Source organism: Antedon bifida, chromosome 5 (genome assembly GCF_963402885.1).
Source record: "Antedon bifida chromosome 5, ecAntBifi1.1, whole genome shotgun sequence".
Classification (NCBI taxonomy): Eukaryota; Metazoa; Echinodermata; class Crinoidea; order Comatulida; family Antedonidae; genus Antedon; species Antedon bifida.
In genome coordinates this window covers 10,750,447-10,822,535 of record NC_136230.1, presented here as the reverse complement: position 1 = coordinate 10,822,535, position 72,089 = coordinate 10,750,447, and the positions used below count along the sequence as shown (strand labels likewise).

Genomic DNA, 72,089 nt, shown 5'->3' with positions numbered 1-72,089 from the left:
CAATCCAGTAGTTTCATCAATGATTGGGTTCAGTTGATTTAGTTTTGTAGATATCTCTTTTACCTTTCTAGAGGTCTCCAATCTCTGATTCAAAACATTCTTGTTGCACAATTTTCCAGGCTTCTTTTCCAGTTTGTGAAGAACCGCCCAATCAAACTTCCCGACTAGAAATGTAATCAAATCGTCATAATCTTGAAAGTCGTCCACGTCAATGCGATTATTAACAGTAACTGTTTCACAGAACAACGTGGAGCGTATTTCACTTTGGTCGTTGGAAGTTCCAATACATAGGTGTGGCATTACTGGCCTCAATTCTACGAGAAAGCTTCATCTCAAGTCATTTACTATTTTGGACGCACTCTTCCCTCTCGTACTTTCATCAGCAGGATTATGATGTGTATTTATGTAGTGCCAGTTGCACCCCGTTGTCAGGTATAGGTTTTCGGTTACCCGTGTGCATACGAATATGTAAACCTGCACGTCTCGTAATTTAGCCACTTCAGAACAGCGTCACTCCACTGTCATTTCTTTTTGAAGGTGACTTGGGTACTAATCAGTGCGGCACAGAGTTCCAATCTGGGAATGGTTTGTTGTGTGACCTGACAAGGCTGATGATACTTGTTCATTCCTCGTAGATATGCAACCGCCACATAATGCTCATTCTGAGGTGTCACAGAATACATGTAACTGGTAAGTTTTCATAGCAACGTTGACTTTTCAATGCTGGCAACTCAATCAAGTCTGCTTCCCACTGGTTCCATTTGTCTTTTAATTCGGGTTCGTTTGATCTCTGCATCTCATACTCGGTTTACATACATACATATTCTGTCTGTACATTGTCTGTCTTTGTAGCCCATCTCATACATAACATAGGTTCTTCAGATACGTTTGTTTCGAAGTCTCGAACTTCAGATTTGGACAGGGATATCACTCGTCCACTGCCAAACAATGAATCCACCTTTTGGTAGTAAAGTTCTCCTTCGGTCCATCACGTTTTGAGCTTCGTTAATGGTACTGCAACTGTACAAGCAGTTGTTAACGTGAAATTCATCATATACTGATTTCACTGATTTATACATGTCGGAAAACATCTATCTTTGTAGAGCAAATGTGACAAAGGCATAGGGCCAACCATTGGTAGATGTTAGGTGGAAGGTTTTTGTTTTCATCTCTCCATATGAAACGGAGAAAATATTGGTCGTAGGGATGGAGGCGTGTTTAGTGGAACATTGTTTTGATATCACCGGAAATGGCTAAAGATTGTTGTCGAAAACGAAGAATAACATCTAACAATGATGGTCCCAAATTTGGTGCATGTAGCTAGAGTTTCTTTGTGTTTCTGCCTTGATATCCGTAGAAACAATTATTGTGCGTCACAACGTGATGTGGGATATAATATGTTTCTTCTGCCTGATTGTTAGCTTCTTTTCTGTTATTTTCTTTACTAATCCATCATCAACAAGTTTAGAGATGAGTTGGTTATGAACTGCTGCTGTTTCGGCTTTTTCTTTTAACTTCAATTTAAACTTCAATGATGTACAAATATCAACGCCATATTGAAGGCGTGGGCTGTGTCTTCTGTTCAAGTAGCATGTTTGGTGAGAGGTAATACATCTATCTTTCAAAGTCGTCGTACATCCTCATCTAGTCTCAAATGATGATGAACCTTGTAGAGTCCAGTCGAAAATAGTATTGATTGCAATCGGAACCCTCACTTTTCAAGCAGTACAGGATTCTTCGAGGTCAGAAGGTTGACTTGAACTGACCCTATTAAGATAAGAGGGCTGGAGTCTTTAATTACAGGTAGTGTTAATGTCTGCATATGGGTGTATATTTGCTGAAAATCCGCAATGGGATATGAATATGTTCAGAGGTTTGGTAAGGTAAAGGTATTTTGTAGATTAAATCGTTCTTCTGGCTGAAATTTTTAGATTGATTCTTCTGCCCTAACATTTATTCTACCTTCACTGACTGTTGGTAACAGGATACTGACTTAGTGCCTTCAACATCTCCGCTACGTCAGAAAGAATGATATTTCTTATCGAACCGTCGTCCAAGATGGCAAGAGTGTCCAGGGATACATCACAGCTACAGGAACAAACTTGAATACATCGGGAGGTCTACGTTGCTTGTCTATGTAGAGCTGCGATGTTGCGCTGATTGAAGAGAATTATGTAAGAAGGTAAAAAGACACCGGAAAGGTTTAATCCACGACCTTTGAACTTTTTGCAATTCAAAGTGCGAAACAATGACAAACTGTTATATAAGGTGAAATGCTAAAAAAGTGCAATTCAGCGACCCCAAAAAGTCAACGGGCCTTGCGTCCTGGGACAGTAAATTACCTCGTATGGGATACGGGCCAAGTCTTCAAAGGGTTAACCCCTTGACGAACTTCCATAGACGTTTTTCAATCGCTCTTTTCGCCAACGAAATCAAAGTCAGAATGATTTGTTTCAAACAAACGAACATTATGAATCTATTGATAACATTGATTCGTAAGATTTATATATTATATTCTGTTTATGAGTTATTGGTTAAATGTCCCTTGCATTGGTCCATGTGGTGAGAAAAGTACTCAATAAATCTTTAAGTTGGTCTGCAGTCCAAATTATGGTTGAGACATATGTAAACACTGTATTATGCTGACCATTCTGCTTCACTATGGCTTATCAATTTTTTTCTGAAAGACATTGTACTGTATAGTATTAGTAATAGTATCCCCTTCCACACCTCTTTGAATTAAAATCCACCCCGATAGGCTCTTATGTACAGCAAAAGCAATAATCACAACAGTATAATCCATTAGATTGAATAAAAATATATAATATAATTATAAACAATTTGCGCTGTCATGTCGTTATTGAGATGAGAAAAACAGGTCAGCGGTTAAAATTAAAGAAAAAATGGGTGTTTTAGTCACTTTTTGAAAAGAATGTTGCAATGGCAAGTATGAACATATATTAATGGATGGGGAAGTAAATATTTTTTGTTCATGTTTGTTCAACTTTATATACCATCGAGTAAAAATTCTAGAAGTAAGGCGCGATTTACCGAATTTTGCCCTTACGTAAATTTATATATACTAGAGGGTGAGCTCGCTTCGCTCGCTCCCCCTCTAGGAAGTGTAGACGATGGTTCTCGGAATGTTCTTCTTTTACGTTTTCTGTCGGTTACCATTATTGAAAATGCTTGACATTCGTAAAACTAAACTATTCTGTTTCACAGTGTCTTAGATGATTGATAACATTTTAAAGTATAGTCTTTATTATTTGGTAGGGCCCTTATAGGGCGGAGGTGGGGAGGCGGAGTTCATTTGACTCGAGGGAGGGGCTTATTCGAGGGATATATGTTAAATTTTTTAGTTTTAATAATATGGTAACATTTATAATCAAATGAAATCCTCTATCTAATAGATATGAAAAGTATAACAAATGCTTGGTAAATTGTAGATAACAGTGCGATGAATTCTACTACAAATAGTATAATTGTGTTATTATAAATGTGGATGGGATGGACGTTTATTAGATAGTTGGGTTGGGGGGGGGGGGGTGGATAGGAGGTGGTGATTATTATTCAAAGTGATGTTTTATTGGAGAGGCGTTTATTCAAATAAATATCATCCTAATAAGTATTAATACATTATTTAATTTAAACATCTTTTGAAACTAACTGCCGTGACAGAGTGGGCCATTTCGGCCCAAGAAAGAAGACATCACGGCTTGCAACATGGGCAGACATCTCGGTCCTAACAGGACACAGATAGCCTACAGTTATTCCTGCCAGCTTACTTAATAAAACTCAGCTATCGGGATTTCACTCGATTAATGTCTTATCATCAAATCTCCCTATGTAATTTTATAATACTATACCCCATAATATATTCCGATTCTTTATGGCGTATATTTAATTTGATCTTTATTAATTTGCAGTATAATTTTTATTTTTTAACTACTGTACCTTTCACACGCGCGGTCCGTTCCTAAAATAAACAAAAAACTAAAATGGCTATGACTAATGGCCAACTTAAGCTCCAGTCCTACTATAGTATCTGTTTTTTTCTTCCGTCTTTCAAAGGGACACTGTATTGATTGATGGAAAGTGCCTGTTTCCAGTCACCTTTAGGGTCAAATCTATTATTTTAACTGCTCCCTTGTGTATAAAAGAGAGAAAATAGTTGAAACCAAGTTGCTGCAAGGTGAACTTATCATAAACCCGGAAATAACTTGACCGCCAAGAATTGAAATTGAGTAGAAAATCTACTGTTGAAATCATAAATGTTGTTAAAAAACTCTTTATAATATCTTGCTAAGATAGAAATATGGAAAAATAGCGTCGAACTGCACATTAATGTTATCAAATCTACGTTTCGCGGTACATCTGAGATAGATAAGGTAGGTATCCAAGGCGGAGATTTGTACCAAAGTTTTTGCATTGTGCTCGCCTATGTCAGAATTAACCATAATTTATATATAGATAGGCATACTATAGATAATCCGAACTTTGAAAAACATTGTTTAATTGCTTCTTTCTGCAAATTTCGGTGGAAATTTTGGTTTTACTGACTGTTGCTACAGTAAAGTTAGTACTGTATTGTTATACACCATGCACACCTAATTTCTAAAATATCGATCAGAATTGTAAATAATTTACACTTTTTCAGTAATTTAGGAGCTGTTAGTTTACAATAGAAACGCGTTGATGTAAGGATGTCTCTTCTTCGGTAAAACGGGTAAGTTATAATGTGTCGAAAAATGGCGAATCAATTTTATACACACAATTAATACGATTTTTTAGGCCCAAGTAATATTTCAGATAAAATTGTTAGTATGATTTATATGTAACATCATGATTTGCACTGTACAAGAACAACATCATAATAATCTTAATCAAATTGCTTATTAATTTTAAGCTCAGCCTAGCAGCAGCAGCTAGCTAGGCTTATCCGAATTCATGTCTAGGCCTAGTCGCCCGATTCCAAAGTCGCCCAAAAAACAAAGTCCCCCCTGCACAGTTTCCCCATTACAAAGTCGCCCCAATTGCAAAAACGTTATAGTTTATAAGTGCGTAAAATTACGCAATGATGATATTCTTGCGCAATTTCAACACAAAATAAGACGGAACGTATGTAGACATAAAAGGGGAAGCTAAACCGACGTGTAGTCTCAGGTGGCACTGCCACCCGACAGCAATGCTCCCATCATGAGAGGAAGCGGTCGTACTGCAACGCACCGACTCAAGAAGAAGGAGAAGCCCCGCCGTAGTCACTTTGTTCTAAATCGGTCGTTAATTTTGGTCGCGATAAAATGATGCTAGGATCTAGAATATTTACCTTAAGGATATTTTTGATTTGGTCGATGAATCTTTATTCTTAATAATTAAATTGTTTTATTTTTTATTTTACAGGTCTAAGGAGAAAGACATGTGCCTTCGAAAATGACAAATTGTATAAGATTATATTATTCGCGGCACATGTTAACAGTGGCCAATATAATTATTTAAATGTTAAATATTTTATAGGTAAGGCTACGTCGTGTCTTTAATTTTATATGCAAACAAATTACGTAAAACAATGTATTAATAAACTTTAAGTTTACTATTTGGTTAATAAGCCCGGAAAAGCAATCCAAGCATTATCCATTATAAAAATTAATTTGCATCTTATTCCAAATATGTCTTTTATTCAGTCAAAACCAACAGCGATAAATACCGCCACTAACAGGTTTGAAACATAAAACAATACAACATCAAAAACGGTTAACAATAAAATACAGATAAAAATATATGTATATATATATATGTAGATCAACATGCCATAAACAATTTCAATTTAAAATTTATATTAATCAAGCAGGTTATGAAGGCTGTTCAAGAAGTGAACACATAATCTTCCTCTTAAAATAACCAAGCCTGTCATTAAAATTATCAATATTTAGATTATTAAATGTATATGGTAGTCTATGAAAAATTCCCTCTTAGTACAGTCGACACGGCTAAAAGGAATATGCAATAAATATCTATTTCGTGTACGACCAGGGATATTTAAACTAAATAGTGAAATTAATGAACAATCATATTTAGAATTTAAAATATTATATAAAAAAAACATATCAGATATCGTCGTTAAAAATTATGACATTTATGTATTCGATTAATTATTTTTTATTAGCTATATTAAAAAAATATGAACATATTGTAATAATGATGATTTACGTACGTGCGTATACGGTATATTCGTTGCTTCTTCTTGTTTAATTGAAAACTCAATAAACACTGGACATGAAGATATTTATTAGGTAGGCCTATAATAAGATTGTTTTATAACCAAAAGAGGTTGAAAGGAATTTCTTTAATAAAATGATAATTATGCAGTTGATAAAAAGGCAATTTCTGTTTCCTCACAACTGCACGACGTGTTTCTACTAACCGGGAAATTCCCTTTTTAAAAAACACGCACTAAAACATGGACAAATACGATATGCACGATCGTTTTTCCATGGTCAAAATATGTCGTCTTCTCACTAAAATACCTGCATGTAAAATGTGAGGTCACTTCGTAATCATCGGCGATCGATGAGATCGTTTTTTATTTGAGTATTTGTTATTTCTTCATATTTAAAAGCGTAGTCATAATCAAAATAATATTAAATAACAATAGACATACTTGTCAAAAAAAGCAAATGATCAATAAGAATAACTCATTATCTTATACATAACGTTGTTTGTTTTAACTCTATACGATAGACCTAAATCTTATAATTATCCTAAAACTACTCTGAAGCAAATGAGCTGGTATCCACTTGACATCATAGAAAGATTATTTCTGGTTTTATTCGTTCTACTCATTGCAATATAAAACATTGAATTGAGAGTAAATTACATATACCATTTGTACAATAATAAAAAAATAGTTAAAAACATTAAAATATCATGCAGAACATCAATAAGTCGAAAAAGCTTATAAAAACAAAATATCATAGCAAAAAACTATTAACCTGTACACAAAAAAGGACGTTACCATTTACAAGACATTAAAATCAAAACTGTGATACTGTTCTGATTAAAATTGTTAAAATTCATTTTTCTATTATTATTACTATTATTATTATAATCGTTATTACTACTAAAAACAAAACAAAAACGGTAATCAAAGTAAAAGCCAATCACAACCAGGAAAACGCCAAGTAGCAGGGAGGCAGGAGGGCGGGAGAGAAGATCACTTATTTGTATTAATTAGGCGGCAAAGTGCATGGAAACAAGAATATCTGTATCTTTTCCTTCTGGAGAAAAACTCGCTGAGATTTTCACTGTTTCTAAGGACCCTTCCACATGTGTCCGCTCTGCTTTTGGTTAATGCATTGGGAAAAATTTGGTCAATACCTTTGGCAAATTCAAGTAACACTAATCCCGTCTAACTTTTAGTTGAGGTAGACTAAGCAGTTCAAGTGCTTGACCATACGATTCAAATTGCTGGCCAAGGATAAATAAAGATTCGTAATTGTGGTTTAAAAATAAGTAATAGGCAGGCTCTGGTAACTAATTTTGTATTTATTTATTTATTTTATTTAAATCAACATAAACATTTTCAAAATTTAAATCAGTGGTAGGCCTATTTTAGCATTGCAAGTTGGTTGGGTGCCAGAACAAACTGTACTGCTGTAAGGAGTATCAGCATTATGGCAAGTATGAACATATATATTGTGAACAATTTGACACCAAAATTGGCTCCCTACGACAAATATTTATTATTTTATGTTATTATAATATAGAATAACCTTATTAAATTATGTCCAAGTGAGATCACTATAGAAAAACACACAAACCAAAATGAGCAGGAAGATGACGACAGAGAGGAGCAGAGAAGAGCAGGAAGTGGACGAAAGAGAGGAGCATGAAGTTGAAGAAAGAGAAAAAAAAAGTAGCGGGAAGAAAGGACCAGAAAGCTGAAGAAAGAGAGGAGCAGGAAGTTGGGGAAAGAGAGGAGCATGAACAGAAGAAGGTAACTGACTACTTTGAAAAAAGTATGCAAAAAAGTAAAAGTGTTAACACAAACAAGAAAGCAGCGAGAGATCTGAAGGAACAGTCCGGAAATGAAGGCAGGACAGAAGAAAAAACAAAGAGTATTGAAAAAAGAAGTTTAAGAAAGAGAAACAAAAACAAGTAATTTAATCTTAATAATATGTATTCTAAATATTGTAATTTCCTTAGGAAGCTCTACTCTAATCTTATGAATTTACATTGTATAACACTAAACGTTAGAGGAGCTAGAAATATAAATAAACAACATAAGCTATTCCAATGGGTAAAAGATCAAAAAGCGGATATATGTCTGCTTCAGGAAACCCATCTAACAAATGAGATTCTTAATAAATCAAGGTGAAGCGATCCATAGTATAGGTAATTCACATAGTAGAGGAGTGTCGATACTATTACGAATGCAAAATTTGTAAAAAGTTAACTGATATTGATGGAAGATATATATTTCTTAATTTAATGATAAATGAAAAGGAATTGGACATTATAAATATTTATGCTCCTAATGAAAGCAAAAATAGAAGTGCATTCTTTAGGACCATACACAAATGTTACAATGACTTTGATGGAGGGAAGGGTAATTCTATCATTCTAGGTGGAGATCTGAATTGCATTATGAATAGTGACATTAGGGAGGTTTCGCAACGCTACGAATACGATAACGAAAACGGATACGTCATACATTTATGAAACTTTTGAGCTGATCCCCATTTCATATTCGTAAAGCGTATTTGTGTTGACGAATATCACCAGTCATATTCGTAACTACAAAACGAGTATAGTTTTTGATTATTTTCCACATTTTGCATTTGAATCAGAAATGATTCATGATTATAATATAATTATAGATTTATTGAAAGTAATTTACTAAAAGTAATTTACTAAAATAACAAGTCGATTTTGATAAATAGCAGTTTTTAAAGTGCTCACTCGCTTTGATGTTACGCTAGGCCTAGGCAGCCAAGCAACACGTACCTGCTGCGCTTCGAATTTACCGCAGTCACATTTTTTTTTTGGATCGACGGCGCCCTCGATTTTTGCAGGCTTACGAAAACGAATACATGTGCGTGACGTATTCGTTTTCGTTATCGTATTCGTAGCGTTGCGAAACCTCTCTATTGACCAAAAAGGTAGCGCAAATAGGTCTGATAAATCTGTTTTTACGATTAAAAACCTAATTTAAATTTAAATGATATTTGGAGATCCAAAAACATGAATAAGCGACAATTTACGTGGCGTAAGAAATTTAACAACATTTTCCGTAGGCTGGATTACTGGTTAATATCAGAAGATCTCTTTTCAAATGGAGATGTTTTAGCCTGTGACATTCGTCCAGCTATTCTCACTGATCACCAGACGGTATCAATTAAAATAAATTTGCATGAAAAAATACGCGGTCCTGGTTTATGGATATTCAACAATAGCTTTCTGAAAGATGAAACATTTACAAAATTAGTAATTAAAATAATTGATGTTTCAATACTAAAAAATAATAGAGAACGTGTAAGTGCAAGTTTGTTATGGGAGCTTGTGAAAACAAAAATAAAAGAATTTTCAATTGCATACGGAAAACAAAAAAATAAAAACCAGAATAAAATGAAAGAAAAATTACAAAAACAAATAAAAAACTTAAATGAAACAATTATGAATACTCAAAATTGTGATATAACCATTGAAAATAAAATTGAAAACAAAAAATAGAGCTTGAAAACATTTATAATGTAGAAGCAAAAGGCGCGCAAATTAGGATCGGATGGTCTAAGTGTTGAATGTTATGTGTTCTTTTGGAATAATATTAAACATTTAATTTGCGATGCGTTAAATGAAAGTTATAATTCTCAGGAATTATCCTTTTCGCAAAACGAGGTGTAATCACCCTTTTGTTCAAGGATGGAGAAAGAGAAAATTTGAATAATTGGCGTCCCATTACCCTCTTAAACACCGATTATAAAATTCTTGCACATGTATTAAGTAACAAACTTAAAATGGTTATTAAATCAATAGTAAGTTCAGACCAAAAAGGATATATAAAAGGCCGTTTCGCTGGTGAAAACATTCGGTTAATAGAAGACCTGCTTTATTATACAGAATGTAATGATATCGAATGGGCAATAATTACCTTAGATTTTAAGAAGGCTTTTGATTCTATTAGTAGAGATTTTATGTTAAATAGTTTTAGAAAAGTTTAACTTTGGAATGTTCTTTTGTAACTGGGTAAAAGTATTATATAATAACGTTGAATGTATCACAGTTAACAATGGTTGGGTTTCAAACAATTTTAAAATGGAAAGAGGTATTAGACAAGGTTGTCCTCTATCTGCTCTGTTATTCATTTTAGTGGTTGAAGTAATGGCATCTAGAATAAGAAACAAAGATGACTATAAGGGTATTAAACTTCCAAATAATGAAAATAACATAGAAGCTAGAATAAGCCAATTAGCCGATGATACTGTTTTGTATGTTGGTAATGACAAAAGTATTAAGTCAGCAGTCAGTGTAATTGAACTTTTTTGTGAAGTATCTGGAATGACACTAAATAAAAAAAAACCAATGCTTTTTGGATTGGTAAATGGAAGAACAGAATAGATAGGCCTTTAGAATTAAATTGGGTAAAACACCCGATCAAAATTTTAGGCATATATGTAGGGTATAATACAGAAGAATGTACCAGAAAAAACTGGGATGTTAAATTAATAGAGCTAGAAAAGACTTTAAAACAATGGAATGCTAGAAATCTCTCAATTTTTGGTAGAATAATATTCCTAATCTAAATTAACATATGCTGCAAATATCACTGATGTTCCAAAATATGTATATACACAAGTTACAAATCTAATATATAATTTTATTTGGAACAATAAAAGGGAAAAGATAAAAAAAAAAAACCCTAATTGGTGATGATGAGATGGGAGGCATTAAAATGCCTGATTTTACTCTTCATGTTAACGCACTCATGTGTGGCTGGTTAAAAAGAATTATGAATGATGATGGTGCTAAATGGAAAAATATTCCAATGTATTATATTAAAAAAATATGTGATGTTAATGTTTACTTAATATGTCATGTTATAGCATTATTGATGTTAATTTTGATAAAATTCCACTGTTTTACAAAAATATGATAAAAGCCTACATAAATTATAACAGAATCTCTAAAAAAAAACCTGAAACTTATAACGATATAATGAATGAGCAACTGTGGGAAACCACTACGTTAAACTAAAAAAGAAATCGCTTTTCTACAAGCATTGGATTGAGAGTGGCATTATCAGTATTAAAGACATTGTTAATAAGAACACTTTTTTAACATCAAACGAAATACTGGTGAAACTACAATGTAAAACAAACTGGTTAAATGAGTATTTGTGCATTATTAAGGCAATACCAATTCAATGGACGTATTATTAAGGAGGTAGATATTTTCAATTGTGATGATAATGATGAGTTAGTTGGGACCAAGTATGAGATTAATACTACCAAACTAATATACTCATGGTTTGTGAAAGAATATTTCATAATTCCAATGTCACAACTAAAATGGAAAGAGTACTTCAATGATAACAACATAGATTGGAAAACATCTTGGTTACGGAAAGTATGTAAAATGAAAGATAAGAAACTAGCACAATTCAGGTATAAGATGTTACATAGAATACTGCCTACCAACAAACGGCTGTATCAGTGGAAAGTTAAGGAAACACAAACGTGTGACAAATGTGGAGAAATTGAAAATGAAAATCATTTGTTTTTTAGTTGTAGATTTATTCAGAAATTTTGGAGGAAAATGCTTAGTATCTTTGTAAGTTTAAACCACAATAATATATCATTTAAACAATTATTACTAGGAACGGGAGATAAGCTAATAGATTATATTTACACTTTTGCAGTATTTACTATTTATAGAATAAAAATGTTATCAGCACTAAATAAGCCAGTGGGTAAATCGTTATGGAATTCATTTAAAAGCAATATGTTATATAACATTGCATGTGAAACATATAACAATAAAGAAACAAGTATAGAAAAATAGGTAGCTTTAAGAAATACTATTATGCTAATATAATTTCAAATTTGATACGATTATCAGAAAAGGAATTACTGTGATACGGGTTACTGGTGGTACTGAGCTATTATTGTTTTTTTTTATTTCTTTTTATCATGTATATAAATATATTGTATAATCCGGGTTTTTTTTATTTTAAAACGGGATAGATGATAATGATGATCCTGTCAAGTGTATAGCAAAATAGGCCTATAAGAAAATTAATGAAAAAAGGAGTAATACAGAATTCATATATGTAAAAATGTTACTTATGAACTGTAACGACATTTACAAGTTAAATAATACGATTTTTATGTAATATGAGATAATATGAATGTGAATAAAAGTGGTGTTTGCGCCACAAAAGAGAAAAACAAATTATGTCCAAGGTCAATAAACACACTTCCGATCATTTTCAAGCAATATCATCTGTTAAACTGAATATAAATGTATATCTTAAGAACAATTTGCTCCTAGTTTTAATTCGCTCTGACCTGCCGTTTCAAAGGTCAAAGGTCAAAATTGTTACAAATTGGGTTTCCGGTCAATTTTACAAAAAAAATATAGCATGTTTTATGAAGGCGGCCATTTTATTTATGCAAATTGCTCAATGCTGACAGCCGTCCAGTAAAAAAATTCTTCATTCTGATGATATCGAGAAACAAAATCCATAAAAAAAACTATAGAAAACATTGCAAGGTTATGGAAAAATAGGCATTTGGCTGCTGGACTAACTGGGGATTTGGAGAAGCACATATTCATCATACCACCTACAACCTATCTTTTACTCCAGAGAATGGCAGTAAGAGCAATTAACTTTAGTGATTTTACTAACCATTCTCAACCTTTATTTAAGCAACTGAATTTACTTGATATATTTTAAAATGAATTTCGCTATTTATGGTTGATTTGTGACACGATAAATTGCCTCACAATTTAAACAAAGATGTTACAGTACACCTATTAACAGACAGAAATGTAAGGAAAATCCATACCAACCTAATAAGGCATTATTATCTCGTCAATGTTAAAGTAAAATGCATGTTCGAGAAAATAATTATAGGAAACCATTTAAAACTACTAAAGTCAAAGAATTTAAAATTTAGACGGTAATCCTTATCAACGTTTAATGATTATGTTATCTTAATCATTTTACTTTGTGTATTACATTAATATACTATATAGGCCTACTTTGATAATAATTCATTTTTACATGATAATGATGATATTTATGTTGTTATGGTTTTTACTATTTTAATTTCTTATGGATGAATAAAAGAAACTAATTCACGGTCGTACGAAAGTGAATTTTCCGTAGTCTGATTTTGTGTTGTTGTCAATCCTCGACGCGGACATGTTAATAGAGAGCAATAAGATTGCTCATACGATCTCTACATATGGGTTCTTTTTTGTTGTTGATCCTGATTAAAAATGTTTACTGTTGCCAATTGACTGTAACGTTCTATAGAGGGCCGCGGTTAGAGTCACGGAGTTCAAATAGCGTGTTTGTTTGATTGGCAGCAGTGCTTTAGCATAGACAATGGCAGTGAAAAATCGTTTGAAGTTACCGTTGCTACGTATTTTTTAGTCCATGCATATACCTTGTTAGCGTTATACCGCGTATTTATATAATACACCAGTGACAAGGATTTCGTGTATTAAAACTACTCCATACATTCAGAATATTTTCTAGATGATTTGCAATAGTCTGCTAGACTCAATCAGTCGTATTAGCAATCTGTGTGTATACTATTATCGCTACTGTTGCTAGGTAGCGAACATCTCAATGACAAATATGTTCATGTTTTAAATGATTTATTTTTTCTGATTTATTTCGACAATTTTATTATATGTATCGAACCAATTTATAACTAAGTGATGTTGTATTGTACGAGTTATACTTAACTAATAAACAAGAATATTGCTTTTTAATGTCTAGCCTATCTTCAATTAAAACTATCATTATCGACTGTTGACTTCTTTTTTTTTCTCGCGTGAAATTTAAAAGTTGATGAAAATGATATTTACTTCTTAGTTTGATATCATTATTAGTATGAGTTACCATCACCACAAATTATAACATTTTAATTACAAAAATAAACATATTTATACATAGAAATAGACCTACAGCAATCAAATTGTCTTTTTTTTTTATTGTATTCCTATTTAAAAAATGTGTTTTCGTAAATAAATAACCTTAATTACAACTTATCGTGGCAATCCAGTGAAGCTTCTTCGTAATGCGCATATTTTTAATAACTCAGCACTTTTATTTCTAGTATATAATGTTTAACGTGTAAAGCTCTGTCTACGCTATCGAACTAGTTTGACAAAAAGAAAGTGTGACGTGCCCAAATACGGTAGTTATATGACGCCATCGTGTCCATAGGCACATCTCACAAAGTTTGATAGTGTAGACAGAGTTGTGACAATTTCTCATAATATCACTAATGTTTCGCTTCACTTGGTCATTCATTGGAAAAGCTGATTTTATGATATTTACCCGGCGCTGTTGTTACATTAAGAAATTTCCTTTTAAAACTTATTAACAATGTTAATGTCAACGAGGGAATTATGTGCTTTATATTTTGTTGTTGGAGGTAAGTAAATTAAGTCCTTCTAACATTGAGTTTATTAATAAGTTTCTCTTCTTTAGTCACATACCTATAGTAAAAAATCTGAATTTCTCTATTTTGGACATTTTCTCTATTTTTGACACAGTGTAGTAGCACTTTCGCAATTCTGGACAAAATTTATCCGTTTGGACAAATCGGATTTCTCAATATTATATTGGACAGTTTAGGTGTCACTAAACCTAAGATCACGAAAGTTAAGACCCCTAAGACCTAAGATCACGAAACCTAAGACCCAATAACCTAAGATTACAATTTCTAAGATATACGACAGCTTAAAAACAATGTTTATCTATACACAATTTTAAACATAGTAGGTGTCATTTATTAATGCTTTTTACCATACATTTAATTAAATACTTATCACAAACTAAAATATATATAAGCTCACCATATTTTCGCCCGTTGAGTAAATATATACCTTTGTTTCACAACAAACAAACTGGACGGTTTGTTTGTTGATATATTTACTCCATTGTGTTGGTTTCAAGGGGTGTTTCTCTTTCGCACCTGCATTGTATTTTGACTCCAAATTAATTCAACTAACTTTATTCTGAATACCACACCTTAGAATTAGGCCTCATAAGTACTTTTATGAAAGAGATTCACATAGAAATTAACAAATAAATACTTGGTACTATTTATAAATAAAAATTGGTGATTTTACAGACGTGTTTCTTGCACACTTTCGAATACTCAACTTTCAATATTTTCGTTTCTATGGAGCGCCAAAAGAGCAACAATAATAGAGGGCTAAAAACTCGATGGAATGCGTCTACATTTAATGCATTTATTGATGAAATGCACGTTTAATTTATTTAATATATTTTGTCAATAAAAATGCTGTAATATGCTACTGCTGATACTTTTCTATTTTCAAAGAATATTAATCGATCCTAAAATCAGGATCAGCGACCTAAGGGGATAAGATGAATTTGTCGATTTTATGCTTAAAGTTAACGAGTTATTTTATTGATTCTTCTTCATCTAATTCAAAGGTGTGGTATTCAGGATAAAGTTGGTTAACACATTTAGAGTTAAAATACAAGGCAGGTGCGAAAGAGAACTATTGGGGTCTTAGCTTTCGTGATTTTAGGTTTCGTGACACCCTGGACAGTTTCGCTATTTTGGACACGATATAGCGCCACCTGAGTATTATCGTTCTGGAAAAAATTACATTAAACAGTTATTTTTTAAGATTAAGGTGGTGTTGACTTTATTATTATGCTGTAAAATAATGTGGAAGATGTTAAATGGTAAATTTTCTTTTTGTATGGATGTGCACTCCGAAATAAGTGAATGGATGAATAAGCAGTGTGAGAAATTAACAAAAGCTTCTATTTATTAAATTCTAGGTCTGTATAGTTACTTTGAGTTATAATAGAGGTAATTTTATTTATTAAAGAATGACACATTTTATTATAGATAACTACTTGCATTTGAGTACCATTAAATGTGTAGGTACTGACCCTTCTACTCGTTTATTAAGTTATCAAAGCAGCATTTGTTAGTGTTTTTGTTTATTTATCGCATACAGTCTCTGTCTCAAATCTCAACCCACCACTAAAGTTTATTTATTATTTGGTCTTTTGCCTCTTCTTTGATGTGTATACATTATTCAGCAAAATAATGGATAGGTTCATCTTTCAAACGTGTCATTTCGCTCTTCTACCGTTTATGATTATCTTTATTTATTTTCACAAACTATTATCTATTATATTTCTAGAGGATTATGTAGGGTGCTATGATTTGTTATATCTTACTGAATATATAATACGCAGAGACCAGATGGATATCGACACGTGCATTGAATACTGCTATCGATATATTGTGCCATATGCCTCACTGTTTTTTGGTTTTTTCTGCGACTGTTTACATGATGTTGACTCAATGAATAAAGTATACAACACCAAGTGTAGCGTCCAGTGTTCAGGGAAAGCAACGGAAACGTGTGGGGGAGAGGATGCGTTACAAGTATATAGTATAGGTAAGGGAAATGTACGTATTCATTCTGATCATTTTAGTGCGATTTTCACATAAATCAATAAAAGTATTAAATTTAAGTGGTATCCATTTTTAAATGATCATTGGCCTACTATTAAGTATATGATTACCCGTCGGCTAAAGTAGTCTATGTTACTCTAACATAAACTTATATATTATTAGGCCTAATAGCACATTACCTTTCAGCAATTCAACAAAGTCATGTGATTACTTGGCTGGATCACATCACATGGCTTCCAATTAAACAACGATTTATTTTTAAATTAATGTTAATTACATATAAATCTCTTCACGATAAATCACCATCATATATTTCCAATTTAATTTTACGTAGATCTTCAGTTTGCAAAAGATCTCTTAGGTCGACCACTAATCTATCTGCACTTTTTGTTCCACCCAGCCGCCTTAAGACCTATGGTGATCGAGCTTTTGCAGTTGCAGCTCTCCTAAACTGTGGAACAATCTTCCTGATCCTATTAAAAATGCATCCTCTATTGTAGTTTTCAAAACACTCTTAAAAACCAATCTTTTTTCTTGGTAATTTCTTTCTGTTTTTCTCTCAGCGCTTTGGGACAATCATTTGATTGTATAAGCGCTATATAAATCAACAACTTGAAAGAGATGGTATGTACAGGCATTAAGAAGATGGACTGGCATGTATAGGCCTATCCATGTTAACTGTAACATGCTTTAGTAGTTAGGGTTAGCTTAAGTTTAATATGTCGTAAGGCCTTTGGAGGAGCAGTGTTAATACTAAGAATACAAAGAAAACGAAATAAATAATTATTAAACTTGAGTTTAACTATCATTTCTGAGTGTGCGCAGAATGAGGTTTTAATGGATAGGTTGTTTTATTCTTTACTGGCGTGGCGTGAAAACGAAAGCTCGGCTAGTAATTCATAAACGAGCAATCAGCGCCCGATCTATGCAAACGGATTAGCAGCATGTATTTATATAGGCCTACTATTATCGTACTGTTGTTAGGCAGCGGTAAACATAACAAAATAATTCCTTCAAAATGATAAATATTGTTAACGATTTATTAAGGATCTATTCCTTCTGCCTCATTTAGAGTTTAGACTATCATCAAAATATATCGATCCAAATACAACAAAGTGAGGTATACATGAACTTTGACTACTAAAAAAACGAAACAAATTGGTTTTTAGGTCTTAAATTACTACTGGAAAAATTAATGAGAAACAAACGGTTTCAAAATGTAATTAAGGGTTTGTAATGCTTCGGTTTTACTTCATTATTAGTATGAGGTACCATTACTAAAAATGTGAAACATTAATTACAATAATAAGCACATTTATACAGGATAATACAAATCCAGAAATCTTTTTTTTTTGTTAAATTGTTAAAAATAATTCAATGAAGCTTCCGCACATGCACAGAATGGCAGTTATTGAGCTTCAACATCTCCCACTTGCTATGTTTTATCATATTAACATTTTGCTTGAGTGTGGCAACATAATTCAGTTGGTCGCATTTGACAAGCTCATTTTGTATTGTTTATCTGATTATGTCTTTGCATTAAGACAGTTTGATCTTCAGTGCGATGACAATGCTAATGTCAGCGTGGAAGTGCGCAATGTTGCAGTGTTGTGCTTTATATTTTGCTGCTGGTAAGTTTGCATGTAGTTTGATAATAAGGGGTTGTTTAAGAGTAGGCCTATAACAAAAAATATTTGACCTGCAAACTAAACGTTTCGCTGATGGTTAGCCTCTCATCATACCAAATTTACGTAGGTCATTATCATAAACCAAATACTATTCATACCTAGACATTTCATTATAGTGATGGCATTATTGTTCAATAAGTTTGGTTTATTTGTATACCTTATAATAATTGCTTAGTAACGGTTTACGTTTAGCATTCTAAAAACCAATTCATCTTATCTCTTACAGTATTTTACTACCTTTAAACCCCTTTAGCCAATTATTAGCATATTCTAAGGTGAAATGTGTGTTTATATACCACAGTTTTAAAATATATGTTATAATTAATTTTAGCCAATTCCAAATGTTTTTAAAGAGAGCTCTTAGTATACCTTTGATAGGATAAGATTGTATGAATCCTATCAGATTGATATGGATTCCTTTGCAACATATCTTGGTGCTTTTAAAAGAATATTTAGCCATTTAATAAAGTAAATTTTCATGTTTTTTTATTAGATGTTTACTTTTACAAACCAATTATACCAGTGTTTTTACATGCTTAAGGTTAATCTAAATAACGGCCAATCGACGAACTTTATTTTTGAATTTTTTTTTCAATGAGTACGATTTTCTTGAAAAGCACGCCTTTTTGTGTTCTTTTCTTGGGGGTGGGGGGAATAAATAAAATTTACAATAATATCTGTCATTTTTCCGGATCTTTCTATTTCTGGTGCTTTTATCGCTTATACATTGCGCAATGCTGCGTAAATAGACACTTTCCCCGTTGTGGTGCAACTGGTTTTTTTTATTATGCTAGGGAGTATGATCACGTGACATTTTTCGTGATCAAACTGCTGCTGCAGCTGTCAGCCTGGCGATCTCTTATTGTCGAGATGTTGGACGGGCGAAAAGAACAAATCGCATTTTACTCACCATCCTTAGTACATTCACCAAATTTGAGTCCGTTCCGATTTAAAATTACGCTAAACGAGCAGGTTGAAAAAATAAGGCATTTTTAAAATTTAAACAATTTTTTTAACTTATTCTGGAAGCCATTGAGTTGTAAATATGAATTAATGTACACATTTCACGTACAAAATGTTGTGACGTCATCAAATGGCCACTTGAATTTAAAAATTATGTTTTTTTCTCTTTCGTCATAGATTATTACAATCAACAAAGCGCATCTTGGTTATTTTGTGCCCGATTTTCGCTCAAATTTTAGTATATGATTGTTCAATTAATTATCTTTCTCATGAGTTGTCAAAATTTTCATTTTGATGACGTCATCACGCGTAAAAACTTGAATAACGTAGGTTGTGTAATTTCACCTACACCATAATTTTGAATATCTTACAGCTCTTCAGAATAAAATGTGACCTTGATGATTATAATTTATTATGAAAGCTGATGAAATGTAGATATGAATTCATATAAAAATTAAGCCTATCGGATGTTGTGACATTATGAAATGGCCAGTTGAAGTTAAAAAGTAAATTTTTTCTCTCTTTCGTCAAATTTATAACAATTTCATGTGCCAAATTTTCTTCCAAATCTTGTAATTTTTTGCTCAATTCATTGTCTTTCGAAATTGTGATCTTCAAGTTTATTTTGACAACGTCATCATACCAAAAAATTAGAACATGATGTGGGTCCCGTAATTTCACCTATGCTACACTGTATATGGATATACAGTATACTGTACATATTATATATGACACATAATAGGTACAACTCAGCACTATAAGCATATATGCATCATATCGTATGTTAACGTACGTGCATGTTTAAAAAATTCTAATTTCATTAAAATGATCACATATAATTCGTCAAAGTGACGAATTAAATTCTAGTTATGATTTTGTTGTTGTACAGTGCAAATCATGATGTTACATGTAAATTATACTGACTTTTTCAATTGAAATATTACTTGGGCCTAAACAATCGCATTAATTGTGTGTATAGCCTAAAATTGATTCGCCATTTTTTTACTGAAGGGAAGACATCCTTACATCAACGCGTTCACCGGCGAAAAAAACGCGTCAATCGCCAGGTATTGTAAACTAATAACCCCTAAATTACTGAAAAAGTGTAATTTTCTGATCGATTTTTTAGAAATTAGTTTTTGGAAACTATTGCCATATTTTCCCTGTATTTTGATATGTAATCACTTTTAATTAAACATACCTAAACATAATATAAGCCAGGAGCTGTCGCAGGACTATTTTAAGGAGGTTTTCCAAGAGTCCTCAGAGGGCCGTAGATACTGAGTATTTGCGCCACAGGCCCCCACGGTGGGGGCATGTGGTGTAAATGCCACTCCTATATGGCCGGAAATGGTACTCTCTCACGTAAAGTTCACGATAAATAGAAATATTGGGCTATATCGGGCTACAGTAGCAACATTGTTTGCGTTCAATGCGAAGTTCAGATGATGTCCCCGACGAAGGTACTTCCGGTAATGTAATAAATTCTTGCAAATTAAAATCAATTAATACAAATTTATTATTATTATTATTATTATTATCAATTAATAATTAAAACAATTTAGAAAAAACAGGTGAAGCTACTGCTATAAATATATTGAGCAAAACTTTAAAAAGTCAGTAAAACCACAATTTCCAAATTCATTTTCATTTATCCACTAAACTGTACAACCACACTCCAGAAAAGAAAATATGATCGAAATTTGCAGAAAGAAACAATTAAACACTGTTTTTTCAAAGTTCAGAACGTCCGCAATTATCTATATAGTATATATAAAATTACGTAAGGGCAAAATTAGGTAAATCGCGCCTTACTTCTAGATTTTTTACTCGATGGTATATAAAGTTAATGTTTGTATATTCGGTACTGATTTTAACAACCTGATGTAACCCTGTTTACTAATTAAATTGAGGTAGATAATTAGTTATTGACAAATAAAACGAATTTAAGTTCAACGATTTTCAAATGAATGTCCTTCTTGAAAAATACCCGCACACAATAATACGAGGAGGCTTCGTACTTTCCTATCTCCTCCTACGATAATTATTTTTAATAGCTGAAAACCGATTGAACAGCTGGAGTACAGCATCATAATGTTGAACACTGGCCGATTTTCTTTTAAAAATACTATTTTGATAGATTTAATAATATACCTTTATACAAATGTATTGAATGGAACAATTAAATTTATGGGCCATTAGAGAATAAACTTAAAACCTTAAGATATAGTATTTCAATATTATACAATTCTGTAAATACGTATTAAGCACTTTTGGTCGCCATTTGATTTGCAAATTTCTTACTTTGAGTGTTGGTACTGTTAGATATAATATAAACATATTATACAAATAAACGTTTTTACTGTGAGTGTGGTTAGGCCCTACTCTTAGATTATAAACACATAATATACAGATAAACTGTATTACTGACAGTTGCTTCTCAACGTTTGTATTAATTAATAATTACAAACAATATAAACGTCGTAGTGGTGTATCGTTACATGTACCTACTATTTCAATCGACTATGACAGTGACAGTTTTAAGTATTAAATCGCAAATGTTTTACTGTATTTAGTGCTATATTATTTTTAGGCCTATAAAACATGAACAAAATATTTCGTTACTGAGTGGATAAAGGATATATTTAAAAATTGTTCCTCTTTCTACCTTTCCTCTTCCCCATTCCTCAACCCTAATGTTACATACAACACAAATTGGGTTTGTTTAAAAATAAAAAATTTAGACTCATTTTGTGACAAGTTTCTCTTTCGGAAGTAATTCCCAGGTGCTAATTGGTTGACTACATAAATCATCGTGGCTATTTATTCGTTTCTGTAAATGACAATGCATTATAATCATGCGGTACGTACATTGTAAATCGCAAATTTGTTTACGCTAACATTACTGTGTATTCGTGAACCATCTGTGGGCACGACCTAGTTAATGAAATTCGCTCAAATATTACGGACGTATGGAAATGAACATAAATAGTAGTACTACGGAAATACTTAAATGATGGGGAATCCCCGGCAAATTGCAATGATTATTGAAAAATCAACGATCCATATGACGGGTTTACTACAAACACAGTGTGTAGTGGCCTTTCGTACCTTCTCATGCACACAAGCAATCCAAACAGTCAATAGACAACAAAAACGCTGACCGCCGGTGAATTATGGACGGTATTGTTGACTGCTGGTTAATTTTACGCTGCAGTCTTTTACAGTCTTGGACTTCTATAACGTTGATAGTTAATATATAATATGATGAAATGGGATCTAAATTAGTGGCAGCAAAAAACATTTAGTATGAAATTAAGGGTGTTGCCCGGGCAACTGGGGCACCCCTGCGTCCTCCCCTGTAAGCTGAGAAAGTCAGAGTGTAGCTCCACTTTAAGGCTCTCCTGGTTGAACTGAACTTTTAAATAGCAATTGTGTAAATAAACATCACCTGGTAACATACAATTTGTGTGTTTTTTTTTTAGTTTAATTTTTTTTAAATACCTCTTAACTTAAAATAGGCTAACATTTCAGTATTGTACCTTTTATAATTATGTATTATCTTGATTGGTTTGTTTTCGTTTGCCAATTTTATTTACTTAAATTTAAGTTTGTTTGTAAAATATAGTAGGCCTTATCATCAGAAAACATACCATTGGAGGGCCCTTAATGCACACAGCCTCATTATTACCCCAGTCATATTTTTGGATTAAACACGTCTGGAAACATACTCCCATAATGTTTTTACCTATACCAGATATCTATTTGTACATTTGAGTGGAGAGAGGTAAACGTAAGTAAAGTATATTGTTGAAGAACACAAGCAATGCGACGAGCTTTGGATTCGAACTCACGATCAATAGTTCAACGTCGAAACACTGCGCCACACGCCATATGCATGTAATATGTACATTGCTCACCAGCTACATTTATTTTTTTCTTAATTGAGGCGATAGACGATCGAGCACTGCCTTTACTACAGAAACCCCAAGAACAACCTTACTTCGTCAAACTGATTTGACCTATTATAGAGGTAAACACTTTTTTTTTCACACGTATCTGAAAAAAAAATTGAATTATATAGATACTTTTCTTCTGGAACGAATTTACCCTAGCTTCCGTAAGTGACACCCTCTCAATTTAAGATTACTTACAAAGTGAGATGACCAAGTGAATGCCTGATTCCTTGATTTTTTTTCTTTTTTTTCTTTTTTGTTTTTGTGTTGTAAAAGAAAAAAAGGCAATTTAAAAAAAACAAATCAATATTTATTTTTTCTTCAAATACAGAACAAATAGAAAATTGATTAAAGATAAACATAATTTTTTGTTGTAAAACGGTCTCTCCGTCCCGAAGATACTGGTGTTATGTCGTTTGTACTGTATCTGTTTGTGACATTTCAATTATTTTTCATGAATATTCATAAAATGCTGTAAATTATTATTACGGCCGTTTTGTCGGTTCATTTTCAAATATTTTTTTTTTTCATTTTCTCAAAATATTGGAATCGTATTTTTAGATGATTATGTAGGCTGCTACCATGAACTTCTGTATTATTCTACCGACTATTTATTAGAAGACAAAGAGATGGATATTTACATGTGTGTCTACTATTGTTATGGACATAGTATGTACTATGCCTCACTGTATTTCGGTTTTGTCTGTATCTGTTTAAATGATTTAAACTCGATGGACAGAGTACACGACACCGATTGTAACCAAAAATGTTTAGGGAAAGCAACAGAAACGTGTGGGGGATGATTCTTTAATACATCGGAATACAAAAAAAAAGCAGACAGAGTAAAAAAAGAAAAAGTATACATAATCAATTCTCCTATATAAACACCTTCTTATAAAATAAATACAGTTGTGCACATCAAGTCAGAAAATAGTGATACAAATCTATGTTAGAGAAGATTATCCCAGGCACTCCACTCTTCCCATTCTTCGGCTCTATTATTAATCAACCTCTAAACTTTTTAATTGTAAAGTAATATTTTACAAAGCGTAAGTGGCCGGTGGGTGAGAGGAGGCCCGAAAACTTACTCTTATTTATATACAACTTTAGTATTGACAAAAGTAAATTAATCCTATTGGATGGTGTATTACTTATAAAATAAATACAATTGTGTACATCAAGTCAGCAGAGTGATACACATCTATGTTACAGAAGATTATCCCAGGCACTCCACTCTTCCCATTCTTCGGCTCTATTATTAATCAAACATCTAAACTTTTTAATTGTAAAGTAATATTTTACAAAGCTTATGAGGCCGGTGGGTGAGAGGAGGCCCGAAAACTTACTCTTATATATATACAACTTTAGTATTGACAAAAGTAAATTAATCCTATTGGATGGTGTATTACTAAAAAGCAGTTCACTTTCCGAAACACATATGCGAATATCAAGATTTCGAGAACACCATTGAAAAAAAAATTGCTTATCCATCTACTGATATTACATATGGGATGGCACTTTATCCAAATACACAGCACAGGTACGTAAGGACAATGATGTATTCTACTGTCTACATTGATGTGATACAACCTGAAAATTCAATCTGTAATTTATGATTAGGAGTATGGAATAATAATATGTAATTAGATTGGAGGGTATTAATCAATAACTTATTTTAAATAAACCAGTCATAAATTCATATTTAACTGTAGTAAATAAATTGTCAACATTTGAAGATGAGTAAAATAAGGTAGTTAAATGAAAAAGTGATGTGCACATAATATAGACACGATGACGTTAAATCATTACCATAATTGGGCACATTCGTACCAATTTTGTCTAACTAGTTTGATAGACTAGACAAAGTTTAAGTCATCCTCTTTTTATTTGTTAAATTATTAAACACGTGTTTTTACAAGTGTAAATTGGAGTAACACGTTCTTTTGTTTCTTATCTACTATTACAGGTGTTGCAGAATCATCAACTTCTCTAACTATACCATACAGAGGTACCGTTTCTGGTTATTTAATTGTGTTGTTATGACAACGCCTTACTATATATAACTGGACATCAATATTTACGATTGGGCTAAAACCGGTGTATTACATCGTTGTCGCACAGTTAATCTTCTATTAAAAATAACCTATACATTGTATTTTGGTTCTTTTATTTAAAAAAAATACACTCATAAAAGTGGTCATAATAATAAGAATCGAATTGCGGCACAACCGTTTTTATTACATAAAAATATAAAGTTTAGAATTAAAAAATTCCAAATTTAATTCCAATGTTTTATTTATTGCTAGATGATTATATAGGGTGCTACATTTACTTAATCATTTTAACTGATTATCACACGAGTACCGATGACATGGATATTGACACGTGCGTTGAATACTGCTATAGACATAGTCTGCCCTATGCCTCACTGTTAGCTGGTGATCAATGTATATGTATATATTTACATGACGTCGGCTCAATGACTAGAGTAAACAATACCGAGTGTAAATTCCAATGTCCAGGGAAACAAACGGAAACGTGTGGGGGTCAGCGTGAGTTACAAGTTCACAGTACAGGTAAGGAAACGTGTGCATCAGTATTGCTTCTGTGATGTTTAGAGTATTAGAGCCTCAACAGATTTTTGAAATTTCAATACTGTATAATTGATCTTTTGTCTGCATCATCCATGATTTTGAATCCTCTAATAGTTTTGGCTTTTCAGTCGATGTGTAATTTAAAAAAAGGCTGTTACATGTATAATATACAAATTATGCCAATAGGATTTGTTATGGGAAATAGCTCAACATCGATTCACACGTCATCTCAATTGTTGGATGTGCTTAGACAAACAAGTACTCCAGGTCTTTTTCCATCAGACGTGGTTACAGAGATTTCGCTTCTCACTACACAAGCTTATGAAGTAAGTTTATTGATAAGTAAATGACTCTAGTAAAACTTTTTTATTTGCACAGACTGCTTTATGATGATAACAATTGTTCTTAAATCAGTTGGTTTATATAAATATTTTAGCACTATAAAATTCGTTACTTTTTATCACACAAACTTCTTACAATCTAATTATCCCACTTACCTTCTCGAACTTTAAAGACTTCAAAAAAAGTAATTCGTGCCATCAGCTGGTCTGTTGTATACAGATTTGTTGATTCGCTTTTATCATAAGTATAACATTTTGGAAAATTGAAGATATTCACATATTTCAAATTGGTATTTATTATGTAAAAACAAAATAAAAAAAAGGAATTGCAATTATTTACGTCTTAAAAATATATTAGGAAATTGATACGGTTCTTCACATACTCCCAACATTTATATATATATTTCTATAGTTTTGTATTTCGTTTACTGGCCCTAAGCAATGATCTATGTAATCAATTGTTTATGTATTTTCCTGTCATTGTCGTGTTTTTATTTTGAATTAAAGTTTGCGGTACACCACGTATATAAGTTATGTAAAAGACTGTTGATGTTTCGTTCAATATGCTTTGATCGTCCTCTTTGATCTCTTGGTGCCATGCAAACCTTCAAACAATATATCATATTTTTATTGTTATTGTTCTTTTTATATGTATAATGGTAGCCACACAAACAAGCATTGCTCTTGATTTTCCCTTCGTTTTGCTTCATTTTAAATGTTTACTATAATATTTAATCTCATGCAATTAAGAAAAAGTTGAAGTTGAATTTCCTTAATCCTTTATTGTAAGATTCAAATTTACTAAACATGTATTGTTATAAAATATTATGTATTACCTCTTATTTTATAGTTACAATTTTGCTTACTATGTCACTTATTAATGTTCTACAATTACTCATTCGACCCGATTCTGCTATTTTCAAGAGCAGAATCGGCTGTTCATTCATTACAATTATTATTATAAGGATTTGTGGGTTTCTGTGGAACCTTTTAAACTTTGATTTATGTATATTTTGATTATTGTCAGAGATTTGTGTTGTTGGTATTTTTAATGGTATCTCAGATAATGTATCGTACCCTTAGGTGAATATAGTCAATGCTTTACTTTTAGATACCGGTAGACGTTTTGCCGATTTCATGGATTGCGTCACAAGAACCACGCATTTTGAATCTATTAAAGACATCTTCGAAAGGAAACATTACCTTAACAAGTAAATCAAAATGTAAGACAAAAGTAGATTTTATTACTCAAATGCAATTAATAAACAAAATAACTAATTTAAGCAGTTTTAATCTTATCTTTATTGTAAACATACATAGGAGTATACATGTTTAGAGAAGCACTTCCCATCAATTGTGACGCTATATTACAAGATGGGTGTATTTATACTCATTTGAACATACCAGTATTCAGAAACTTTGGACTAGTGTAGTCTGCTGTTAGGAGTATCCTAGAACAATGAATAACGTCTTTAAAATACCGGTGAAAATGAGTATATTTTGTTTAATAATTATATTTTATTCGTTTTACCTATATGTAAATTACCCACTTTTATTATTTCTAAAGTACATCGTTGTTATCAGGGCCGTAGCTACCAATGCGGTTAGTGGTATTTTTAGGACAACCCCACTGATTCATTACATCAATGAAATACACCAATAATGTGAGGAAAATAAAAGGAATCGAAAACAATGAAATTTACCCAATAAAATGTAAAGAAATAGTCAACCAACCGGAAACAATACATGTCACCGTTTTTAATTATACTTTTATAAAGCAAAAGTAATGTTCTGTATATCTGTTCTCTTTTTATTTTTTACCTTTTAATTATTTAACTACAAAATGACCATTCAAAGTTTGATTTTATTATCTTTATTTTCAAGATATGGAAAACAATATACAGTATTTTAGTAAAACTATATAGGCCTACAGCTTTTTTATTTGATTGATATGTTCTTTACTTTTTTCTTCATACGTTATTTAATCGCACCAATATCAGACATAACAGCATCATGGATTGGAAATGCAACAAATATCAAAGAGGAAATCGAAACAAAGTTTAATCAATCAGCTTTTGTTACTGTACAGATTCCAGATAATGACGGTTGGTGTGATTTATATTGAAAATTTAAATTGCAACAAAATAAAATTCAAACATGTCTACTGTAGTTTGCCTTTCTTGTGTTTCTTAAAGTAGTTGCTTTCTCTATGGACAAACGATATCGTTTTTAAGCGTCCATGCTTTTCACTCACTCTGAACCTAGGTATCTTTTTATTATCAAACCGTTTACTTAACAGGTTGCCAAATTGTCGATTTATAATAATTTATAATATAGAAGAATGCTACACTACGTAAGTGAGAGAAAATTTTAAAACGTTTAAGATTTATCCAAAGGTTGTGTTTATTTAGTTTGTAGAGCCATGTGGAGAGCGCATACCTCAAAAACTCTCTAAACTCATCGCAACCTGCTTACGTAGTGGGAAAAAATTGTAAAACGTTCAAGATGTATTCAAAGGTTGTGTTTGTTTTCTAGAGTGCGGTAAGGAGTGTATTATTCTGTTATTTGCTAAGATTCTTCTGGACAGAATAGCGCCATAAATGTCAGTTGTGTGGGCCTAATAGTAATAACATTTATTCTTCTTTTAATAGGTAATCTAGCAATGGTTTTGATGTATATTGAAAGTGGCGATGTGCTTAATGGGCCTGGTAATGATGTACCTTTAGATGATACCGTGTATGTATTAAATTCAACTAGGCCTATTCTAATAATAAACTAAATTACGGTACAATTAACTTGACTTGAAAAACACAATGAACCTCATTTGTATTCAATAAACTATAAAACAAAATTCAACAACCACTCCTATGGCAAGCCTCAGCTGTCTGAAGTATTCAAAATATTATATTATTATATCATTTTTTTATTATATTATATATTGTATTGTAATGAATTATACGTTTTGCATTATATTACTTGGTTTTAGCATTATATTATATCTATTTCTAATATATTATGTGAAAAATGTAACAAATTATTGACTTTTTGTATTATATTATTCGGTTTTGGCATTATATTATGAACATTTACTATTATATTATTAATAAAATACATTATATTATAATATAATTGTATTATATTAAACGCATTTACCTTACTTTATAACATACAACATTATTATATTATACGGATTCGTTAGTTATATTATTATTTTGTATGATGTTTATTATACGTCACGACTTATTTCAGTTCTTCTAACTCTTTCTCTCCCTCCCCCTGCTCACTAACAATCAGCGGCAGAATCTGAATTGTGTGACTGTTAAAGAATAACTAATTATCTTTACTACGTACTAGGCCTAGGCCTACTAGGGGATCTAGCCTAGACGTAGCTAGTTAGACAAAGGACCAAGGACCACCGGACAGCTACAACTAATACTACAATACAATACAATAATACTACTACAATAACTAATACTGCTACTACCTAGGCCTAGCTAGTAGAGTACTAGGTAGCTACTACTAGGCTCTAGGGCGTATGTATGATGTTAACTACTAGGCCTAGGCCTACTAGTACTAGGCTAGGCCTATACTTAAGTTGTAGTAGGCTAGGGCCGGGCCTGCTGCCTTAGGCTAGGCTACTACTACTACTAGGCAGTCAGCCCATGATGGGTACGAGTAAGCCAAAATTTTGGATAAGTAAACCAAAATTTGGGTACGAGCGAGTTGGCATGGGTACGGGTTGACCTGTATCCTTCTAGCTAATTGTACTAGGCCTAGGCCTCAAGTAAGTCTACGCTACCCAGTCCGGCTACAATATGGTTTATTTTGTTTTATAGCTTTATTGATAGCTGGGTTCAAATCTGGGTTGGGATGGCTTTTTCTCATTCAAAAACAGATTTCCTTATCATAATAAAATAATATATGAATTTATTTGTAATATTGTAATGTATACATAATATAAGTAATTGCCATTGCATTTATTATTATTTATTATATATTATACGGTTACCCCTTAATTATACTATAGTATAATTTCCTTGTTATATTTTACAATATTTTCTTCATAATTCTACAATTTTGTCTTTCACAGCACAAATTTATCATACTGAATCATCACACACCAAGTCTCATAAATTTCTACTGTATTTGTCCAAGCTACTCCAGCTACATGGTATTGCCTTGAGGCTAAACTACACGGTATACTGGCACTACCATTATTCCTGGCTCGTCAACCTGGACCACATAAGCACAGTTTCAGTTTCAGTTTATTTACCATTTCAATTTCTGAACATAAGAGATGAACAACTTATATGGATGGATAACCGTAAGAGCGAAGCTCGTTTACCGGTCACCCGTTAGTGCAGTAACATTACGGACAACATAAAGACAGGACAAAGGTGCAATACATGTGAACACTTGTGTTTGCAACCCCTTGGATAAAATAATATATTTATATAAAGGAGAAAGTTAGATATTATAATATTTCTTTTCGATCATACAATGATAATTTTAAAATTAATTAAATCCTAAGAAGTCATACTACTGATTCAAAATAGTGACTGACTTACACCCTGTGGTCAAGACTTGCTCTTATGCTTATTTCCTCCAACATACAGAGTACATAGGACTATTTTTATTCATAACTGTTGAATTGCATCCCAATACACAGTACCTATTGGTATTACAGTATAACTAAAAATACAAAGGCAACTAACACAGATAGTTCCATATATACAGTACTCTCTTATAAATAGATGTATCTCTCCAATCTACTCCCAACTACCTAATCTAATAATAGTACTATTAGCATACTACTATACACTTTGTAGACAAGAAGTAAGTTGTATACACCTAGAGGACTTATGGTAGTACAGTCGAACGCCCTCTCACTGGCCCGGTCAACATAATCTATACCTAGATTATTGCAGTAATTAAAGTACATTATTACAGAGATTTTTTTGTTGTTGCAGAAATCAAAGTTATGTGTATAGAAAGCAGTACTCGTATTAAAAACTAAGCAGGTTGTACTCTTGAACGCAAACTGGCAGGATATTTTGAATATTTTTTATTGTTGAAATGAATGGAATCCTAACTTCATTTTCTACGAACTGGAGACGAAGACATATTATGACCCTTTTATTTAAATTTATTTGAATAGACCTCCATGTAAATTTATTAAAGGCTACATGATTGTTTTATATTTTAATATGTGATACTAATAGTAGAAAATTATTGTGTATAATGAGGACTAAGAATCTGATATTCACTTGCATTCTCATCTTTTTAAAATTTTATTTATAATGCTGGTAATGAGTTTAAAATTTAATTATATTGACTAGTTTTGATAATAATTATGTCCTTATAAATTCATTTACATTTCTTTTGTGTAATATAGTTCATATATTATGTATTAAATAAATTGGTAAGGCCCTGTACTGTTATTATTTAAGGAAAGTTTATATACACTTATTTTATGCCTACCAATATTAGTATAATTGTTTATATAAATATTTTGTCTAATTGCCTTGATTTTTTGTATAGGCCAATGGCATCAATGTTTTTCTCAAAGCAAATTAGCCTAATAATGCCACATTTAGACACATGATTCATTGATTTCTGATATTCTGTACTTGTGTATGCATTACTAAAATAACCTAGTAGTTAATATATTTCATTTGTAATGTATGTATAAACATTCATTTTTTTTCACATTTTTAAATTTAAACATTATTACAATACCTACCTTTCTGATATTGTTACTATTGTATGATATTTTTTGAGGCAGATTGTTTTCAATAAAAAAAAATTTTAACAAACAATTATTTTGACTTATACTGTACTATGTTAGTTCAGGAGATGAAGTGTGTGTGGGCAGAATCTGGTGTGAGGTGTATATTTGTCACTTTAAGACCTAAATTAGATGTTTTCTGAAGAAAAGAAGTAAAAGGATACGCTTTCAAACAACTCCAAGAAGATTCACACAAAAATAATTACTTTCCAATAAAATAGTATAACAGTGTATATTACAGTACATTGAATAAACTCGAGCGGAAAAATAACGCACATAAAAAAACATTCATTTTCTTGTCGAAAAGTGCCCTCTCTAGTTTTCTATTAATTTATTAATAATTATTATTAATTAATGAGTAATATGAACATATTTTTAACATTCAATGCTGGAAACTGGTTCTACTCCTAACAAAGTTTAATACCTCCAAATTTCACCAACGTATTCAAAGCACTTAAATAAATATCATTTAACATTACAAATCCAGGTTTTGATAGAATTTTGCTTAAAAACATATACAAAAAACATCGATAAAAAATACTTTTCGTATTCAAAAACATTTGATACTTGGTATAAATGTTCAATATAGGTTGCTCCATCCATATTGCAAAAAAAAAATAACTATCAAGCCATATCACTGATTTTTTAAATTTACGTTTTTACAAAATGTACACTTATGAAAGACTATACAATTCCAACTCATTTTTTTCAAGCTAATAACTATTTTGAAAAAACAACCAACAAAAAACGTTCATGAATGCAATTTTGTTTCTGTGAATAGAGCAACCTATAGTGAACATTTATACCAAGTATCATCTGTTTTTGAATACGAAAAGTATTTTTTATCGATGTTTTTTGTATATGTTTTTAAGCAAAATTCTATCCAAAACCCGAATTTGTTATGTTAAATGTGATATTTAATATTGAAGTGCTTTGAATACGTTGATGAAATTTGGAGGTATGAAACTTTGTTAGGAGTAGAACCAGTTTCCAGCATTGAATGTTAAAAATATGTTCATATTACTCATTAATTAATAATAATTATTAATAAATTAATAGAAAACTATAGAGGGCACTTTTCGACAAGAATATGAGTGTTTTTTTATGTGCGTTATTTTTCCGCTCGAGTTTATTCAATGTACTGTAATATACACTGTTATACTATTTTATTGGAAAGTAATTATTTTTGTGTGAATCTTCTTGGAATTGTTTGAAAGCGTATCCTCTTACTTCTTTTCTTCAGAAAACATCTAATTTAGGTCTTAAAGTGACAAATATACACCTCACACCACCAACCTCCAACACACCAGATGCCCACACACATTTCATATCCTGAACTAACATAGTACAGTATAAGTCAAATTAATTGTTTTAATTTTTTTTTATTGCTGCCTCAAAATATATTATACAATAGTAACAATATCAGAAAGGTAGGTATTGTAATAATTTTTAAATTTAAAAATGTGAAAAAAAACTTAATGTTTATACATACATTACAAATGAAATATATTAACTACTTGGTTATTTTAGTAATGCATACTCAAGTACAGAATATCAGAAATCAATGAATCATGTGTTTAAATGTGGCATTATTAGGCTAATTTGCGTTGACAAAAACATTGATGCCATTGGCCTATACAAAAAATCAAGGCAATTAGACAAAATATTTATATAAACAATTAATACTAAGTAGGCATAAAATAAGTGTATATAAACTTTCCTTAAATAATAACAGTATAGGGCCTTACCAATTTATTCAATACATAATATATGAACTATATTACACAAAAGAAATAATGATTATCAAAACTAGTCAATATAATTAAATTTTAAACTCATTACCAGCATTATAAATAAAATTTTTAAAAGATGAGAATGCAAGTGAATATCAGATTCTTAGTCCTCATTATACACAATGATTTTCTACTATCACATATTAAAATATAAAACAAACATATAGCCTTTAATGAATTTACATGAAGGTCTATTCAAATAAATTTAAATAAAAGGGTCATAATATGTCTTCGTCTCCAGTTGTTGCAAAGAAGTTAGGATTCCATTCATTTCAACAATAAAAAATATTCAAAATATCCTGCCAGTTTGCGTTCAAGAGTACAACCTGCTTAGTTTTTAATACGAGTACTGCTTTCTATACACATAACTTTGATTTCTGCAAAAAAAAAAAAAAAATCTCTGTAATAATGTACTTTAATTACTGTAATAATCTAGGTATAGATTATGTTGACCGGGCCAGTGAGGGGGCGTTCGACTGTACTACCATAAGTCCTCTAGGTGTATACAACTTACTTCTTGTCTACAAAGTGTAAGTAGTATGCTAATAGTACTATTATTAGATTAGGTAGATTGGAGAGATACATCTATTTATAAGAGAGTACTGTATATATGGAACTATCTGTGTTAGCCGCCTTTGTATTTTTAGATATAATACCAATAGGTACTATGTATTGTATGATAAAAAAGAAATATTATAATATCTATCTTTCTCCTTTATATAAATATATTATTTTATCCAAGGGGTTGCAAACACAAGTGTTCACATGTCTTGTTATGTATTGCACCTTTGTCCTGTCTTTATGTTGTCCGTAATGTCACTGCACTAACGGGTGACCGGTAAACGAGCTTCGCTCTTATGGTTATCCATCCATATAAGTTGTTCATCTCTTATGTTCAGAAATTGAAATGGTAAATAAACTGAAACTGAAACTGTGCTTATGTGGTCCAGGTTGACGAGCCAGGAATGATGGTAGTGCCAGTATACCGTGTAGTTTAGCCTCAAGGCAATACCATGTAGCTGGAGTAGCTTGGACAAATACAGTATGATAAATTTGTGCTGTGAAAGACAAAATTGTAGAATTATAAAGAAAATATTGTAAAATATAACAAGGAAATTATACTATAGTATAATTAAGGGGTAACCGTATAATATATAATTAATAATAATAAATGCAATGGCAATTAGGGCCTAGGTACTATTACAAATAAATTCATATATTATTTTATTATGATAAGGAACTCTGTTTTAGAATGAGAAAAAGCCGTCCCAACCCAGATTTGAACCCAGCTATCAATAAAGCTATAAAACAAAATAGACCATATTGTAGCCGGACTGGGTAGCGTAGACTTACTTGAGGCCTAGGCCTAGTACGATTAGCTAGAAAGAAGGATACAGGTCAACCCGTACCCATGCCAACTCGCTCGTACCCAAATTTTGGTTTACTTATATCCAAAATTTTGGCTTACTCGTAACCATCATGGGCTGGCTGCCTAGTAGTAGTAGTAGTAGTAGTAGCCTAGCCTAGCCTAAGGCAGCAGGCCCGGCCCTAGCCTACTACAACTTAAGTCTAGGCCTGGCCTAGCCTAGCCTAGGCTAGTACTAGTAGGCCTAGGCCTAGTAGTTAACATCATACATACGCCCTAACCCCCCTAGAGCCTAGTAGTAGCTAACCTACCTAGTACTCTACTAGCTAGGCCTAAGTATTAGCAGTAGTAGTTATTGCATTAGTAGTATTATTGTATTGTAGTATTAGTTGTAGCTGTCCGGTGGTCCTTGGTCACTTGTCTAACTAGCTACGTCTAGGCTAGATCCCCTAGTAGGCCTAGGCTAGGCCTAGTACGTAGTATAGTTATTCTTCAACAGTCACACAATTCAGATTCTGCCGCTGATTGCTAGTGAACAGGGGGAGGGAGAGAAAGAGTTAGAAGAACTGAAATGAGCCGTGACGTATAATAAACATCATACAAAATAATAATATAACTAACGAATCCGTATAATATAATAATGTTGTATGTTATAAAGTAAGGTAAATGGGTTTAATATAATACAATTATATTATAATATAATGTATTTTATTAATAATATAATAGTAAATGTTCATAATATAATGCCAAAACCGAATAATATAATACAGAAAGTCAATAATTTGTTACATTTTTCACATAATATATTAGAAATAGATATAATATAATGCTAAAACCAAGTAATATAATGCAAAACGTATAATTCATTACAATACAATATATAATATAATAAAAAAATGATATAATAATATAATATTTTGAATACTTCAGACAGCTGAGGCTTGCCATACACTCCAGTAAGAAGATCTAGAATGTTCTTCCTTTTTTACTACAACTTTATCCATATAAATTACAATTTCTTTTTCTGTAGACATTGACTTCTCGGGAATGCTCATTATCTATTTAACACACCTTCTGCATTAAACAATATTTTTATAGTGATTTCACCTATTTTTCCGTTGTAGAATGCTCTTTTTGTTAACTTTCACTGTCATATTATATGCACATCATAATGTTTTTGTTTTTATTTTGTACGGAATTTTAGAGGATTAGCATCAGGGAACGTTCTTCATTCATACCTAGTCAGTGGTGTGCTCTCCATAAGTATTTATAGAGAAAATGACAAAGTAGATGCCCAAGTGATGTACTCTCTTCCAATTGTTCCACTAAACGTAAGATAAGAATCCAATGTCCTGACCATTTTTAAACCATTACACAAAGGATCGATAAGTAATATCAATGTATCAGCCTTAAAAAATATCTGTAGTTTATGAGTGCCATAAAAACCTTGTTTAAATGTCGGATATAATTATTATTGTTACTCTTTATTTATTATAGGATTCCTCAGAATATGAAGCGAAGTATGATTGCGTATTCTTTGATTTTCTACCGAGGTAAAGTATTTGTGCTTTCATTCAATTCAGGTTGCCAAATTTATTTTCATGCATTGGAGCTTTGTGATGTAGTAATATTCAATTGTCATAATTAGTCACCATTAATCATTCCACAAAAAGAATAACATACATTTTGCACTTTAGTGGTATCGACGTATCTATTATTTAATTAAAATTATTAGCAAATGGTCAACAAGAGGTTGTCATGTACGAAATTTCACAGAGAGGTTTGTTCGTTGTTTCTGTTCTCATCTGACGAGTTTTTCAGTGTTAATGCAGATTTCAAAAAATGAGGTAAATATGATATGCTTAAAGGTTTTTTTTTCATTCTTTATTTAGAAAATTTCGTAGGATTTTAATGTTAATTCAAGTATGTTGTACTGGATAATCTCATTTGTTTTTTCTTTTAAAAATCCTATTTTAAACACCATTCTTATTGGTGATTGATGTATGTTTAGAAATTGTTATTGGTATTGCTTATTAGTGTTTATGTTGTTTTTCAGTTACGGAAAGATGATGAAGTTATAAACACATGGATTACAATAATCGGACTGAGCTTGTCGATTGTGACGCTGTCTATCAATCTACTAATCTACCTATTACTGAGGTTTGCGATTTAAGTTGACATTATTCTCCCTTTAAAGACTTTTTTACTCGAAATTTCACCTTTGTAAGCCATCCACATTTTAGGTATAGGTTGAACTCATAAGATGTTTTATATGAAAGAAATCAATTTTGTTTGCATGTTGCTATTCTTCATAAATAGGAACAAGTTAAACATGCGTTACAAAATCCATATCAACCTCATCATTTGCACATTAGGAGTTGATATACTATTTTTATCAGTTCTCAACAAAATAAACCGTAAGGTAGGGATCGTTTCTTTTTAATCCTTTACAAAATATTAATTCGTTCAAACTAATTGTGTATCAATTAAAAGGCATTGAATTAAAATAGATGATATATTCTTGTGAATACATTTGGTCAACTTTTAATTAGTTTAAATTGAATAATAAAAAATACGATATTCTTTTAAAGGTAGACGATGTTTGTATTCATTGTAAGATAAAAATATGAATTGTCATTCTATGATGTGATATTAATCCGATTTGAAATTATCTTTAAAAGAATGTTTCCGTTTCATTAATACAATAATGATTCAAGGTTCAAGATTAAATTTATTGTCACATAATATTATATTATATATCTTAAATTTTATTAGGAATTCATGACCATTTAGATATAATATTTATTTACATTTACAATACACTTGAACATTATTTTTTTTCTTTTAGGTGTTATGTAAGACAGTTTCAATCCTACTGCATTATCTTGTTCTGTGCATGTTTATGTGGATGGTGGCAGAAGCTATTTTCTTGGTTTTAAAAGTAGTATACAACAAGTCTAAAAGATTCAAGCTAGTGCATTACATGTTGTTCTGCTACGTGACGCCTGCGTTCATTGTTGCCATGGTTATAACTTTTAATCATGAATGCTACGTCACTGATACCTTGTATGTATACATTTTCATGAGTTACAATATTAACTGCTGTTATTAATTAGGTGGAGCCATTGAATAGAGGATTTAATCTATCAACGAATGAAATATTGCGTAATCAAAGAAACAATAATAATTATTATTATTATTTAGGCCCTAAAATAGATAGGTTTAGAGTAGGCCATGTTATTGTTAAGAAGATGAGCAACTTCAGATGGCCGTGTTAACGATAACTTATCTTTATAAAGATGCTGGCTTAAAGTGTCGTGTCGCTTGGTTGTTGTTATCCCAGCTTGCTTGATTATTGGGGTATGTACACCTATATACTATAAAGCGTTGCATACTTAGAGTCCAAAAGTAAAAGAAAAAAAACAAACACAAAACTCAAATATAGATAAAACGATAAAGATAGTAAGTTACCAAGAATAGAAAATTTACAAACAAATAGGATAAAAGGTTGACTTCTTTGTAATGTAGAAAAACAATTTTATGTTCAAAGTATAAAGAATAATTATTTAAAATAAATCATATTTCCTAATTTTAGATAAACATAGTAGTGTTGGGTAAATTGGTACATGTGATTTATAAAAGATCTGGATCAATTGTGACTAAGCCTCCTAAAAAGCAAAACGAGTACAAACAATTAAGGTAAGCCAAATATTTATATTGCTTATGAACATTACGAACTATTACAACCTAAGTTATAGCAAAAAGGGAGTTTGTTTGGTTGGTAAAAATAAAGTCATTGGAATAAATGTAATAAAATGAATAAAATCACATTGTAAGATGAGATAACTTTAAAGATTAAGAGTTGTTTGTTTTCGGCACATTTATCGCTTTGGTGGCTAGGAACCAACTTACCTAGATAAATAAGCCTGAACATCTTTTTTATTTGCGATTTTTTTATTTTAGAAATGCCGTTAGAGGAAGTTTTGTTCTTCTTCCAATCCTTGGTGTTACATGGATAATCGGAGTTTTGAACATCGACTCAACAACCAGTGTGATGGTATATCTCTTCAATATACTCAACTCGTTACAGGGGATATTTCTGTTTGTGGTTTGCTGTCTACTGGATAACCAGGTATTTTAGAATTCGTAGTTATTTTACTGAAAATGTATGTAGCCCAAAAACCGACTTTATTGTTCTTATGGCGAATTTGTGAAAGTATCATTATCGTCGAAGGCGTATATGGTTATCATTATAGTTCTAGAATTAAAACTGTTCTCATTTTTTATATTTATCTATTTATTATGTTCTACTAAATGGGCCTTATAAATATAATACATCTAATCTTTTTTTAGATTATGGATCCACTAAAGAAGCTGATTGCAAAACACACTCCAGGCAAGAATCGAGTAAACATGAGTAATCAAGTAAATACTATACAATTGTATCTGCGTTGTATGTATTGGTTAAAAGAATGTACAAAAATAAATAATCCACCACACAATAAAGGACTTAAACCTGGAGACCGAGTGTACACATATGGCTCGTGTGCACTTTAAAGAACCCAGTACTTCTTTCGAAAGAGTAGGGGGTACCCCGGTGTACTGGTCCATGCAGCCCCTGTCGTTGTGGACAGACGAACGGGCGCCGATTGATGGCAGAACCCGACACGAAGGGACCCTTAGGGAAAAAGAGATTTGTAGTATATGTCGTCCACACATGTGCGCAATTCAGCCAATTAGGCTGCAAGTCAGATGTTATTCCCCCATTTTACATTTACATAATTTAAAATATATAAATAAATGCATGTGTTGCTTACAGGAAGAAAATGTGATTCGCAGTACCGCTGCGTTGTCTGATCGCCAAACGACGTTTATAACAGGCCACGTGTGATTGTTGTCGGTGGATACGTGTCGAGGATCTATTCATTGATATTTCACTAGCACCCATCCACAACTTCAATTTTGTTATTATGCACTACTTATTATTATTATTGTTACCACTAGACAAACTAATGTAACATTGTGAATGTAATTTTAATATCGATAATCAATATTTAAACTGCACCGAAGAAAAGTATGTTTGGTGTTGAGTTTTATTATACAACAGCGTTTGAACCTGTAGATCATAACCCATTGTAAATAGAATAAGAAACAATTTTCGACAAAGCCCTCAAATAGTTCAAAGCATATGTTGTTAAACGATATTATAAAGAATTCTGAGATCGGAGTATAAATGTATTATGTAAGAGCACGGTGTGACTCAAGGATCAACCTTAAGTCCATCATTATTTACTGCATACACCAAACCAATTTCAGACATAATATATTTTTGTAAATGTCTCTTATATTATTTGTATGCGGATGATACACATACGTGATCCTAGAAAACTATGTGATCTTAACGAAGCTTTTAGTAGGCTGAATAATGGTATCGACGACGTTAGCAAATGGATGTGCCTTAATAAGTTAAAATTAAACGACTCTAAAACTGAAATTACTTATTTTATAACCACCGAGGTGTAAATTTGACCAGGCAAACATTGATATTTGGGTGGGTTTCCTTTAAATTCTACCAAATCTGCTCGGAAACTTTTTGAGGAACGTTTTAATATTACGGAACTCAGTGTGCCTTCATGAGCTGTTCTTTTCTATTAACTGCAATTCACTCATTGCCAGAGTGTCCAAAGAAAATATCAGTCGATTAAAAAACTTCAAAATAGTTCTGCAAGATTAGTATTCGGTGTACCATGGGGTACTCCTACAACATTAGTCCGCCAGTTGAGCAAAGAGTAAACTTTTGATTTAATTTATCATTGTGTAAATGGCATTGCGCCTGTCTAATGTGTGAGCTAGTCAGTAAGTGCAATATTGTAAACGTACTGGTCTTAGGTCTGTTACTAAACTTTATGTTTTTTTTCCAAATCTACCTCCTACCATGTGAAAAATACTAAAACAATACGCAGTGACACAGTGACACATTTTAAAACAAATTTAAAAGCCTTTTTCCAATAAGCAATATTCACCAGTTGATCAGTTATTGTAAAGGTCTTTGATTAATGTAATGGCGCTATATAAATGACAATGTTAATTGTAATGTTAAAATATTATCTTGTCCATAATGCATATTATTTATTCTTGTTTTAATCATCAAGTATGTTAAGCGATTTGGTTTATTTTAAAAGATTGAAATATAGTAATCAAAGAAAAACAAAATCGAAAACGGAATTGCTTCTCTTAGATTAATGTTTTACCATTGTCATCAAAGCAAAGTAGCGATAGTCGACTTAATAATCCAAGAGGCTTATATATATTTCCAAAATGTAAATATTCTAAGTTAAAGTATTTAAATGAAATTGATGTTATTAAAACTATATAATTGCAGTTTTTAGTCGCGTGGACGCGACTCTATAGTTCACTATGTCGGTCGGTCAGTCGGTCTGTCGGTCTGTCTGTCGGTCTGTCTGTCGGTCCAGTATCACTATGCGTTTTATCGCTTTTCTGTACTTTTTGATGTACAGAAAAGTTTTAAAGTAAATTACTTTTTGAAAGTTCATTTTTTTCTGAGAGCACGCGACTTATGGCTGTTGGCATTGTTCTTTATAAAGAACGGATGTGCGAGTGAATGCCATGTTAGATCATGTTTTATAGAAATTGCTTACATTATTTCTTTAATATTATTATTATTATTATTATTACTTGTATAGCGCACATTTATACAACATTTAATTATAATCAGCGGCGCTTCACATCAATTAGTATCGTAACATTGTTTGAAATATAGTGCTTTTAAATGTTTTTTAAACTGATTATAGTCGTCTAAGTGTTTAATGTGACTTGGTAAACTGTTCCAAATTTTGGGTCCTGCTACGGCGAACGAACGGTCAGCAAATGTCTTTCGTTTAGTTCGTGGGATTGTCAGGTTATAATTGCTGGTGCTTGAACGAGTACTGCGAGAAACATTCCGCACAGTAAGAATATCTCTCAGGTAACTTGGAGCGGAACCGTTAAGCGAACGCCATACAAGACACGCTATTTTGAATTGACATCTATGAGACATCGGAAGCCAGTGCAAGGATCGCATGGCGTTAGTTGCACTGTCATACCGACCTTTCCTGACAATTATTTTCGCAGCTTGGTGCAGTAACCTCTTCATTGGAGCAAGGGTATTAGCAGGTAGACCATAATACAATGCATTGGCGTAATCAATATGTGACAGCACGAGCGATTGAACTAGTTGTTGGCAAAGGGCCTTGGAGAGAAATTTGCGAATTTGACGAATATAGTATAAATTAACAGCTATCGTTCTGCATTTATCGCGTATATGGTTCTTGAAAGATAGCTGGTCGTCGATATTAACACCAAGGTATTTTACAGATGAACCACGTGGTATTCTGTCCTGACATACGATGATATGATCTTTCTCGCATTTCAGGAGTTGAGCTCTGCTTCCCAATAGTATGAACTCTGTTTTTTCACTGTTCATTTTTAGTCTGTTGGACTTCATCCAGTCGTTGATGGATATGAGGCACTCTTGTAATTTGGTGATTGTATTTACCATACTAGAACTAGAATTTGGATTAAATGAATCATACACTGAGTGATCATCGGCATATCCCATCACAGAAATATCAAACTTACTGATGTGATCTTGTAAAGTGCTGGCATATATGGTGTATAGAACTGGACCGCATATACTACCCTGAGGTACAGAGAAGGACAAATTGGCTGTCTCCGAGTTAGTTTCGCCGATTGTTACGTTGGCAAATCGAGGACGAAGGTAAGTATCAAACCAGTTCAATGCCGCATTGGCCACTCCGAATTTGTTATGCAAAACGTTGAGGAGTACTTCGTGGTCCACTGTGTCGAAGGCGGCTGACAAGTCTATACATACCAGCGCAGTCACCCTTTGCAACTCCATATTCCAGAGTACGTCATTGGTTAACTTAACCAAAGCCGTCTCTGTGCTAAAACCTTTCCGATAGGCAGATTGGTACGCCGGTAATAAATAAATAAATATTAAAGTAGGTCTAGAATAGTTATATGTTTGTGGACCATTTTGAAAGGAGAGGTCTAATAATTGTGGACTCACAGTACATCCACTCTTATAAACTAAAACAATGTAAGACAAATGGACAATTTTGTTGTTTTTCTGTTATATTTTGAAAGACTTTTATGGTGGTAGATAATGAATTTTTATTAAATTCCGGTAGGTATTAAGGAAACTGACTAATGTCACTTTGACCACAAATTTGAATTAAAAAAAATTGTTTGTACTTGAACAAAATTGTAATTTAAAGCAAAACAACGTGGGTTTTTCGGGTGGGTGGGGATTTTCATAAGTGAGCCTTAATATTTCATTTTTTAAGTATCGACATCAAGGCGGAGAATCCGATTTTTAACACAATACGTCTTACTGTTGAATTCCGGTATCCGTTAAATACTGTTTTGCATAGTCTCAAAAATTCTTTTATTTGTTCATGGATTAATGAATAGATGGATACATATCGAAAGAAATAATACCGATACCTCATCGTCGCGATTTGATCATTTGCGACACGATTTCAACTGGGCGCAGCTAAAAGACGTACACGTAACGCACGTAATTTTACGACGGGAAGATCATGATTAAAATAAAACGTTACATTAGGCTTTATATTACCAAAGTATTACCATTATTCAAGTTTGACGAAATTGTTTTTTATCGTGTCCCACCTTCTTCTGCATGTCTGGGGCGGATCTAGACATGAGAGGTGGGGGAGAGGTCCCACAAGAAAAGGGCAAATCCGGGACTGAATATTTGATAAAAATGTTAAGATGTGACTCTCTTTATTTTCTGGCCTGGATGTTTAATGTAAGTGACCTGCTTCCTTTGGAGCGTATTATAAATTGTGAATTTGCATTTGTTTCCTATGTACTTGGTGGTTGTCGTCTTAAATGCTCCACAAGCAAGTCTGACAGCGAGGCACCCTTTGGTCAGGGGTGCAAAGATATAAATTTTCCTGATTAGTAATAAATTGTATGACCTGGTGTAACACAGTGTCTCCCTCACATAGAAAATTAACCAATTCGACTTAACTTACTCCAAATCATCAGGCTCAAGTTTGTAAAAATAAGTTTAAACACTTTAGTCATTGAAAATAATGTAATGTGCCTACTTGGTATTTTAGACTTTTTAAAAATTAATAACAATTAATTAATTAATTAATCAATTAATTAATTAAAAACAAGTTTAGTTGTTAAACGTTTAAAAAAAAGCTTGGACTGCCTCAATATTTATATTATTTGCTCACTGTGTAATATACCAGGGAAGAGATTTCACTCTTCCCTGGTCGCAGTGCAGTGAAATCAAGACAAATAGTATTTGACTGTGATAGGGCGAAACCAATAATATGCTTAGATTTCAAACATGTGGGAAGTTGACAAATCATTCTTGGTGTACATTATTATTTAAAATCTTAAAGATGTATTGTCCCTTTGACTAATTCCAAAAAAAAAAAAAATAACAGATTTCGAAAAAAGGTGGGTCATTTTGAAGTTATCATAATAGTTATTAACTATCACCAAAAATTTGTCGAAAAAAAAATCATTTAACTGAAATACAGACGTTTTTTTGTTAAAAAAATAACTTTGACTTCCAGTCAAAGTTTTCGATCAAAACATATCCCATAATGAAACGCGCTTGTTTGGCTACTCTGTATGCATAATCAAAAAACTTCCTCACGATTTGTGTGAAAATACCTTCTCAACCGTGACGAGTTGTAAACAATCCTAATTAGCATCATGCATAATGCGTACTCGTGGTTTGAAATCTTTGTTTACTTTCGCTCGCGACGATTTTCCAGACGAAATGTAATCAAACTAATTTACCTGTTAATTACGTAAACTTGTTGCTTTTGGCTTGAATTTTCGACTTAAAGTGAATAACTTTAATATTACTTTGATATGGCCAATTTAAATTTAGAATATTTTGACCTTCATTTTTTTGTGTTTCAAGGGACAATACATCTTTAATTAAATCTATGTATAGTTATTATTAAGTAAAGCATTTTTTTATTATTAAAACTCAATGTGAATAAATATTTTGAAGTTTTTTTTTAATTGCAGTGTGCTGTTTTAACTGGCACAATAAATAAAATATTAAGGAAGAAAACAGCATTAAAATGGTAAATATTTAGTTAAGTGTAAAATTCTGTTATAATATATGAAATCCGGTTAGTAAACTACTAGCATCTAGCTATAACTCTTAATACATTTTCTTATTTTTATTTTCTCGTTTCTATTCTTACAACATTACTCAATAATTATCTTCAATTTTATTTGTTTTTTGTTTCAAAAATCTATCCCTACATAATAGTTCATTATTATTATAAATTCATTGCTTACTCTTCAGGTGTATTATTATTTATTAATCACCTTTTTTAGTTTTTTTAAAAAAACCTAATATCATGAAAATTAATAGCTTAACATTTCTTAACGTGTATCTTAATTCTATACATATAATTTCTTTTTCGAAAATATTATTTAGCAATAGCACAACAGTGTATACCAATCTAACTTAAAGATGTATTGTCCATTTGACTAATTAAAAAAAAATAAAAAATAAAAAATTTCGAAAAAAAGTCGGTCACTTTGAAGTATCATAATAGTTGTTAACTTTACCCAAAAATTAGTCGAAAAAAAAATCATTTAACTGAAATACAGACGTTTTTTGTTTAAAAAATCAATCGATCAAAACATATTTCATAATGCAACGTGTTTGTTTGGCTACTCTGTATGCATATTAATCATAAAACTTCCTCGCGATCTGTGTGAAAACACCTTCTCAACCGTGACGAGTTGTAAACAATCCTAATTAGCATCATGTATAATGCATACTCGTGGTTTGAAATCTTTGTTTACTTTCTCTCGCGACGATTTTCCAGATGAAATGTAATCAAATTAATTTACCTGTTAATTACGTAAACTTGTTGTTTTTGGCTTGAATTTTCGACTTAAAGTGAATAACTTTAATATTACTTTGACCAATTTAAATTTAGAATATTTTGACCTTCATTTTTTGTGTTTCAAGGGACAATACATCTTTAATTAAACTTTACTTTTATTTTTACTTTCCTTTTTCATGCATTAATCTGTGTTTAGTTCAAGTACATTTTACCAAAGTAACCCCCGGTAATTGTTAAATTTTACGATTGCTCGCACATGAACAATTTAGGTTTTACAAACGTTTTACCAAAATTTAAACGTAACAGACCAAATCGGAAAATTGAAATATCGAGAGGTTTTGTACAAAAGCTTATCCAAACTAAAGAGGGTGCTATACAAAAACACATTAAACTAGGAGGGCGCTATTAAAAGAAATCTATAAATTTATTTATTTATATACTAGGCTCTATTGAGATTTCCTTTTTCGGGAGTGTTGGGAGGTTTGGGAGTTAAAAGCTATACGTGTCAATGGAATGTTGTGTTTTATATTGTTAGCCCGTCCTAATTTCCTAGACACACCAAGAAGTTCACAAAATATACAGATTATTACAAATTGGTTAATTTAACCCCGAGGGAATTACACAGTAGAACAGTGTTGTTGATCTTGGTCAACTTATCGGGCGACTCGGTTAATTTGGCTGAATCTGTTAAACAGATTTATTTGGAATTCTTGACGCACCGTGTAGTAACTGAGTAATTTTGTTAGTAAATGATTAATATTGTTTCACAGACTCGTTGGCAATTCAAGGGTGTGATAACATACCGATATACATCCCCATCTTATCTATAACTTTATCTGTTTACATAATGATACGGCACAGCACGAATGATGACTTCGTATAGTTCAATTCAACATTGTGTAAGTACGTCTGTGTTCTTCAACGTATAGTAATATATAACTTGACTGAAGTAAGACCATACTTCTTTTTCTATATGGCCTTTTATGCTACCGGCGAAAGTAAGAAGCATCATATACTGCATTGCCGCCGTCTAACACAATAATACGAAATATCCTAAATGAGTTGCTATGGGCGTTTATATTCCGTAAGTATAATAAGACTTAAGTTATTAATGAACTATAATAGGCCTAGCCTACAGGAAGTATACCAATGTTATGTTTAAACACGGAGATTTATCTAAGGTTTGAAATACAAGCTCAGGCGTACGTACCACAAGGCAACATTGGCCTCATTACAACATTAATCGACTGTTTACATGAAGTGCACCTGATTATCGGTACTGTATTTAGATTTGTCCAATATCATAGTAATGTGTATTTCCAGTTATTATATACCATAACCTAAACTTTACATGATACAGGCACCACATGTGATACATATGAAATTATGTATTACCAAATATTGGGTATGGAGGGCAGAGTAATGTTAAACAATTGCATTGAAATAAATCGTGGTTGTCGGTTTAAATAAAAGTTCCGAAAAACTACATATCATTTAGACTACTTATTAAATGTTATCATTATTATTGTGAATGAATTGGTCATACAATATGCTTTTAAGATTTCAAAATAACGTCATAATCTTTATAATATGTTGTCTACAAAGATTATAGTTAGAAGTTTACATAATTAAAATTAATAGTAGCAGGCCTACACTGAATATCATTTATGTACAGGAAAGTTCAAATTATGTGAAGTGTGTACTTGTTCGACAGAGTTTCTTGTGTCTTTGTAAGTCATTATTGGTCCTTCTCAAAATCTGTTCAAAACATATCGATTCCGTCTTTGTTCTGCGTCCAAAGCAAAACCACAATGTAAATCCGATAGACCACAATAACTCTATAAGAAAGACTTTGAGGTTGTTTTGTATTCAATACATCACGATTTGTCGACAGCATTAATAATGCTATTTTCTGAATTGATTCGACGTGTTTTAATTATCTTTCCACCCAATTCAAATCAATTTCTTCACCGCCCATCTCCTGCCAATGAAATTAAATATAAGCAATACCGTAATAAACTTAACTTCGCTATCAAATATGCCGAAAGAATCAACTCTCATAATACGTTCACCAAGCAAAAAAATTATATTAAATCTACCTGGAATACAATTAACTCTTGATTAAAAAAAAAATCCCCTCAGCAATGACTTTCTTCCTCAATCAAATCGAAAAGCAATGTTCTTAACGCCCGTCCTAAAGCTCCTGGTACAAATGATTTCCATACTAATCCCATTAAACATGTTATCAACCCTTTCCTTGTGTCACATTTTTAATCTTTTCCTCTGCAAAGATGTTTTTTCAAATAAGTTGAAGATGGCGCGCGTTACCCGTATTTACAAATATGGCCCCATGGTCATATTTCTATCCTGTCAATATTCTCGAACGCCTTGGAAAGAGTTATTTGTGATAGATTCATGATACATTTTCATTAATCAACAAACATTCTTTTTAAGAGGCAATATGGATATATTAGAAAAGGACATAACACATTCATTGCTCTGACCAATCTTACTAACAAAATTATTCACGCATTCGAATTTCGTCAATTTGGAATCGGACTTTTCCAAGGCTTTCAAAACCATTGACCATAATAATTATTATACTGCTTAAATTGTCTCATTATGGAATCCGAGGGCCCGCATTAAACGTTTTAAAAAGCTATCTCACTTACCGCTCCCAATGCACTAAGTATTTTAACTCTATTTCCAATTGTTGGCGTCTCCCAGGGCTCCTTTCTTGGCCCTCTCCTGTTCACCCTTTACATTAATGTTGTCCACCGTACCTCAAACTTTCTAATTTTTTTTCATTATGCTGATGACACTACAGTTTTGCATGCTATCAAAAATATTCAAACTCTTTTTGACACCTTTAATACCAACGGTATCCCCTTGTCCCAGTACTTTGCTGCTGACAAACTAGCTCTCCCTCAATCAAAAAAATGTAGCTACATCATTGGAACCCCACAGTTGACTAGAGGTATTGATGTGTCCCCACTTCTTTATCTTTATTGATAATCATGAAATCCCTCTGTAAAGACTATTACATTTCTTGGCGTTACCATTGACACCCCATATCTAAGAAACTGACAACAAAGTGTCCAAGAATCCAACTAGTATTCTCAGAACCCTATATTGAACTCTCATCCTTCCTTAAATGAGCTATGGTAATATTGTCTGGGCCAATACTTACCTAACAAACATCAATAAACTTTCTATTCTACAAAAAAAGCTATCAGGACTATAACTGGCGCTCATCCACTGTCACATTCCTCCCATTTATTTTCCAGACTCACGGACATTCACCTATCCCGGGAAAGGAGTTTTTGTTTTTCGGCTACTTAGTCCATTCTCCCATGCCATCCTAACTACCTATTCGCTCCCAATAATACCGTTCATAAATATGACACTAAAAAAAATAAATAACATTATTCTCATCCACAACACCAACTATTTTCAACATAGTATTAGATATTCTGGGCCAATCATGTATAACAAATTACCCCCTCAATTTCTTGTACTACCACCCGCTACTCATTCTCCAAGAAAATTAAAAAATCACTGTTGGTCTCGTTACTAAATCGATGTGTTCGTTGTTTCTTGTTCCGTGACTTGCTAGAATAATTTATTAATTTCGTCATCTTATTCGTTACTATGCTCTCCTATCAGCTCATCAGATTTACTTTATTTTTTCAACTTTTATCTACTGGTATAACATTTTTTATTTTTAAATATCATTATTTTTAATTTATTTATTTATTATTTATATTTTTCATGTTATCAATTATTAATTTGTCAAGGAAATCCCGCCACAAGATTTTCATTTTTTTGGGGGATCCTGCCTTCGCCCATTTTTCCAATAATCTTAATTTGTCAATACTGTTTTTTTTTAATTTGTGTCTTTAGGACGTAATAAATGTCTTTTGAATTAATTTTTAATTAAAATATGCCTTAGAACTTACTTCCATCTGAATTACAGTACCATGCTATTAGCTCGTGTTATTCGTCTATTTACTAACTCTTATAAGTGCTGATAATGTGGAATTAAATCATGTTATCTGGCACACAACGTATGCTGACATTAAAATACAAACAAACAAAGTATGTTTGCTTTGACCCCCAAGTAGTGAACCACCTCATTGGGAGGACTATTATCAGACATACTGACGGAGTTGTCCTATGCAACTATAATTTTTTAATGTTGTAAGAAAAAAAAAGAACTGTAAGGAAATCTCTTATGGAAAACAATTATGGACTACAGAACTGTACAACAGCTCAGTGTAATTTCGGTGTGATTTTTTAATACCCTATGCAATAAATTCTATTCACTGCAAATTTAAAATATTGAGCTCATATTGTAAAAATTAATAATATGTGTAAAACAACAAAAAACAAGGATAATACTCCTTAGAATAAATGAGAGCTAATGAGTTGTAAATATTTACAATGTTGGCCTACATGATCGACATTCGAACTATTGGATTTATTATATATCAACAATTTCAGATTGCTATAGTTGGAAATATCTTTTACGAAAACTTTAGATTGTATGATTTTATAAATTTCAATGCACAGATACCATTGTGTATCTAATTACCATACAGCTTTGTTGATTTTTTTTGCCTGCGGCAAATCGGCGTCGGCGACGCTAACAATTGTAGAGCAATTTGTGAAATCGTGGCGATTATATGGAAAACTGTAGGCTTTACGTTATTTAAACGAGTTAAAGCTCGTTGAAATATGTTTTTCTTTTTTATCGATACCGTTACCATATGTAATACAATAACGAAAACGGATACGTCACACATTTGTGAAACTTTTGAGCTGATCCCCATTTCATATTCGTAAAGCGTATTCATGTTGACGAATATCACCAGTCATATTCGTAACTACAAAACGAGTATAGTTTTTGATCTATTTTGCACATTTTGCATTTGATTCAGGAATGATTCATGATTTAATATAATTATACTTTTATTGAAAGTAATTTACTAAAGTAATTTACTAAAATGCCAGGTCAATTTTGATAAATAGCAGTTTTTAAAGTCCTCACTCGCTTTGATGTTACGCTAGGCCTAGGCAGCCAAGCACCAAGCAACACGTACCTGCGCTTCGCTCAAATTTACCGCAGTCATATTTTGGACGGCGCCCTCAATATTTCGTTGCCATGCGAAACAGATTTTTACTGGCTTACGAAAAACGAATACGTGTGCGTGACGTATCCGTTTTCGTTATTGTATTCGTACGATTGCGAAACCTCCCTTAATACTACTATTACTAATATAGGGACAGTTAATGTTGTTATAGGTCAAACAAAATCGTAAATAAAGTTGTATCTCTATTTTACTACTAGAATATTTCAAAGGCATTCTGGCTGACAATTATTTACTCCTGCGTGTTAACTTTCGTGCTCATCTTCAAATTTGGTAACACCACTATCAAACGAACAATTAGAAATACAACCCCAATACCAAAACGTGGCGTTTTGAATCCAACATCAAGACAACCAATCACATTCAGGGCTGATGATGATGACGACGTTGGTCTATTTCCCGGATACGTTAGCCTGGCAACCAACAAGGTATTATTGTTTTATGTAACAATATCAATCTTTTACAGATTATAAAAAAGGAAGGAAAGGAAAACTAAAAGCATTCACAATTTCACATTTTAATTGCATAGAAAAAATTAATGCCGTTAGTAAATAAAATACAGTAGAATCCCTCTTTTGGGACACCCCTGTTTAGCGGGCAACCCTTTAAAAGGGCACTTTCATGTGAAACGAGGGGCAATACATCAATCTAATCTAATCTAAAATAAACTCCCTACTCAGGGGACACCCATATTAACGGGACAAGGACAAGTTTGAGTGTGCCAATTGGTTGATTCAATCAAATCAAATCAAAATAATTATTTATTTTAACTCAAAAACAAAATGAAATACAAAATAATTATATACATTTATATTATTAATAAAAAACTTCTCAATTTCTGAAATTGTTTATTTTGGTATATAGGCCTATGTTTCCCACGAAAACCCATATTAAGGGGACAATTTGTTGTGTCCCGAATGTGTCTTCTTAATAGTGGTTCTACTGTGCTTGTTATTTCATCTGAAATAATGTATTAAAAACATAAATGCATTTTCTTTTTATAAATAATTTATTAAAAATAATAATTTCTTAAGAAACTCCATCTTACGTGCAATGACTGTGCTGTTGTGGCAAGCTCTGGTCATTTATTAGGATCAAACGCTGGAAGAGAAATTGATCAACACCACTGTGTCATACGAATGAATCTAGCCTCTGTGGTTGGCTTTGAACATGATGTTGGCACTCGCACGACTATACGAGTCGTTGGCCATCGGAACATTAACAAAGGTCTAAGCAAAAGGAGTGTGCTACGAGAGGTACTTGTAAACAAAAAAACACGGACAGAAATGATTATTATCAGTTGGATGAATATAATCAAACAGGTTCCTAAGCTAACCAATGAAGAATACCGCTACGCCTTTCTTCTAGCAAACATTTACAAAGATGTTCCAATATACTCATCTCTACCAGACCGAATGGTGTTAGCTGAGGACCTCTTTAAAAACCAAACTGGTTATACAAGGTAACATAATAACATATTTTATGTGTACGTTTACTTCAATACTTTAATACAAACATTAGGCTTCTAAAAAACAAAACTAATTTAATTGGTGTTGGCCTGTAACTCCAAAAACTCCTTTGAATTTGGGGGTTTGTGGGTATATGTGTTGTGTGTTTGTTTTGTTTTCAGGACCGTGTTAGTGGTTCATAATCGGAAAAAAATTGTTTTAATATATACAGTAGATCTTATATTATCGAATTCTAATGACCACGTCATAATTTTATGTTTTTGGTAGATTTTAGTAATAATTTGCCCAGTACTACCGGGATTGTTATTATTGGGGTTAAAATCGCAGGTTAATATAACAGGTTATATGTAATGTCTTACCAGTGCATTTTCGGTATAGGCCTGTTGTTATTGTTGTGTGGTATCGGCTTATTTTAAATTATTTCTAATTAATCGTGTAGTAAGATAATCTATTATCGATCATACGTATTCATGTTACTGCTTTATTTATTTTTAAAAAAATTTCTAAAACCTATCTCGTTTGAATTTCAAAGGTTGCTTACAATCAACCATCAAAATGATTAATGTTATAGATAATAATATGTATTATAATTTAACAGAAAAGAAGTAAGCACAATGTTGACAACCGGGTGGTATACAATGGTGCATGCTATGGAATTCTGCCCTAGTATAACTGTATACGGGATGGCATATGAAGATTTGTGCAGGTAACACACTACCGAGACTGATAAGTCCATAATCTAGAAGTGTTTTAACACTTGTCCATTATACTTCTAATCACTATTCAACAATGTTGACACAATAAGATTATGAACTATAGTAAATAGTGTTGATGTATTACGTTCCAATATTAGCTGTGTTGCTTCGAAGACGAAAGTCCTAATAGGGCAATTTTCTTTCCATCCATTCACAGATATCTGCATACTTACCCAATAATATTATTGCTAGAGAGTTTGGGCAAACGCACGTATACGAATACCTATCAGTGTCACAACACGTAAATAATAAATAAATATATAATTTATAGCTTTTTTTCATTTGGACAAAATCATTTTACGTATCGTTACAAGGCTAAAGGTATGTAAGCCTAGCCAACATTTTTTGTTTTCGTTTTCTTGGAACATTTTAAAATCAAAACTCTGAATTTCTTGAATAATTTATGCTTAAGTGTTGCTGGTAAAAAATGTAATCATACTGTGCCACGTTTAACAAATAAATGTTCAACGAATAAACGTGTGGAATGCAATCCGCACGTCGAAGGCATCGAAAATCGGTATCATGTACGGTATATGATGTCAAGCTACATAGAATGTGTGACGTAGTACACGAATTTTACCCATACGTATACGGATACGGCGGTTGCCCAAACTGCCTTAAAGCACTTCACCGCTTTAAAACACGCTTAGAAACTCAATGTTAATAATAATATTTATTATTTATTTTGATATCTTATAGTTCTACGAATACTCGGGTCCCATATCATTATTACGATAAGACAATATCAGAATGTACCTATTATAACAAGAGTGAAAATAAACAACGGGGTGGCCATCTCTTCATCACTGAGAAGGCAATATTTCGTCGGTGGTCAACCTACAAAAACATTACTTTTAGACATCCTGTGTGGCCGAAGAAAGTTAAGAAGGAAAATGGAACTTTACATACTCCGTTTTTGGACAAGTTTAACTCCAAAAGAAAAGAGTTTAGTCAACATCGGAAAAAGGAAACAGATCAACATGGTGTAAATCTTCAAATATCAATAAAAAAAGATAAAAAGAATAAAACTAGAGTTAAAGGACATAAGCCGTTAAGCAATATTACCGAAGAAAATTTAAGTCTTGAACATTGGCCTGCTTTGAATGAATATAAACAAAGTAATAATCTACAAAGCAATGTCCTACTATCTAAACAGCAGTATAATGTTTCGTTAAATAATAAAGTAAAGAAAAAACGTAAAAAGAAAAGACTGAAGAGAAAGGGTAATTTAAGAAATACTTAGCCTAATTTAAAATTTAACTATGTAATTACGTCTGAACTTCATAATAGAATATCCATGTTTAATAATAATGGTATCTGTATTGGCAAATGAGAACATACCAAGTCAAACAAGACTACGCGTTTTTAGCAACGACTTGCGCACAGGTGTGGACGACACATACAACAACTTTCTTCTCCCTAAAGTCGATTTTCCACAAGACGAATTTGTTTCCACCAAACGGCGATCGTTCTTCTGCTGTCCACAACGACATGGGCTGAGATGGACCAATACACCGTCTAGCGTAACCCCTAGATGAACTGGGTTAACACGAGCCACATGGACAGTACACTGGACCTTTTAAGTTCGGAAAAGCCTTTCGAGATTGGGGAAACAAGTATATTTTAGTACAGTAGTATAATAATATGTAATGTAATTGTGTTACTGTCCCTATTTATCAACATGTTGATACGAAAGAAGAACGAACATTATCAACATGTCTTTCTTATTCACATTCTAGTTTTTCTATGCACTATTTATTATACTGTAGTATCTGAATAAAGCTTTTTAAACTATTTGTTCCGTTTTATATTGTAATTAGTGCAGGGACAGATCAATTTATACTATTTTTTGAATTTTTTTTGGAAAATGCCAAATCTGTAAATGTAATTACTCTGCGTTGTTATTTACACAATAACTATTCATGGACCTACAGTAATGACTATACTACAGTATAAACATTGTCTTACTGTACTCAGTCAGATGTGATAATGTAATGACTATCGACATTTTATGTAGAGTCAATAATGTTAATTTTTAACTATAGCCCTAGAATTTGAAAAAAAATAACTGATTATGGCAATTGCAACAGTTAACAAAATAGTATAGTATAAAGATTGTGTAGACGAATATGGCACTAACAGGCCTCCGTATAAATTATTTGAAAGGCATGACTACACAAAGTCAATAAGCTTGTTGTGATGTTACCTCCTATATCTTTGTAGACTCAACATACAAGACATGTAACACCAATTTATATAACACAAATATATAACTTTTATTCAAACTTAAGGTATCTCGGCACCTTCACCGGAAGTGGAAGTATTTCTCCCATAAGATCACCAACCAAACTTAACTACATCTTAAACTATCTCCAATATCAAATACATGTTCATGTCAATACAACCAATCAAATCATCCTGTTTTATCAGCAACCACTTAGCACTAGCAAAACATTCTGTACATGGACCGTGCCAATCAAAGTAACAATTATCAACAATACACTGTAGTTGTTATGAATATGTGAACTGTGTGAAGATGACATACATCTTGAATTACAATACAACCATGGAGGAATACAACATATGAATACTACGAAAGCCCATTAATGCCATTTTAAGTATATGTTTTTCGAACGTAATCCGTTGTAACGAATTAGTAATTCGTTTGAACGGATTAATAACCTGTTTAAACGAATTAGTAATCCGTTCAAACGAATTGCAACATATACAACAAGTGCCATTTATAATCCGTTTAAACAAATTACTAATCCGTTTGAATGGATTCCTAATTCGTTTGAACAGATTACTAATCTGTAATAAATGTAATTTTTCTGCGTTGTTATTTACACAATAATATAATACACAATCTATTCAAGGACCTTACATTAATTACTATACTACAATAAAAACAGTACTGTACTGACGGTTTTTAATCCTAGAATTTAAAAAAAAATAACTGATTATGGCAATTGCAACAGTTAACAAAATATTATATAGTATGAAGAATGTGTTGACGAATATGGCACTAACATGCCTCCGTATAATTTATTTGAAAGACATGACTACACAAAGTCAATAAAGCCAAACATAGTGAATAATTTTCCGACTGACGAAACGTCTTATGACGTATGGTTAATACACACCAAGATCAAGATAGACAAAGGTAGCCCACTGTATTTTTGGTTTTAGAGGTAACAGTTTATTGTTATAATACTATGATACAAAATAGGTAACGTATAGGGGCCTATATTCGTTGATTTTGTTGATGAGTTGTCTGTATTTTCGTAAATATCTAATATTTATTTCTACAGTCTTTACGTAACTTTGCAATGGCGCCGGTGTATTGTACAAGAATTCAATATAGCTATGTGAGTATTATATTGTAATGTACATTATTAATGATGAGTCATTGAATGACGAGTAGGCACATCACGTTTGTCTTGTATGTCTGGCTTAGCCTGACCCAAAATCGGAAAAAATAAAAAAAAAACTCAACGAAAGTTATCTCCTAGTTTTTAAATGAATACTTGGTTTACTAATGGTTTATTTCGTAATAAACCTTACCAAAATTAATCTAAAGTAAGTGTTAAGTGTTGTTTTCTTTATGGATATTAGTTCGTAAGGTTTAATATTAGGCTGATAGGCCTTATAAACTAGGCCTAGTAGGCCAGGCCCTAAATAAAGGCTAGGCCTACCTAGGGTAGACCTTAGTTATGCCTAAAATGTGAGTACACAAGGAGAGTAGTTTATTCCCAAAACCGGTCTAGGCTAGGCCTACCATGATTGTTGTTTACTTTCAAACCATATTATAGAGATACATATGTACTTTTTCACTTGTTTGTAAATAAGGCCTAGAGGCTTACTCTACCTAAACATAATGAAAAATTATCTGCTTCTTCTGCTTTAATTTAGGCCTATGCCTACCTTCTAGGCTAGGCTTGGCCTAGCTAGGCCCTAGGTGGGCCTAGAGTTTGTCCTTGGACATTGGTATGCTTATCAAACTAGGCCTATACCCACAATCCTAATTCTTACACAATGTTATTTATAAAGCAAATGATTTATTATTATATTACTGTAGTGTATGAATTAACTTCGTGTTAGAAATCGTAATACCAATCTGTAGAACAAAGTATAGTGTGGGACTAATGCATCATTTGATCGTGTTTGTGTACAGCGCAAGGATATTATTACTATTTTGTAGATTCTGTTGTCTCTGAATGAAAACAAATCTATACCACTATTAAAGTAATAACATTGACTCAAACAACATTTCCTTCGAAAATTATAATATATTTGGATTTTCGTATTTTGAGAATAAACGAAATACACTAAAATCAGACGATATTTCACAGTTTTACAATAACTATACTGTATGGCATACGTATGGTTAAAAGTCTGGCCTATAATATGTGCATGTGGATGTGTAAATGAAAATCCACTACACTTTTTCTTCATAATTTTGTCTTCACGGTTTTGCTTTTCAATTTCAGGAGCTGCTCGCTCAAATAAAATGTTGGGTTTGCCAAATATTCATCATGTCAGTTATCCATTTTAAATAGTATTATGGGTATGGCCGGTTGCCAATGACTTTAGGAAAATAAAATTTGATTATTATTATAAAAAACTATTAAAAATGCATCCTCTATCATAGTTTTCAAAACACTCTTAAAAACCTATCTTTTTTCTGTGTAATTTCTTTCTGTCTTTTCTCGCAGCGGTTTGGGACAAATTTTTCGATTGTATAAGTGCTTTATAAATCGAACAACAATAACATCAACGTTATGGCGTGATCAACTCTACTTTAAGACACAGTATTATTCGTAGTGGCGTTCTCTCATCGCCTGTTTGTTTAGTAAGCCTACTATTTGTTGAAAATGCTCTATTGTTGTATTTTACAAAAGACAAGTCATGGAAAATACTTTTGAATATAAGAAAACTAATAATGTAACATAGCACAATTAACCTTACGTCGAAGTTTAGTTGTAGTTCAAACAAAAACTGTGCGTCATTTTCAATTCATAAATGAATTTTTAGCCTAAGGAATTAAACCAGTTGCATGATGAATTTTCAATTAGAATGTGAACGTACTTATGGGGGAACAAGACGGCATCCATAATCTTAATTTCTTTCTCTCTTTTATTTCTTATAAAAATGCATATTTTTGTAAATAATATTTATCTTTATATGCAAAATTTTCATTAATATTTGTTTCTCTACTCTACTCAATTAATACAGATGTTTTTTTTTTTTTATCTTATGTGGGTTCATCCCACTTTTATTTCCATATATAATGTTCTCTTTACATATAGTTTTCATTTTCATTTAAATACACTATACATATTATTATATGTATATCTTTTTTTTTTTACTTTTTTTTCTTTTAATATATTTCAATATATTCTTATGTTTACACATACATTATCATTTAACCGAATTTATGTTTAATAATCTATTTATAAACTTAGACATATTTTTTTTTTCCACAATTTTGTCATTTTAAATTTCACATGCATTAGGAATATATATATACTGTACATACATAAAAGCTTTGATCACAATACACATTTCACAACTTATACATAAACCTTCTCATCCTTCATCATTGTTTTTTTATCATCAATCCATAAAACGCTTCTTACATTTTGTCTTTTTTTTTTTTTTTCAAATCATCCAGTTTTAAGACATATTTACAAAACATACAATATATAAGCAAAAAAAAACAAACAAACAAACAAAAAAATATAATAGATAATTCATTGAATCTCATTAACATTTTCTCTTACATGTAATCTGATTGAACATACACATGTATAGGCCTACCTGCAGATTTACATATTTCTTATCTCTTTTTCAGATTTAAACAATTGTAGGAGATTGATTTTTTTTTTCTTTTTCCATTAAACTTATTATCTTTACTTTATAAATACAGAATGCTCCTAAAGTGTATAATTTATTTACGTAATTGTTGTCAGTTTCAAATAAAAGCCTTTTGAAAGAAAAAACAGGAATATGTATGCTTACTTCTCTAGTTATTCTGTTTATCTCTCTCCATAGACAATTTACTGTTATACACTCTGCTAACATATGTTCATCATTCTCAATAACATTGCATGTGTGACAATTTGGAGAATTTACAAGGCTCCACTTATGTAATCTTTCATTTGTTGGCAATATTCTGTGCAACAATTTAAAATTAAAATGTGCCAGTTTTTTTTCTTTAAGTTCAGAAACTTTCTTAACCATATTTTGTTCCATGGCAGATTACCAAATATGGATTCCCACATAATCTGTGCCGTTGGAGTAAAATATTGAGCATCTATTATGAGTCTATATAATTGTCTAGACGTCATATTTAAGACCTTATTGTTTTTAATGGGTATATCATCATTTAGATTAATGTCACATGTTGATTTTAGAATACATTTCCATTCTTTTGGAATGGCTTTCAATATACAAGAGTATTCACTGATCCAATTTTGTGTACATCTTAACCCTCTTTTTATCTCTATTGCAGGCTTAAACACATTATTATTTATAACATCACTTATTTTTAAGAACCCTGATCTAATCCAGTTACAGTTATATAACGACTTCTTTTTAATACAGATAAATGCATTACCCCATAATGATTGATTAATAATATCATCATAGCTTATTGGTTTCTTATTTAATCTATTATTGCAAGCATTAGCTACAGAGATAGATTTAATAACCGAGAGATAAAATGGTGGTACGGATATGTTACATGGAACTTTTGATATATTTGAGGTTAATGATTTTGGGCCTATATTTTCCATATAAAATGTTGGTAAATATTTCCATTTGGCGTAATCATTTTCATACAGTCTCCTGTACCATTTAACTTGGAAAGATATAACCTGAGATCTGAAATGTACCATTTTTAGACCACCTTGACTGTAATTTGCACACATGGTTTTTCTTTTTATTTTTTCTTTCTTAGTTTCCCAAATGAATTTTAAAATTAATTTGTCCACCTCTTTTATTACTTTTTCTGGTACTAGCAAAATGCTGGAATTGTATATAATTTTTGAGAGCGCTAATGTTTTTACAATAGTAAAGTGAGGTGTCTTTTCTCCCATGTTTTTAGGGTATTTTCTAATGCATCAACTTTTTCTTTCCAATTCTTTTGATAACAATATTCCTTATCATGTCCAACATAGATACCTAATATCCGAATTGGTGTGGATGTCCAAGAAATGTTACCATGTGTGTCCTTACAGTCTCTTAAACTGCCAAGCCAAAAAGCATTTGTTTTATTCTTATTTAATTGTAAACCAGACACCTCTCCAAACTTTTCAATAATATTTATGCTGTTATCTATACTGTTTATATCTTTTAGAAAAAGTACTGTGTCATCTGCTAGCTGTGCAATCTTAATATCTTTAAATATACCATTGCCTGCAGGAACAATTAGGCCTTTGACCATATCACATGTTCTTATTTTCGTAGCTAGGATTAATACAGATGTTTATAATTTTTACTTATACATACATTAATATATAATAATAATAATTATAATTACTATTATTATTATTATTATTACTCAAATAGCCATAACAAAACAATTATAATTTTAATTAATACCAATTATTAATTACAATTATACTTTAAACATGTTCATAGCGTTTCTTTAACACCTTCTTTTTACACGAACATATTTATAATTTTCTTATGGTATTATATTTTATACACATTGAATTTAAGTATAAATTGTTAATATACACATATAATTTTCTTTATGAATGTATATTTCTACTTTAATCATGCTTTGCTTCTTATGTAACATTATCTTCTACATAAATTCATATAATAATTCATAGTTTTATCTAGTGTAGTTAGTTGTTTGCAACTTTGTTTTATCTCATATATATATATATATATATATATATATATTTTGTTTTCTACTCTTATTCAGACTCCACCCTGCCTCCTTTTGTTGTATTTCTTTTATTCCTGTCCACCCAGGCAGCACTTGCCAGCTCTTATACTATGACGTTATCCAAATTCCTTCACTTGCACTGATGAAGGGCTAGTGTTTTTTTTTCATTTCATTTTAGCACATACATAATACAAAATTAATTGATAAAGGTAACGTAACTATTAAAACGAATAAAAAGAAACACGATATAATACTCTCTCAAAAATAAGAGAGTAATGAAATTAAAGAAAAAAAAATAACGTATCGCAAAAATACACTTTATAATAATCATTTTGTAAATAATATGGTTGCCTTGTATTTTTGGTAAATGTGAAATAAGTGATTATAATTAAGTAATTGTTTTTTGATTTTGCAACTAAATATGTACCACTTTGTAATTAAAATTAGAATGTTTGCATCACTGTGTGTTTTTCCAAAACCAAAACATATACTTTCTTTGGTGATATATAAGTTATTGTTGATATTTCGATACATATATTGTTTTACATTTTCCCAAATTTTCTTTACTAGATCACATTCAAAGGACATATGTAGCAGTGTTTCCTGCTTCTCCTTGCAAAAAAAACACATTGGTGAATCGACCTTTGACATCTTAAAGAGCATTGTATTTGTATAAATTATACGATGAATAAATTTAAATTGAACATTTTTTAGCTTAGTGTCATTTGTACAGGGGTGTAAATTTGAGAAAAGGTTTTTCAATCAAGTCAATATGGCTAGTGTTGCCCGGAAGCTCTGATAACTTTTCTGGCTGTTTTACTTATCGTTTTGATTTAGCTTTTCGCTTTTTTTTTGTATCTCCATTGAGATCCAGCCACTGATACCCACAGCATTGTCATTTTTTCAGTAATTTGCCTTATATATATATATATCTTGCACTGATGAAGGGCTAGTGTTGCCCGAAAGCTCTGCTAACTTTTCTGGCTGTTTACTTTATCGTTTTGATTTAGCTTTTCGCTTTTTTTTTGTATCTCCATTGAGATCCAGCCACTGATACCCACAGCATTGTCATTTTTTCAGTAATTTGCCTTTGGATTTATATATAATAATAAATTCTCTAATACACATTCATATAGAACATTCCATTTTCTTTTTGCTGATATTGATGATATTCATTTTCTCTTAATGTAGTGAATTCTAAACAAAAAAAGATCAAATATTGTTTGATTTCTTTCCAAATCTCTAAAAAATATGCACTCTATATTAAAACAGGTGCGGATCCTGGATTTTTAAATAGGGGGCCCAGACACTAAGTATTTGAGACCACAGAGGTTGTGGCCTCTTAAAAAAGGTGATCACTTACGAGAGGTGTGGTCGTTAAGAGAGGTGGTCGCTTACGAGAGGTTATCGATTATGAGAAGCGGTTCCTTATGAGAGTAGGTGATCACTTACGAGAGGTGGTCGTTTAATAGAATTGGTCATTTACGAGAGGTGGTCGCTACTGGAGGTAGTCGATTTATGATAAGTGGCCCCTTAAGAAAGAGAGAGAGAGAGATTGTGGTCCCTTAAAAAAGGTGGTCACTTACGAGAAGTGTGATGTTAAGAGCGGTGGTCGCTTACGAGAGATGATCGATTATGAAAAGCGAGCCCTTACGAGATTTTTTCACGTTTTCGGTCACCATTCAACCAGCGAATTATAAGGTCTACTGATGTGTACATGATTACACTAACAAGAATACAAAATAAACTTTATCTTGGGGTTGGAAGGCAAACACCAACCTCCATGATACAGCTCCACTCCAATGGCTGTTAATAGTGAAAACATAACGGAACACAACATAACATAAACATGTTTCGATCGTTGAATGTCTTACTGTATTTATTTAGTGTGGTTCTTATTACTGTATAAATACAATTAACTTTATTACTGCGGTTCTATCACCACCACCCCGTGCCGCCCAATCCCCGTAGTTAAATTTCCATTTCTCCTCAATTTCTCCAAGTTTCGTCCACATCAATGAATTGTTCTTTATGGTATCCAGTATTCGTTATTTTGTCTTTATTTTCGAATACCCCAATTAAAGGGACACTTCCGTTTTTGTGTCCCAATAATATCCCCATGGGTTCTATTGTATTCGAGAGCCATCTGTGGGGACCCCTAGATGGTACGCGAGCGAGGCGAGCATACTATCTAATAATATATAGACCTAAGTATGTTATTGTGTAGAAAGAAGATGGAAGTAGTAGAAACAGAATGTTATAAATATTCGATATTGATTATATTTACTCATCTTTTTTGAAGAACTGATTATTATTATTATTATTATTATTATTATTATTATATTTCTACTAGAAACATTCAACAATACCATTTCTGCTTCTAATCTGTTACTCATGTGTGATTACGGCATTATTTACGTTAACTTTCTTAAATGGTACGTTAACCCTCGGAGTAAAATCACTCATAAGTGAAGAAACGACATTACGTAACGTTAATGTAATATCAACACAACCAACGTTAGAAACAGAAGTGTTGCATCAATTTCCTGGATATGTCAGTCTAGCTGCTAATAAGGTATTAATTGGTAATTGTATATGATGTTATCTGGTTACTTATAAGGAAATATATTAAATTTCAGAAACTCAACAGTTCTTTTCAGAACTAAATTTACGTGGTGTACCGCAAACTTTATCTCAACATGTTGATTTCGCCATGAACACCTTTAAACTACATCTTATAACAGATCATGTTCTCTGTTTGTAGGCAGAGTTTGATTTCATACTAACCTACTTTTCTCATGTGATTCATGTCAATTAACATACTTCCGGATATAAAACATTTCAAAACATTACTTCATTGCATTTATTATCCTGTATATATGTTATTATATTGTGGAAATAAATTTAATTGAAATTGAAGTTTTCAAGATTAAAACCCGAAATAATTAAACATAATAAATTAAATTTAATATTAATTATTGACCATTATTCTTAGAGTCTTCGCCTTATTTGCAATGAATGTGCTGTTGTGACAAGCTCTGGTCATTTATTAGGATCAAACGCTGGAAGAGAGATTGATCAACACCACTGTGTCATACGAATGAATCTAGCCTCTGTGGTTGGCTTTGAACATGATGCGGGCACTCGCACGACCATCAGAGTTGTGGGCCACCGTAACTTTAACCAGGGTCTGAGCAGTGAGACCGTACTGCGAGAGATCTTAGTAAACAAAACAACTCGAACTCAGATGATTATCATTAGTTGGATGAGTATAACTGAAGAAGTCCCGAAGCTCACAAACAAAGAATACCGCTACGCCTTTCTTCTAGCCAACCTTTACCAAGATGTTCAAATATACTCTGCTCTACCCGACAGAATGGTTTTAGCTGAAGACCTCTTTAAACAAGAAACGGGATTTACAAGGTACTACATTATTACTGGCAAAAAAATGGCAAAATTATTATTACTATTACTTCTACATAATGTGTCCTTACTATGTGGTTAAGTTTGTATCATGTAAGTGAAGTATTAGTTCTACTGCATGACAAACGTTTAATTTTTATATTAAATGGTTCTATTACACGTTCAGCTTTTGGTAAGCACTTTGATAATTATGGTTATCGATTCAATATGGAAGCAACGGATTAATCAAGTTTACTTTAGAACATTAGGCCTAAGAGATTTATAAAACAATTAATGAATGTTATGTATGTTTGTATGACTATTGTTTTAGACATTTTAATTTGATTTTGTGTATGCCTAGTGTTTTGTTGTTGTTGTTGCTGCTGCTGCTGCTGCTGTTGTTGTTGTTGTTGCTGCTGCTTCGCGCAGCTTAGAGACAAAACACCTTCCTCAATATGTGTGCTGTTCCCAGGATGGCCGACATTTGAGCTCTCCCTACAATTTCCGGTACATTTAACTTTGCATGCCATGTTTTTGCATTTTTTAAAATTGTTCCAAGACCACTCTAACTTTTGCTCTATTGATTCTCTTGATTTCAAAAGCCAGTTCTTGTTATTTTTCTACCTTATCATTTTATTATTATTTTATTAATCATCAATATTATTAATCATCAATAATATTATTGTTACAACAGAGAAGAAACTAAAACTATGCTGACAACCGGATGGTATACAATGGTGTTTGCTATGGAATTCTGCCCTAGTATGACTGTATACGGGATGGCATATGAGAATTTGTGCAGGTAACGCAATATAACAACTATTTCATTAGGAACTGTGCGTTTTCATTATTTAATACCATCGTATTATCGTCTTAGTAATGTGCAAAGAGCAGAAGCTCTGAAATAATTATATGTTAAACAACAACAGCAATAATAACAATAGACAATAACAATAGCAATAGCAATAACAATAGCAATAACAATAACAACACCAAAAGCAACAGCAGCAGCAGCAACAACAATGACAATAATAATAATAATACATACAGACAATACATAAATATCAATCAGCACATAAATAATAGCACCGTAAATAACATTGTGTCTATCATAAGCATCATTCATTTTTATTCTCTTCTTTAATACATTTTACATACCCATTCTTATGAGTTGTGTTACAGATAACCTTTAAAGTGGTTTGTTGTACTGAATTGTGTTAAAATATACAAATTCTAAAATCGTATACATATTTTCTAATTTAGTTCTACAAACACTAGTGTGCCATATCACTATTATGAGGATAGTAAGCTAGAATGCAGCTATTATAACAAGAGTGAATACAAAACACGTAGTGGTCATCTCTTTATTACTGAAAAGGCTATTTTCCGTCGGTGGTCAACCTCCAGAAACATTACTTTTAGATACCCCACATGGCCAGAAAAAATAAAAGAAAATGGAACAGTACATACAAAATTTTTGAATAAAATGATTCAACGTCGTCAGGGATCTAAGCGGCGGCGCAGAAAACAACATGATACTAATCGAACATCGAACATAACAGGAACAAGACAAGGAAAGGCACCAGTAACCAAGCATAGATTGTAAACAATACTAATAAATATATTACATAGTATTGAATAATTTCTGATGTTAAACCAGATCTCTGCGGGATGCAATGTTCTTATTTCGTTAGAATATTAAATAATGTGTTATTGTCATTAAGGGGTTTTCTTTGGTTGGGCTATTTCCTGTAGAGAGTCTAGATAATTTTAATAAGCAACTAATACTCAAAGCGCTCTGATATTTACGAAATAGCGCGATATCAATGTCGCATTATTATATTTGTATATTATTGATCATTGAATAAAAGACTACACATTTTTAGGCCGATTTCAATCAAAACGAAATGTTTAAAACTTAAGAAAGAGTTAAGAAAGAGTTAAATGTCAAAACATTAATCTGCTAACTGAGTTTTTTTCTATCTGAACATAGAATCGATACTTTAATACTTGAATACACACATTGGCTTCAAATTAAAACTAATTTAATTGGTGTCAGAATCTAAATAGACTCAACATTCATTTGAATTTGGTGGGTTTTTAGGAGAAGGGTGATTTTATTTTGTGTGTGCGTGTGTGTTACCGACTCTACAGCTCACTATGCCGGTCGGTCGGTTGATCGGTCGGTCGGTCGGTCGGTTGGTAAACACTAACTTGTATATAATTATGGCCTTGTCTTGATATCAGTTTCATCTAGCGAAGTCAATTTTTCAGAGTATATTCCTTATGGCCAAGAATCGATGTGGTTATGTTTTCATGTTGCGCAATCAAAAATTACGCGGTCTACGCACGATTTAACGAAATCACGTTTGTAATCATATCTTCACAAGCATGAATCACAATTAAATACAATTTGGTACTCATAAATTTCAGGTCATATTTCATCATATTGAAATACAATTACGTGCGTAGCGCATATAACGCATGCGTACGCGAGAGTACGTTTCAGGCAATTTTAAGCGTTTAAAAAATTGCCATGAGTGCGCAGAATTTTTACAACCTTTCTTCAATATTATCATCATATTTGATTCACTTTTCAACTCGAAATTACGTTATACGAGGCTACGCACGTGTAAGTTAAGAAAATGGTGAAAATAATTATGCTAAATTTTAAAATTATTGTAGATCGTCAGAATGCTCGGGAACACTTATTTTGCATTTCATTTTCTTAAAATGTATCATATGTATGATTTACTATAAAATTAAGAGAACACAAGTTGATTAGCTTAATCTTTAATTGCATATTAAAAACAATTTTGACAATCAAACAAATTATGACATTTTCTTAGGCCGAAATAACAAACTTAACAATAACTTTCCTTCTTAAAATGTTCATATATTAAGTTTAAAAGTATATAGTTTGACAGTGCATCATTTTTTTATATTTTTAAAGATGTCATCATAGTAAAAAACAAATTATAATTCATTGCGGTATGTAATAATCTATCTGCACCAAAGTGGTTACTGCATAATAAATACACGGACGAATCTTTCTACAACTTCTAGTCAGAGAAACGGTATCGACTTAAGAATTAAAATTGAAAAAAGATATTTTGCTTATACTACAAAAAGATAATCAAATTTAAAAAAATGAAATGAAAAAAAAAATATTACGTTAAAAAATACATTAAACAAACACTTACTTCTACATGATCAAGTGGTAAACTTTCAGACAGTTTTTGTACAATCTCTATGGCATTTAATATCACAAATATCCATAAGAGAAAGGCTACCGGTTTCAGAAAGACTTTGACTTTTAAATCAAAGTCCAGATCGCCAAAAACACCATCTTCCAGTAATCCAACATCTTGGATATTATCGTCAGATAAATTATTGTCTAAATTAGCGTGCGATAGACCAACTAAAGCGTCAACAGCTCTTTGACATTCGATAAATAAACTATCGTTATAATCAGTTGATCAATACCGACATTTGGAAAAATTAGTAAATGAGAGTTAAATCAAATTGTTGTTTAAAATATTTCTTTAATGAGATTGAGTCTTTCTGTAATGTTTCAGGGTTAAAATTAGATAGAAAAAAGACAAATGTTATGTGGATTAGTGTAAACAATTAGATATTACGTAGACTAGTAAACCTGTTAAATGTTTAGGAATCCATGTAGGTTACATTAAACATATATGTTGTTGTAAAGATTTCTGTCGTCCGTTGAGGGTGCATATCATAATATGCTTCGAGTATCGGACGATGTTGAGCGCGCACTCGTTCGCAGTTAATGTCATATAAACATGCCTGAAGCGTTCCAATCACCATATATTATTATGAAAATTATAGTGTTTTGATGAGTTCTGAAATATTATTAACCTTATTACCTGTTTTTATATAAACCAGGAATCCTGGTAATAGGCTGTAATTGTTGATAAGAAGATTTAAAAGTTACAATTTAGTCAGTTTAGGTGACGTCTACTCTAGGCCGTCGCACGCTGTTTCCATTGTTTTGTATTCAGCGAGAGCCTCTCTCGCTCGGACAGGTTGGGTCACGTGACCCGTATGCTAATATTACCGGTACTATTGCTAATTATCCGTTTCTAATAATTTTGTATTTGTAGTGATAAATGAACACACACACATTGCCAAATTGCCACATTGACACCTTGCCACTTTGCAACCTCAACACCAATACTGTAGAGGATCACCTATTAAAAGTTACCTTGAGTTGTACATGCTGACTACTTGTTTCATTCCGTCTGTCATTCTACCTAACTACTACCGAACCAGATATAACAGTATAGTAGGCCTGTTAAGTGAACCAATCCTTCAAATTGTGATAACATTCTGAAACTTTGCACAGTTATTCATTAGGGTGTCAAAAATATGAAATGGAAGGGTTGCACAAAATTTGGTCAGGGGAAAGCCGCCATTTTGGATTTCAAAATGGCCGACCCCAAATATGTTAACTTTCCATGTATATCTCTGCTAAAGAGGCACCTAGAGTTCTGATTTTAGGTGCAAATTATATGGTAATGGGGTCACCAAACATATTGGTATTTAACTAACATTTTGATTGCATGGCGGCCATTTTAGATTTCAAAATGGCGGACTTCAAATTTTCACTTTTCAGGTATATCTCTGCTAAAAAGGCACCTAGAGTTCTGATTTTAGGTGCAAATTATATGGTAATGGGGTCATCAAACATATTGGTATAACTAACATTTTGATTGCATGGCGGCCATGTTGGATTTCAAAATGGCGGACTCAAAATGTTTCAGTATGGTACTTACACTTATAATTTTAGGTACAAAGTATAATGTATTGAGGTCAACAAACATATTGGTATAACGTCTTTAATTGCGTGGCGGCCATTTTGAATGTAGCTCAAACCGTACTGGCTTTCCTCTTGTTGTAAAAAGATATCGTCTTGCATTATTTACCTTCTTTCCATTAAATGTTCTGCAGTACATAGTTACAACAAACTGTTCTAGATAATCTGTGTCTGTTTCACTAACATCCCCTACAGACAATGACATCCTCTAGAAAACTGGAGTCGTACTGTACATGGCATCAAGTCTCGTTAAATGTAGCTTTACCTTTTCCTTGAACAGATGAAGTTGTATCACAACCGCAAAAGGAATCAAAGAACAAGTAAGCGGCTGATGCTTGTGGTACAAGAGAAGAAGCAATCTCGTGTATTGGGATGTACTTCAAGTGCTTCCCCACTCCAAACTTGATCCAAAACTCGTGGATGCTAGGTATTCTGTAGGAAGCTGACAATGCAATGCAAACAACAACATCACTGTCTACAGTCTTGACAAGAATGCGCGGAAAATTGTCAGCGGCATGTTTAACATGAACAAACATACGTTCATCTGCCTCTTCTATGTTACATTCATACGCTGATGCCATGTAACATAGAAGAGGCAGATGAACATATGTTTGTTCATGTTTAGGTACCTCTTAGCAGAGATATACCTGAAAATTGAACATTTGGGGTCCGCCATTTTGAAATCCAAAATGGCCACCATGCAATCAAAATGTTAGTTATACCAATATGCTTGGTGACCTCATTACCATATAATTTGCACCTAAAATCAGAACTCTAGGTGCCTTTTTAGCAGAGATATACCTGAAAAGTGAAAATTTGAAGTCCGCCATTTTGAAATCCAACATGGCCGCCATGCAATCAAAATGTTAGTTATACCAATATGTTTGGTGACCCCACTACCATATAATATGCACCTAAAATCAGAACTCTAGGTGCCTTTTTAGCAGAGATATACCTGAAAAGTGAATATTTGGGGTCCGCCATTTTGAAATCCAAAATGGCGGCTTTCCCCTTACCAAATTTTGTGCAACCCTTCCATTTCATGTTTTTGACACCCTAATAAATAACTGTGCAAAGTTTCAAAATATTATCACAATTTGAAGGATTTGCCTAAAATATGCACCTTAACATACTAGTACTTACATACATTTCTACATGGTCCTTCGAGCCGGATAAAAATGGCCGAGGAATTGAAACAACTGAAAATCAACAGACGTAATGCTAAAGGAAATCTAACCAGACAAGGCAATGCACTGAAGAGGATACTTGCATTGGAGAACCCAGATTTGGAAGAGATTAAAAGGAAGGCAGATTTATTAGAGGACCTCTTTGCCGCAGTAGAACTAAAGCATAACGAATTAGTCGAACATGTGGAGGGCGAGGAAGACTACAACACAGAAGAGAAATGGATGTAGGATTGCCAGGACCAGTTCTTGATTGAAAAAGAACAGACAAGAAACAGTATTAAATCTTTAGAAAAGAAACTAAATGAGACTGTTGTTTTAGTAGATGACAGTAATGTGAATAATAGTAATGTTATTAATGATTAAATTTCAAGTAATCAAAATGATATCCATGATGATGATGTTAGTGATGTTAATTTAAGTGATCCTGCCTGATAGTGATATAATGATAGTCACCCTCGATACACTCGGAGATTTTGCAGATGACCTAGGAAACTGCTACGGAACCCTAGAAGCTTTGGGGAAACTCTCGGAACTGGATACCATGGAGGGATTATCCAAAGTTGTGCAGATTTTACCGATATTCCAATTTCAAGTTGAAAGAGAACCATACCACCGCTACACTCAAGCATCTACTTGAATTCGTCCAGAAGGCTAGGGACAAAGAGGAAGATCCAGTATTTAGAAGGGTGCTAACCGCTAAGAAACCAGAAAAGGATAAACTTATCCAAAGGGATCACCAAAGAAATCACCGACCACCAACAACTATGACCCTTACAGATACGAAAGACAGCAAGAAACTACCTCGGATGTTTTGTCCTTACTGTAACGAAAACGAGCATTTCCTTGGGGGCTGCAAAAGCTTTAGAGAACTAAGCAAATCTCAGATGAAGGATTGGATCACTAATAACAATCGCTGTAAACATTGCGCTAGAAAACATGTTACCACCGAATGTACTCTTCGGAAGGGTTGTAAGATGTGCTCTGAACTGCATCTTACAGTTTTGCACGACACCCTGACACCGGTATCTCAACAGTCCACTCCTTCCAATCAAGCAGCAACAACCAACCAACTCTACAGTCTGTGTCAACAGTACAAGCCCAGAGACGTAATACTGAAAATCGTCCCGGTAACATTATACAGTCCCACCAGCCAAGTTGATACCTACGCTGTTTTAGATGATGGGTCGATGGAATGAATCAACTACACATAAAGGGCCACGAAGACAGCATTGTTTTGAAAACCGT

General features: G+C 32.3%; 3 protein-coding genes across 3 annotated transcripts; all 3 read left to right on the top strand.

Annotated features, from left to right (window-relative positions):
* The first annotated feature begins 25,300 nt into the window (after window positions 1–25,300).
* On the top strand, window positions 25,301–41,113 carry LOC144843306 (adhesion G protein-coupled receptor L4-like). The gene is made up of 17 exons (XM_078700101.1): window positions 25,301–25,324; window positions 25,623–25,892; window positions 26,097–26,236; window positions 27,363–27,474; window positions 28,252–28,356; window positions 28,903–28,987; window positions 36,403–36,529; window positions 36,696–36,751; window positions 36,934–37,045; window positions 37,255–37,358; window positions 37,518–37,620; window positions 38,047–38,264; window positions 38,498–38,558; window positions 38,794–38,897; window positions 39,162–39,330; window positions 39,552–39,623; window positions 40,018–41,113. Exons 2-17 carry the CDS (start codon window positions 25,688–25,690, stop codon window positions 40,087–40,089), a joined length of 1,845 nt encoding a protein of 614 aa, XP_078556227.1. The 5' UTR covers window positions 25,301–25,324; window positions 25,623–25,687; the 3' UTR covers window positions 40,090–41,113.
* A 5,950-nt stretch (window positions 41,114–47,063) lies between these two features.
* LOC144843305 (alpha-N-acetyl-neuraminyl-2,3-beta-galactosyl-1,3-N-acetyl-galactosaminide alpha-2,6-sialyltransferase-like) lies at window positions 47,064–55,138 on the top strand. Its single transcript, XM_078700100.1, has 5 exons — window positions 47,064–47,225; window positions 51,492–51,719; window positions 52,326–52,753; window positions 53,359–53,466; window positions 54,215–55,138. The coding sequence occupies exons 1-5, from the start codon at window positions 47,199–47,201 to the stop codon at window positions 54,756–54,758; spliced, it is 1,335 nt and encodes a 444-aa protein (XP_078556226.1). The 5' UTR covers window positions 47,064–47,198; the 3' UTR covers window positions 54,759–55,138.
* LOC144843304 (alpha-N-acetyl-neuraminyl-2,3-beta-galactosyl-1,3-N-acetyl-galactosaminide alpha-2,6-sialyltransferase-like) lies at window positions 54,826–67,122 on the top strand. Its single transcript, XM_078700099.1, has 5 exons — window positions 54,826–55,038; window positions 63,769–63,990; window positions 64,411–64,838; window positions 65,512–65,619; window positions 66,081–67,122. The coding sequence occupies exons 1-5, from the start codon at window positions 54,826–54,828 to the stop codon at window positions 66,421–66,423; spliced, it is 1,314 nt and encodes a 437-aa protein (XP_078556225.1). The 3' UTR covers window positions 66,424–67,122.
* The last annotated feature ends 4,967 nt before the right edge of the window (window positions 67,123–72,089 follow it).

Bases quoted from the DNA above. Each gene is read 5' to 3' on its own strand.
- LOC144843306 (XM_078700101.1), top strand. From the start codon at position 25,688: ATGGATATTGACACGTGCGTTGAATACTGCTATAGACATAGTCTGCCC. The intron at 25,893-26,096 runs GTAAGGAAACGT...TTATGCCAATAG, and splicing joins GTTACAAGTTCACAGTACAG to GATTTGTTATGGGAAATAGC. The intron at 28,988-36,402 runs GTATGTATTAAA...ACGGAATTTTAG, and splicing joins GTACCTTTAGATGATACCGT to AGGATTAGCATCAGGGAACG.
- LOC144843305 (XM_078700100.1), top strand. From the start codon at position 47,199: ATGAGTTGCTATGGGCGTTTATATTCC. The intron at 47,226-51,491 runs GTAAGTATAATA...TTTTACTACTAG, and splicing joins GCTATGGGCGTTTATATTCC to AATATTTCAAAGGCATTCTG. The intron at 51,720-52,325 runs GTATTATTGTTT...TAATTTCTTAAG, and splicing joins TTAGCCTGGCAACCAACAAG to AAACTCCATCTTACGTGCAA.
- LOC144843304 (XM_078700099.1), top strand. From the start codon at position 54,826: ATGGTATCTGTATTGGCAAATGAGAACATACCAAGTCAAACAAGACTA. The intron at 63,991-64,410 runs GTATTAATTGGT...CATTATTCTTAG, and splicing joins TCAGTCTAGCTGCTAATAAG to AGTCTTCGCCTTATTTGCAA. The intron at 65,620-66,080 runs GTAACGCAATAT...TTTCTAATTTAG, and splicing joins GCATATGAGAATTTGTGCAG to TTCTACAAACACTAGTGTGC.